Here is a 72,089-nt window from a genome sequence, read left to right as displayed (position 1 = left end):
TTTTGTCCTAACAAATAGCTGGCGATTGTGTTTTAGGTATGTATATTGAGCAATGCGGTGAAGATTTGAGATATAATGCTGGTATATTAACAAAGTATTATCTGAAAATGAATTAAGTACATGTAAAATGTTACTCCCAAACCTATCATGTATTCTCATTTTTGTTAAACTATGTAATGTCTCTTGTTTTGATTGGTTTAAATAAATTTGAACTTGAACTTGAACTCAGTATATATGCGTAAACTTCTAATGTATTGAAAAATTGTTTTTCATTATGTTACCGACCAGCCACACCAAAACCAACAAAAAGCTGCCACGGAAGGTTCTCTGTAAATTGCCAAAATAGGAATTTGGCCTTTATAAAGTATATGAAAATGAGATAATCTGAAAGAGTAATTCCATGTACTGTAAAATATGAAATCGTCAAGTTATAAAAAAGATGAGATACAAGAGTTTCCCTGACATAATTTTTTTTCTGACTGCTTGGAAGCTTCACTAAATTTGTCAAGTGTGCACATCACATGCTTTTAATAGTAAACCCGAAACTTCAAACCTTGTTTTTTCCTTAATACTCTTTGAAGCTCTCACTGATATATCTATTTTTACATTCATTCAAGTACTTGTATGGGCTATAGTTGTCAATTTTGCAAGTTATATTCAAGGATGTGCTCTTTCTAGCTTAACAAAATAAAAATATTCTGAGTGACCTATTGTTGGTTTTGGGGTGGGAGGTCACATGCATCAACAAACAGTGCATATATAAATATTTCCTGATGCAATGTATCATTGCATGCATTGTTATCATTATTATCATCCTCTTCCTCAAGGGCAAAAATTACACGTGCCTCAGGGCTGAGTGCGAGTTTGCCCCCTGAAATGCTCAAAAGAGACCTGGAAACCCTCATTCATTGCAATGTTAAAAGCTTACCTAATGTTGCAGATTTAGGCAGTAAGATGTGAAAAGTAGCCCCCCCCAAAAAAAAAAAAATAAATAAAATAAAATACTACTAATAATAAAAAGAATAATAATGAATAATAATAATAATAACAAACTATGAAAATATATTTTTTGACTGTCTGCCTCCCCTCCTCTGCCCTCTTCCTTCTCCCCCTCCCCTTCTCCTCCTAATAATATCATTATAATTATGATTATAATTATCAATATCCTTTTTATTATTTCCATTGCTATCACCACCATTAGTTAAAGGGGAAGTTCACCCTGACAGAAAGTTTATTGTAAAAATACCAGAGAAAATAATAACAAATTATTGCAACAGGTTTGAGAAAAATTCATCAAATAATCAAAATGTTATTAGAATTCCAATTATTTGATTTGTGACGTCATATGCGAGCAGCATTCCTACATAGCGAATAGTAAAAAATCAATGGAATGTCATTTTCTCAGAAAATTGAAAATGGTATTCACTGTACCTTTTGTATAACAATAAACAAATCATTTCACACCAGATCATGAATAGAAAACAAAATTAAGTCATCAGGAACCATACAAAGTTTGAAATTCATGCATTTTATATTACATAACACATGGGGCAGCTGCCCGTTTATGTCACAAATCCAAAACTTTGAACTCTAATAACTTTCATACTCTTGAACGGATTTTCCTCAAACCTTCACCAAAAATTTTACTATTTTTTTCTGCTATTTTTACAACAAAGTTTTCTTCAGGGTGAACTTCTCCTTTAAATCATATAAGTTGAAAGTACCTTCACTGGGGCAGAAAAGAAGAGGAATTATGATATTGTTTTCATTGATAATGCTAAGTTTCTAATAGAAATCTATACAATATCTAACATACATACCTCAAGCTGAAAATCAAATTTCAGTAGTGATTCACAAAGAAACATGTACTGGCACATATCTGCATAAAGAAATAACAAGAGAGAGAGAGATACCCGGAAGGAAAAAAAAGAGAAATGAACAGAGAGAGGGAAGGAGGGAGAAAGAGAAAGAGACATACACACACAAAGACACACAGAGAATGGAGAGAAAATAGATAGGAAAACAGAAAAAAGAGGCAGAGGGACACAAACATACAAAGAGAGTCAGACAGCTAGACAGAAAGACAAAGGGGTAGATAGATAAAGAGGCAAAAAGTCAAACAAAGAAAAGAAGAGACAGAGGGACAGAAGGGGATACATGTAGATATGTGTAAGTTAAACTTAGATTAGAATCTAAATTGGGAAGACATTGATAAGTACACTAGATATATTGTGCATTTTGCATGAATTTGTAAATTATCACAAAAATTGAAAAAAACTTTACAAGGAAACTTGAACAGGATGTAGTAAGTGACAGGAAACCATAATCTTGATCAAAACATCAGATGACCAAGAAAATGTGATTTATTAGGCAAAATACTTTCATTTTGAGGTGAAGGTATATTTTTCAGCGGCTGTATGTAATGTACATGTAGAATTAAGTCAAATAAAATGATAAATCAATTGAAGTAGGTAAGCTAACAGAGTCACGCTTTGCAAACATAGAAACATACTCTACAGATGTATATTATGTCAATTACTATTTATTATTAATGCAAAGCTTATGCTCCACGAGAAACCTATCCAAAGAGTCACAATCTTTAAGATTGTTTGTTTGCTTTTCACAGGGCACATGATATAACATGCAAGTTTCACCTAAAGGGGCTAAAAATATGTCTAAATTTAGAAACATGTTACATTGAAATGAAACAGAGTGAGTATTTTTGTAAAAGGTTAAAAGGGCAAATTCATCCTGACATTGTCAATAATTTTTTTAGTGCATCAAATTGACAACAAAATTTTGGTTAAATGAAACTGACAGCTGGGATTTGACCCCACAACCCTCAATTTGAAAGGCAAGAGTCCAAACCACTAGACCAGTATGCCTCCACAATTAAGAAAAAAAGGTCGTTAATTTTTAAAACCTTATCATCAAACTGTCTATTGAACAAGCACCTCATCTGCATGAATGTTAATTTCCATGTACCTAATAAATACTACCTTTATTTATGAGCCTAATAATTATCTAACCTTGTAATTCGATGTTGGCCCCGACCGTTCTAAATATGAGATTTCTTGAGTCGTAATATCTGTATGCGATATATAAGGCCATTATGCCAAGTACTGGGCCAGCTGCACTGATGAGTATTAAACGAGCCTGTGAACAATAATGAAAATGATACATTTTGTGTGATTATATCCTGTAGTATAGCCCATGCAATGTCTGTCAAGGGTACAAGTATTTCAAAAAGCTGTTCCTAAAATAAAACCTTTCGGATGACTAGAAAATGAGTGGCAAAACAAGATTAATAAACTTTTGCCGGTGTTAAATAACAAATTGTTTATTTCCATGAATCCCACTAAGTCATATGACTGAACATCTAAGATTAAAAGTCTCGCGCATCTTTTGAGATCAAATTTATGACACCCAGGTACGCGGTTCCAAAATTACACAACATTTCTAAGTGCATGTCTGACGAAAAATTGTTCCTAATCGTGATTTTGTGTACAAAGTCATTGCAAATTGAGTTTTCTCATTTTATTCATAAAGATATGATTATTTTTATTTCAAACAGCTGAAATCAATTAATTTTAGCATAATTATGCCTCAAAAAAAATGTGCAATAAATCTGGTGAAAAAAGACAAAGAAAAACAAAAGGTTAAAAAACCAGGAAATGCATAAGAAATTGATTGACCCCCCTCAATTTTTGGCCTCTGCCACCAATGACCTCCCCCCTCAAATCAGGGAAATTGTATACCTACCAATTTAACTTGTTGAGATGTTGTTCCTGGTTGGAAATAGTTGATGATGCAATATACAAGGACGATGCAAATCCCAGCAACAAATATGAGCAGTTCGTTTGCTCGTTCTCCAAACACGCCATTCAGAACATAAAATAAGATGTAAACTGGGAACAAAAATCAAACAAAGACAAATCAAAGAAATGGACAAGGATCAATGCCATTGGAAAAATTTTGCAAAGGACAGAGCTTCCCTGCATGAAACTTGCAATTAAGGTAAATTTGCCATTAATTGTAACTTCCAATGGAAAATTTGATTCTGAGTCCCTGATTAATTAATTTATGCGTGTTCTTGAGTGAATTTGAGATAATTTACTGTTATTTCTGTTCACTGCAGACCTGTTATGCCCTCAAAACATCATTAAGAACTGGACCACGGAGTCATGAATGGTAGCTATTATTAATTGCTAGCAATGATGACTACTAGTACATGTAGGCCTGGCGGAAGCTTCCACCAAAACACCTGTCGCATACTAGGTATCCCCATCTTTCATTCATTGGATCTACAATGTATGTACTGTATAACATGTAAATGAAGATAATACCAAAATCCCTTTCAACCAGCAATGCACATGAAAGTTCAAAATCCATTAACACACTCAAATTTTGAAATTTTCAACTTGCAAAGACATTATCTATCAATCGCTTATTTCTACCATGTTGAATTTAATTTTAAAAATACATGTGGCCATGAGAGAAAATAATACTGCTATTGTCATTTGCCAATTTTGAGAATACATGCACCATAAATACTGATTAAATACGGCTAAATATAAGTTGCCCTTAAGAAAGAGAGTAAAAAAATAAAAGCCTAAATCTGTGCCTGCAATCTTGTTTAGATAGGGGTCCTTTACTAAAAAAGATATATAATTATGCAATCATGTGCTAACTTACTCAAATGTACAATTCATTTTTGTTATGTTACATGGCCTAAGGATTACATTTACATTGTACATGTACACATTCATGAAACCTAATAATAATAATAATGAAACGTTTTTGTATAGCGCAAAATACATAAGCAAAGTTGCATACCAGGTATCTCTAAGCGCTTTTTACAAAAGGAGTGGAGATGAAGGGGAGAGCACCAGGTTCTTACATTACTTGTTTACAACATGGTGAACAAATGTGTTTTCAAGCTATTTCTAAACTTTTCGTATTGTTGTATATTTCTAAGATATTCTAAATATTATGTTAAGGTTATACATTATAGCACTTTTTATTTAAACCAATCTTTAAAACACTTGACAAATAGATATAATAACACAATATAAATGAATCTGTTATCGTCACAATCCACAATCTACATAATGACTTTATTAAGCTTTTATATTTCATATTATAGAGGCCCAAGGTGAACAAAAATTAATGGGGGAATGAAGATATAAAATTGTGTCTTTAATTACTTGCATTGAAGAGCAGTAAGATAGCAAACACTGTATCAGTCGAGTCTGATGCCGATGATGTTGGGGTTGGTGTGGGCTGGGCTACTTCCGAGTCTTTGAGCAGTTCTACGAGCCGGATGATGGTGAGGGCAATGACCACCACGATACTCACGGATGAGAGAACAAGAAAGATCCATTCCAAGGTTGTAACATCCTTCAAGGATCTCCGCTATCGAGGTGATAATAAATAATTTATAAAGTTAGAATATAAAATAAGTTTAGCATTAAAGGTCAAGTCCACCTCAGAAAAATGTTGATTTGAATCAATAGAAAAAATTCAGACAAGCACAATGCTAAAAATTTCATCATTAAATCGGATGTAAAATGAGAAAGCTACATGTATGACATTTCAAAGTTTCACTTATTTTTAACAAAATAGTTATATGAACAAGCCAGTTACATCCGAATGAGAGAGTCGATGATGTCACTCACTCACTATTTCTTTTGTTTTTTTATTGTTTGAATTATACAATATTTCAATTTTTTTAAATTTGATTAATTATTAGGACCTCCTTGCCTGAAGCACAAAATGTTAAAATAATGGAATTCTATGTGTACAGGGAGGAATGAAACTTCATTCCACATGACAATGAAGAGAAAATCAAAATATTTCATATTTCATGTAATAAAATACAAAAGAAACAGTGAGTGATGTCATCAGTTCCCTCATTTGCATACCGACCGAGATGTGCATATAACTGTTTGTAAAATGAAGCGAAAGTTTAAAATGTCATAACTTTCTTATTTTACATCCGATTTTGATGAAAATTTCAGTGTTATGCTTGTTGAATTTGTCTTTTTTCAAATCAAGTTTTTGTTGGGGTGGACTTGTCCTTTAGTAAGTAATTTAGTTAAGTAGGCTTATAAAATGCAACAAATTTATTGTGCTTTTGTGAATGTAACTTAGACCTCATAAGTTTCTCATAAAAATTAGCAGAAAAAAAATATTGGTTTGAGAAAAATCCATGATCAAAGATTAAAAAATTTATTGTAAACTTGTTTAATATTCTTTATTTGTGACCTCGTATGCAAGCAGGTTTCCATGTGTCATGAATAGACCTATTATTTAAAAAATCAATGAAATGTCATTTTCTTTAAAATAATGAAAATAGTCATTAATTGTAGACCTACCTTCGATTATCATCACATCAACAGACAAATAATTTCATACCTGTTTCTGAAAGATAAAAATATTTTAGTCATCATGAACCACTAAAAAATTGAAATTCACATCATACACAGCCCAACTGCTCATTTATAGTTATTTTGAATTTGAAGTTTTTTGACATGTGACATCATATTCATGAATCATATTCACAATATTGAATATGAAAGATGTCACATGTCAAAATACTTCAAATTCAAATAGTCTACACGAGCAGTTGGGCCGTGTATGATGTGAATTTCAATTTTTTAATGATTCATGATGACCAACATATTTTTGTCTTTCATCAGAAATCAAATAGGTATGGGTGTGAAACATTGGCGGCGGAAGCCCAAAAATTTAGGGGGTGTCCACCTGAAATTTTGGGATGGACACAGGTAAAAAATTTGACAAGCGCCCCCAAAAAAGGTTATCAACCTAAATTTTAGTAGTTGCCAACCAAAAATTTTTGACAAGCAAAAAAAAAAAAAAAAAAAAGGTCATCAACCTAAATTTTAAGGGGGAAAACACACATTTAAGGGGGGGACATGTCCCCCCGCTTAAAGTTGAGGCTCAAGTTGTATGATTCAAAAGAAGTCAAAAAAGTTCATTCAAGTTCAACAACATGTTCAAAGTCAAACAACATCATAAACATGATAAACAAAATGGATGACGGTTTTTCCTCAAACCTTCACCAATATCTTTATATTTTCAAAACAAATTTTTCGTCAAGGGTGAATTTTCCCTTTTTATCAATATCACTGATCTGCCACAATGCACCGCGGCCGCGAAGCCGCTTGGAAATTGGGGTTCAGTTCAGCCAGACCCCAAGCCGGCGATTCCCCGTCATTCTTACCTGTCCTACCGGTGTACGGACAACTCCACGATCCCCTGTCGGAATCCCCAAATCCTCGAAGGTAATTGCTCCTTCTGCTGCTGCAGGTTCGGGATTTTTGGCCTCCCCTTTAGCCGCCATCTTGTCGACAGCAACACCTAAAGCGTAAAGAGCCGTTTTTATGATTTAACTTTGCCTCCTATATGAGAAATGTTTAATATTTACATACGTTTATAAAATCCACAGCCCGAGGATCTGTCACGAGATTACACAGCCTGATCGGATATAATCCACCTAGCTAGCTAGCTGCGTACACACCGGATATCCGCGAACAATTATTTTTTTCAAGGTTTTTTTTTTTAATTTAGGTTGTTGTTTTTAACCCAGAACAATTCATTTTTTTGACATGACTCCAATATCTTGGTATTTTGAAATTTATGTAGTGTTATTTTCTTAATACATCAATTATGTACTCCCTACTGCCAAGTCTGATATCTTTCAAAACGTGTAGGCCTAAATATATAGTTTAATAAGGGGCATCTTTTCTTTCGAAAAGGGAACCATCTTAAAAAGAAGGGGGATATGGGGGGCCAAACTTTTGAGGGGGCTAGATATCGTAATAAGTTGTGAGCGAGCGGGCAAAAATTTTGACAGTTTTATAAAAAAATCAAAATTTGTGATAGATTTTGACAACTATTAAATATCAGTTCAGAAAATAATATCATATTTTCAGCCTTCTCTCTTTCCTTTTTTTTCTCTTGGTCGTGAAAATTTGGGAAGGCCCAGCCAAGCCCACCATCTGTATGCCTCATTGCCTCTGCTTATCTACCTCCACTCACATTTTAAGGCACGTAGAATTATTCTTACAATAAGTTTTGTATAGTAACATATACAAATGACCGAGAATGGTTTCTTGTTTTAAATTAGGGGCACCCATTAAAATGGGTCCTTCTCAGGTATAAGGGGCACAGAACACGTTCGTATGGGGCACTTTTCTTGGGTAAAAAGGGAGACTGATGCGAGATAGGGCAAAGCAAGGGGCCAGGGCACTTGCTCACAAACGAGTCCTTGATCAAGGGGCACATAACACGTTCATGAGGGGCACTTTTCTTGGGTAAAAGGGGACACTGATTCGAGAAAGAGAACTTACAAGAAGGCAATGGGGAATGCATTTTCTAACACATGAAGCTGGTCCTTCTCAGGTGAAAGGGGCATAGAACATGCACGTTCGTCATTGGGCATTTTCGGTAAAAATTAGCAATGCTACAAGAAATGGCACTAATTGCTAACACATAAATCGGGACCTTCTTAAAGGGATGGTCCGGGCTGAAAATATTTATATCTTAATACATAGAGTAGAATTCGATCACTGGGCAAAATGCCGACAATTTCATCAAAATCTGATAACAAATAATAAAGTTATTGAAGTTTAAAGTTTAGCAATATTTTGCGAATACATTCGTCATGAATATTCATTAGGTGGGCTGATGATGTCACATCTCCATTTTCCGTTTTCTTATGTTTTTACATAAAATCATTTTTTTTTTCATTAATTCATACTTGTGTGAATAATATGTCTCCCTTATAATGAAATAATTTGCAGCAATAAGTATTTAATGCACTAAATCAGTTGTCAATTCAATAATTTTAGTTCTTGGAAGGAAAAAATTGAATAGACCTAATTTCATATAATAAAATACAAAAGAAAAGGTGGGGATGTGACATCATCAAAAACTTTGTTATTTGTTATCTGATTTCGATGAAATTTTCAGCATTTTGCTTAGTGAATTCTACTTTATCCATTAAGCTATAAATACTTTCAGTCCGGACCAGAAGGGGCACAGAACACGTTCAAGAGGGGGCATTTTTGCTTTTAAAATGGGCACTTACACAAGCGACACTTGATACCTGAAACGGGTCCTCCTCAGGTGAAAGGGACACATGCAGTACACATTCGTGAGGGGGGGGGGGCATTTTTCTTGCTTAAAAATTACACTTTTTCAGTGCTCAGTGGGTGGAACGGTGCCCCAGGCTTCCACGATATTGCTTGAATAAGTGCACTGAAGTTTGTAGATTCTTAAGTGCTGTTTTATGTTTGATATACTTCTTGAAAATTACCTGAATTTTGTTACCGATGTTATATGGCCGAAACTCTCTTGAAGGGACATGTCCGTTTTTTTTTTAACTATCTTACAATCTATGGAATATACAAACTTTTGATTTCTTGATTTCACCAATGGAAGAATTATTCGATTTAATTTTTTGTATTTTTTTTTGTGAACGTGGAGAAGTACGCGTAACAATTTAAACCAACTTTTTGAGGGGGTCAAAACCGTCAAATCCATATGCTTTGGCCCATTTTGATTTAAAATACTGATTTTTCTTACAGATTTTGCATACATTACCCCAATTTTCTTTTTTTTTATTCCCCTTCTTTTTCTGGGTTGTGGAACTTGTTATTTTTTACTGTTTGGTGGGCATGGCCCCCAAGCCGATGGCCCAGTATTCAGAAGTAACGGGGGCGTGGCAATCCAAATATTTGAATTCCCATGATAGGTACATCAAATGCACCATTAAAAAAAGAAATCCTTTAAAAATGGAAAAGAAGATAAAAAGGTGGAAACGGAGAAGGGAACGCGAATTTTTCTGAATATCAAAGAGAACACTTTGAAGGAGCAGCCCCCAGTCTAGCTGTCACACTTATATTTAGGTTATTAATTGGTTGGTTGGTAGGTGTTTATTTAAACGGCGTTTGCATTCTAAAATAATATTTACGCCTTAGGACACAAGTTGCAAAAACAAAAATAAGGAAAAACCAACGCAAAATAAGACATGCTTAAATCAGAAATGAATGCAACAATGCTATATGTGTTTTCGGCCTATACATTGCCTCATTAGGCGTCAGAGTATACATAGCCTATTAAATGGCATCTATATGTACGCACATCTGAATTTTTACTTAATGTCAGTTTAAGTCGAGTAAATAAGAAAATAAGCGAAAGTAATATAAATTCAAATAATAGATAAATTCAAATGATCTATATATTCAAACTTGTATTATCTTCCATCCTCCTCTCTGGGCCTCGATCCTTTCTATAGGCCTAGCTGCCCGGAGCAGGATTTAAGGTATATGTTTTGGGGCTTGTATTACTTTGATGTGATTATTTTGTTCCTCTTCATTTATTTTCCTAAAAGTTAATGTTTATATAGTAATTTTTCTATATTTATATAATCAAACTTTTTACGAAGAATTTTCTTTGGGATGCGTATGGGATGGGGAAAAGATCGAGTGAGCCGTGTCGATCGAGCTTGCCGCAGGATGACTCCCATGTCCTAAAAGTTTCCTTTCTCAGCTCATTTCAGGGGCAATTTACACCATTATCATTGTTTTGTCATTTTTTGTGCAAACAGATTACAAGGCTGGATTTAAAACAAAATTGGGGGGGGGGGGGAGTAGATGAATTGTCGTTCTTTTTAATTTGATCTTGTGAATTCGAGCGCAACGAGCATGCGCAAAAGAGGCGGCGCTGAAATTGAAAACCACAAACAAAACCGGAATGGACTCGAGACGAGAGCGGTACTAATTTTTGATAACTGACCCGATTGTAGATGCAATTTTTCATTTTTTGTGAGTATATTAATACTTTTAGTAATATCTTTCTCGTGTCGATTGATCTTTTTTGTTGATGGATTTCGAGAAATAACGATGAAATGTTTGATATGGATAAAATGAGACGTTGAAACGTTGTTCCACTGACCACTCCCATCTACTGAAAATCATGTTAGTATTACTATTAGTAGGACGAAGACAAGAAGAGGACAGGAAAAAAAAGAAGAGAGAGGAAGAAGGAGGAAGAATTTTTTTTGCCCCTTTCTTACCCTTTGCTAATCATCCTACTCCTAGTTCTTTATTTTGGTGATTTGTCAGGGGGGACAGAAATAGTCTTGAGGACGCAATGATCGTGATGATGACACTCCTTGCACTCCTAGTACCAACAACAATGAGGTCCAAACATTACAGATATCTGATATGTCATATACTTCTTCATAATTGTAGAAGTATATGACATATCTAAAAAAATCATCATTGCGTCCTCAAGACTAGGACAGAAAGGAGATAAGGATGAAGTGGAGAGAAATTTTGTTGTCATCATGGTCATTGCATTGGTTGTTTATTATATATTTTTGGTTTTGTTTTCAAGTATTTTTTTTTTGCACTTTCATCCCATGAATGATACCGGTAGGTACTTAGTTTTCGGTGTCCGGAAACCTGAAGTTTTATCAGGCCACAAATCCAGTTTACTTTTGTTTTCTCTGTTGCAGCTTACTGTAGGAGTGTAGCAGAAGGAAATCAATCGTGCTACAAGTACAAGAAACAGAAAAAAAAATAAATAAAAAGAAAAAATAAATAAAAGGAAAAATAAGAGAAATGAAAAGAAGAAATGGAATTGAAAAAAAGAAAAAATAAGAGGGAAAAAGAAAAAAATAACAAAGAAAACAAAAATAACAAGAAAACAAAAGGAAAAAGGAGAAAAAAGAAAAAGATAATCAAAGAACAGAAAAGGAAGGAAAAAGAAAAAAGAGAGAAGAAAAAAAAAACAATAGAATAAGCTATTGAAAATGAACAAAAGCTATGGCAAAAATAGTCAATCCTGACTAGTTGCCAAGGAAAGGAAAGAAGAAGAAGTCCCATAGTATCCATACATGAATCAACGGCAACACTATTGGAAGGTTGAGAAAATATTATAAATTTGGAATAGTTGAAAATAAGTGAAGTTCTAAGTCAGCTAACTCAATTATCAAACTGAAGGGGAAATAGTGAAACGAAGACACAAATAAAAAGAACTGTAACCGAAGAAGTCTGGTAGTGCACTGTTTAATATCGGGGCTGCTTTGCCTCAGCTAAAATAAAATCATTCTATAATTTTACAAAAATATTTAATTAGAAATAACAACCAATCAAACTAAAAGAAAATGGAAGGATCGAACTAAAATGTAAGAACCCAATTCATTAGATAAACCAATAAGAAATGAGATGAGTCTTCAGATGACAAAAATGTCTGGTGATTATGTAATAATGGAAGTAGAAACTAAGGAGTCAGGTGAGGATGGAATGAGTGGAACACCTGAAAAGAGAATAGAGAAGGAATGAAGATGACAAAAGAGAAACAGAGGAAAGGCATTCAGAGTAGAATGAATGAATGACAACTGAATATCATTAAACTCATATAAGTTCAGACTGCAAGGGCAGTACTAAAAAGAAATGCAAATGAACTCAAGTCTAGACGGAACAGAAATGTAAAACACCTGAAGAAAACACAAGTCAAAGGAAATAAACAAAAAAAACCATCTTACACTATAACCTCGCAATACGTGCTCACACTCATGGCATGCGTAGAGCTTACTTTACAGCCAGTACCGGTAGTACAGTTACTAAATTTTCCATCGGCATTGGACACAGACTAACTCCTTGCCCTTTCTTGATTCATTATATGTTCTCTGCAGAATTAAAAATGGCGAATTGTGCATGCGCAGAGGTCTGCAGCAATTTTACTTTTACTTAGGTACAAATTGCTGCACACCTCTTTCACCTCTTTTGTAATGACATATGGCATCAGGGGGGCCACGGTAAACTTTGACATGCAATTGCGAATTGCGCGACTATGTAATCAATCATAATCATATACTGGTAATCATGGTAATTATAAGATGAAATTACATAAAGTGTGATAGATCATTCAATAATTGAAATGCACAGAAACTATAAGAACTGTTTTGTTGGTACACTACAACCATTCATTTTGAAATAGTGAAATAAATTTAATCTAATTCTACCGCATCTGGCCATCCATAATTGGGCTCGTACGCTGTGTTTTCAGACCCTTATCAACCTTTGATAAATTCTATCTCTACTTTAATGTATAGAATTTGTCAAATCATATACTTTGGTATCCAAACTTTCAAAAAAAAATTTACACTATACATTTTGATGATATGAGTGATGTGACTAGGTCTATAATCCTTTTACAAAGGAAACATTTATGGTTTACTTTTGTTGTAAGCTATCAAAATTTGATATCCAGGGGGTACCCATCTCAACGTTCACAGATGCTTTTTGAGTCATGAAAGGAATTCATAATTTCATTTTCTAAGTCTTTATGTTCAAGTTACCTTGAGCGAAGTTCGTGAAGGCGCCACTCCACTTCACTACTGCTACACTACGCTCCACCTACCCGAACTTCGAGACGGTGAACTCGATCGGATATTCCGAGTGAAAAAGGGGGGATTTTATGGGGGGAAAATATAAAATCCATGCAACATCAAGATCTTTAAAAACAATTAAATCTAATATTCTTACTTTACACAAAGTTTCACTTCTTTTCCATGCTTTTATCAGTCTCAAAATTGGTGATTTAGAGCCAACATGAAGTTCCTCACACATATAAATGATTCGCTGCCGATTTCAAAACATCTCGTGCGGATGCGATATGCGCGAGCTACAGGCTCCGGTCCGAGCTCGGACCCTCACACATGTGATGTTTTGAAATCGGCCATTGTATGCGCAATTCATATGGTTATTTGATAAAATATGGGCACCAATAAATGCAGTACCTTTGAAAATTTGGGGTAATGATAACACTTTTTAAAAAATAATTTAAAGCAATGACAAATAAAAAAAATTCTACATGCCTCGAATGAAACCAGCAGTACAAGTTTGTTTGTCAACAAACAGTACACCAAAGTCTATACAATGAAAAGACTGTACTGTACACTTTGCCAACATGACTTTGCCAACTTTGTGTGACGCTTCGGATCGATTTGCATGTAAAATAGTTTCAGTGTCTAGAATTTCCCTTGTAGTGTCTTTGATATGAAATCTTGTGCCCTCTGTAGACAAAAATGTTTTCATGAATACTGCATCTTGTTTTTTTTTTAAATCTTTAATTTGTTTCACACATGTACATTATATTTAATTTTTTGCATGAAATGAGGGGTTACAAATGTATCGTTGGCAGTCATCCAAACTGTCGTATCACACTTACGACAGTGATAACTCATTTCAGAGAAAATTGACTTCAAAGTTTACTATAATTTCCACACCAATGTTCCCCAACCTTACAACATAATATTGATCGAAAAATACATGGTTGGAAAGATCAAGATATTTGTTTGACATTGGTTTTTTTCATTTTTACACAAAACCAAGAAGCAGAGAAAATATGGCAAAAGAGCTACATACATGTATACATGTTTTTAATTTCGATTTGAGTGGTTTCCATTTTTCCAGTACAAAAACGCCATAGGTGAAACAACAATCCTGACAACAATTTCAATGCGCACAATCAAGCAAAACGTTACGTACATATCGCTCTTTCACGAGCAAAGTCAATGCAATGCAGATACAATGGTTTGGCTGACCGCACATTTGCATATTATTGTGTGCGCAGCTGTTGTTTGCTTTGCTACAGTATATGTTTCCAATGGAATTTGCACATTTTAGCAAAAAATTTATATGGCATTGCCATGAAAATCCCCACATATCTCATAAATTAAAATGAATCGCTGCCTAGAAATTTAATTAGAATAGGACTTGTATTTTAATTTTCTGCAAGTATCTTAAATTCAATTTTTTGACCAAACTTGACTGATACTACGACTCAACAGCAACGATGTTTGAATATATACTTTTCTTATGGTGATGAAGTATTTTTCTTTTTTCATTTGTTTGCAGGGTAGGCAGAAACACCATATGATGAACTCTGAATACCTGTTGTCCAATTAATCAGGTGATACAACAACATCACAATGGACTCTGATAGTGAAGACATCGATCCTCATCCGCTTCCTGGGGGTGTTGCTCCAACACCCATACAGAGGACCAGTTCACCTGATATTGGTAATTTACTCGATCCTCTCTTAGCCCTAACTCCGGATAAACCACAGAGAACAACAAGCTTTCAATCGGGAGCCAGTCAAAAACAGAGGAGAGGAGAAAGTAGGAAAGAAAGTGGACCAAATAAAGAGAATCGCCGTTCGCTTCCTGAACAACCAAGCAAAAAGAGTGATAGTGATCATAAGCAAGGAAAGACAAGTCCTCTCCTTGTATCACACCCTGGTGTTCTGTTTCAGCAAGAGAGAACTAATCGAGACCAAGCATTGCAGAAAAACTTAAAGATCATCAAGCATGGCATTCCTGGGAAGGATGTGACAAAGGAAGCGAAGAGTAAGGATGAAATCGCTGCATCAAGAATAAACAAACTCACCAAAGCAAGTTCAGTTGGTGTTTCAAAGAACATGGCTCTCCCAAAGAAATCAACTGCTGTTCGATCGTGTGTGCCAAACAGACAAAAGCCATCGGAACGGACTGGTGCCACGAGTAAGAAGCATGTGCGCATTGTTGACCCGAAGGCTCCGCTGGCTACTCCTGAACTCCATTCCACAGGCGCGTTAGGCCATCAGCTCAAAGAGCTTGAAGCACAGACATTTGATGCCGAAGAGGTCGTGGTCAAGACGTTGCAAGATTCTGAAGCGGCACGATTGGCTTTCAGCGAGAGAGTAGCGGAAGCTGCCAATGTTAACAGGAAAGAGAAGAAATACTCAGGTGAATATTATTATTATTATAAGCAGTACATGTATTTTCAAAATATGCACTAATTCTAAGTTAAAGTACCAAAAAGAAGTATACTCTAAACACATTCTTCAATTCATGATTTCTAATAATTCAAGTTTTATGAAGGTGGTTTGTCTGTCAGGGAGCAATTAACTCTAACTTCACATTTAAATTAAGAGTGAGTTACATGAAATGTACAGATTTACAATTCTAATTAACTTTGCAGGTTATTACTCGTTTATTGTCCAAAGCAATGATGGCAGCATCGGTCTGATGAACTCAATTACATATATTTTGCTATTTTTACAATTACAGGTCTTGTCAGTGTTGGTGTACCAGTTGAAACCACCCTTCAAAGGGCTATAACACAGCGCCTCTCAAGAGTAAAACACAGGACACAAAGACCTTCAAAGGTTTGTAGCACGCATCATTGGAGGCGGAACGTCTTGACCAAACCTCAGTTTTTTACCAGTGCTCATGAAATTCGGCTCAAACTTTGAACTTGGGGTTTTGTTTTGGCAGGGCGAGCTATCGTTCATTAACAGTGCTTTGAAGCCTTTGATCCCTTAAGCTAAAACTTTGTTTGCTCAAAACATTGTGGCATCACTGGTACATCCTTATAGGGCAACTGTCCTGACTTTATAGGCAGTATCCCTATTTTGGAGAACTAGAAAGTAATCTTCAGGCTTTTCCTTTGTGCAGTTTTATATCCCCGCCACAACAGCTCCTGGGCCCCGTCTTACAAAGAGTTATGATTGATCCGATCAATCCTAACTCTGTGGAAATCCATCAGTGTCATAATTTTTTTCTCAGAAAAATTTGCACAATGTCCTTTGTATGCATAGAGAAGCGCAGTAAATTTTTAAGAAGTCTATATATGAATGCATGAATATACATCATAGCTAGAAAATATTTTGAACAAACATGCATACTAGGTGTTGACGTTGATGGCCGTCCATAGTTGCAATTGATCGGATCAATCGTAGATCTTTGTAAGACGAGGGCCCAGGTGGGTGTGTCACAAAGCTGTTTTTAAGTTACAAGCAACTTTACAAACAGCTGGTGACCCTCTCTTGTGATAGATGGTATACACCAAATGTCATTAGTGATGACAGGGTGCTACATAGCACTTGCTGGGGGAAAGTAAAAGTCAGAGTCGGGCAAGTGTTTTGAAGTAAAGACCAAAACTACTTGCCTGAATTGGGCAAGCAAAATTCTCACAGTAGAATTACCAAAATTAGGGTCGATATGATATATTGACCCTAATTTTGGTCATGGCAGGCAAAATAAAATCACTTTGGAAAAAGAAATGCAATAACAAAGTAGATCAATTCATGTCAAAATAAAGAAAAATGTCAATGGTTTATAAAACTGCAGAACTTTCTTTTGAAGAGGTGAAACTTTTTATACAATGATTTTTTTTCGGGCAAGTGAAAAAGATTTTTGGACAAGTATATTCCAACTATTAAAAAAGTTACTTGCCTGACTGGGCAAGTGCTTCTAAAAAGTTATGTAGCAGCGTGGATGATTTAGCACTTAAAAAGGGATCACCAGTCATTCTTAAAGTCACCTGTGAGTTTCGAATGACTGTATGAAACACCCAATAGATCAGGTAATGTTTCGTCAATCAATCACAGGTTTGTTGTTTGCTACACATTGCGATCCGGTGGATGTTTCATAAAGCTGTTCGTAAAGTTATGAACAACTTTACGCACGACTGGAACCTGTTCTTAGGTCATAACTCAATTACATAGGGAGATCACATAGCATAAGAAAGGATCACCAGTCGTGCGTAAAGTCATTCGTATCTTACGAACAGCTTTATGAAACACCCCCCTGGTGCAACAAAAATTTTCAAGAAATCACATTTTACATTGAATATGAAAGTTCCAAAGTCTGGCATATCGTTAGGAAAACTAAAATCATATTTTTACTTAGCGGTAAGCCCTATGGTTGGAGTAAAGTCCAAATTGGCTTCAAGTTGCAGCCGATGATACCGATCTGGAATTTTTATTCATTCATGGAGGCTCTAACTAGACTGAATTTGGATTTCAGTAGTCCTACCACTATTCTGAACTCTGATCCGTAATGTTTTATATGTTGGAATATCCATATCAAATTTCTTCACAATTAATTTGAAATTTGGATCACAACGAATCGCGTAGTGTGAGACAGGCTTAAGATGCGAGGATTTCAATAGCTTATAACAGCTGTCTGTGAAAATCGCTAACAACATGATGAAGTGCCTTTTTTGGGGGGGGGGGTGGATGTGGGAATCAGAGCTGTTTTAACCCTGATCAGATTTACAGCTGAATGTAATAAAAAAAAACTTGTCAGCTGAAAATGTTTGTTTGCCCTGTCTGCACCCCTTTCCAAGTTATCTTAATTTTCTCAGCAACTTTCAGCTCACATGACAAGCTGTTCATACCTGCATTGAAATTTGAACTGAAAAGCAGCATATGGTCAAAGCATGATTTTTAAAATAATATTTTGGATATGTAGATTTTGATAAGTTACATGAAATTTCAAAGCTCATAATTAACTAGTTGCCTGTTCAGAAGAATAATAACCCATAAATTACCAGTCTGTGTGCAGTTATGGTAGTTTCAATTAACATTTTATAAAAGTGGTTTTTGTTCACTATCTTATTTCTATTTTTTTTTGTTTTACAGGCATCGGAAGTCCCTCCTCCGGATATTCTAGAGATGTTTTCCCCTTCAATGATAGTGGAATCTGCCAACGTAGACACCAGTGGACTTGTACCCCCAAAGGTCAAAGCAGCTCCAGTTGACCCTGATATGACCTTTGACCTTTACAGACATATGCAATGTTGGGATCTTGGATATTGAATTGCATGTGATTTTTAATTGGAGTCTTTTTCCAACAATGTGACTGGTTTGCTGGTGGGAGAAATGTTTATGTACATTCCATGCCAATGTTCTTGATCTTTATATTAACAACGATGACCAAATCGAAACCTGACGTTGGCGGTAAAATATTTTCACTTGTTGATAGAGTTGCTGTGGTGTATGTGAAGAATTAAGCTCGGTTGACACTTGCATGCATTGTGATTGTGGTTCCCGCATAGTTTTCGCATGGGCACGCACTCATGCGGGCCAATGCGCAAACTATGCGTGCCAGCTTGCGGATAGGTGCATGGCAGTGCGTGAAATACGTGCCAAAATTTTCAACAAGTTGAAAATTTTAGCATCACAAATTCGTGAACTATGCACAACCTACTGTACATGTATGTGCAACCTAGTCGTGCCACTGTGTACCACTGCATGGCATTAAAATTGAAATTTTGTGGCGCAAAGAATAGTAGGCACACCCTCGGGGAAGTGGTACGCAGCTCACGACTAGTTCATGACAGGGTCGCGCATAATGTAGGTCAAGCATACTTCATGCATAGTTTGCGAATGATATGCGCAAAATTGTGAGTGCAGATCAGTGTGAGTCATCCTAATCAACGAACGCAGAAGGTGTCAACACCAAAACGTTGAATATTTAAATTTGTGCTAGATATGTCACAGAATAGGATGTCATGAAAATTTGCTGAAAGCATTTCAGGACAGTGCGTGAACTGTGCGCGAACTATGCGCAAACAATGTGCAAACATGTTGTGAACGTGTCGGGACATTGCGTGAACTGATATTGCCAAGTTGTACCATAAAGTGTCCCGCACTGGCACACATCAATGCTGGGCAATGCGGGCACTACAATGTGTGCAAGTGTCAACCGGGCATAAGTCATATGTTTACATGTATGCTAATAGTGGATCTAACTATATTATGGTACTTCTCTTCCAGCTGTCTAAATGATAAGTGCATTTGGTTAGATGATATGACGACATTAATTGTGGTGGTTGGTGGAATATCGCAGATCCATTGGATCCAGGCGAATTCCATCCATGCAGACATGCACACCAATAAGTAATCTCGAGAAATTAGATTTTATGAAATGAATTTTTGAGGAAAAACATAAATCATTAACCTTGGCATAATGTGCTATCTGTTTGTTTAAATTGACCCCTTCAAGACATTGCATTGCAAATGTATCAGAACACAAGAATATCGGAATGGATTTATTAGAAATTTTGAACGAATTATAGTTAAATAATATTGATTGATTTGGCACAGATGTGATATATTCATGCATATATAAAAGAGGTGTAAATCAAGGACGGATTGTAAAAGGTTTTTGTCTCACCTGCGAAGCAAGTGAGACTATAGGCGCCGCTTTTCCGACGGCGGCGGCGTCAACATCAAATCTTAACCTGAGGTTAAGTTTTTGAAATGACATCATAACTTAGAAAGTATATGGACCTAGTTCATGAAACTTGGCCATAAGATTAATCAAGTATTACTGAACATCCTATTAGAGTTTCATGTCACATGACCAAGGTCAAAGGTCATTTAGGGTCAATGAACTTAGACCATGTTGGAGGAATCAACATCGAAATCTTAACCTCAGGTTAAGTTTTTGAAATGTCATCATAACTTAGAAAATATATAGACCTATTTCATGAAACTTGGACATAAGGTTAATCAAGTATCACTGAACATCCTGCATGAGTTTCACGTCACATGACCAAGGTCAAAGGTCATTTAGGGTCAATGAACTTTGGCCGAATTGGGGATATCTGTTGAATTCCCATCATAACTTTGAAAGTTTATGGATCTGATTCATAAAACTTGGACATAATAGTAATCAAGCATCACTGAATATTTTGTGCAAGTTTCAGGTCTCATGATTAAGGTCAAAGGTCATTTAGGGTCAATGAACTTTGGCCGAATCGGGGGTATCTGTTGAATTACCATCATAACTTTGAATGTTTATTAGTCTAGTTCATTAAACTTGGACATATGAGTAATCAAATATCACTGAACATCCTGTGCGTGTTTCAGGTCACATGACCAAGGTCAAAGGTCAATGAACTTTGGCCGAATTGGGTGTATCTGTTGAATTACCATCATAACTTTGAAAGTTTATGGATCTGATTCATGAAACTTGTACATAAGAGTAATCAAGTATCACTGAACATCCTGTGCGAGTTTCAGGTCACATGATCAAGGTCAAAGGTCATGTAAGGTCAATGAACTTTGGCTATGTTGGGGTTTTTTGTTGAATAACCATCATATCTCTGTAAGTTTATTGGTCTCGTTCATAAAAAGTTGACATAAGAGTAACCATGTATCACTGAACATCTTGTGTGAGTTAGACTAACTTAGAGTAGTATTCAAAGTCAGCACTGCTGCTATATTGAACCGCGTGATGCAGGTGAGACGGCCAGAGGCATTCCACTTGTTACAGGAATGTATCGATCAGAATAATTATTTACTTCTGGTCCCTGTCTTACAAAAGAGTTACAGATGATCCAATCTATCTCAGCTATGGAAAGCCAGCAACGTCAACATCTAAAATGCATTTGATTGTTTGAAATATTCTCAAGATATGATGTATATTCATACATTCATAGTTTTCTTGAAAATTCAGCTTGCTTCTCTTTGTTTTCTAAGAACATCGTGCAAATTTCCTACAGAAAAAACTATGACATTGATGGATTTCCATCTACATTCCTTGAAATTGATTGGAATAATCGTAACTCCTTGTTCAATGGCCCTGGACCAACTGTTAACCTTACAAAAGTAAGGTGTTTGTTGTTTTAGTGCTGCAACTTGAGGGCATGAGTCTGGCTGCCTTACCCTGTCCAATTCTTGGATTAGAAATAATGGCACCAATTTTAATTGAAAGCTTAATATGATGCAAATCACAGCATTTAGTATTGTGGCTGGTGTTATTAATGCTCTAACACAACACCAGCTCTCAATTTTAACACCAAACTTAAAATCACCCATGATATTGGTGAAACATTAACTTTTCAATTACACCATCAACATCATTTCAAGTGGTGTCGAGAATGATGATAACACCAACACTGGATTTCAACACCAAAACGTGATATCACTGTATATTGATAAAAGTGTGATTGTCAGTCATAACACCAACTTGAGATAAAATTTGGTGCTGTTGATAACACCAACACTGGTTTTTAACACGAAAAGTGAAAATATTGTGTAGGCCTACTGATGAAAAGTGTGATTTTTCAGTCCCAACACCAACTTCATTTCAAGTTTGGTGCTGTGACTGGTGCTTTTGATAATGCCAGCACCAACACTAATAAAGTGTTTCAATACCAACTTTGAAATCACCCTTTGTGAAAAGTTCAATTCTTACGTCGTAAAATTCTGATAAATACCTCATAGACAACACTTTTGTTACAGTCTGAACTTCAGTGGAATACATTTAGATGTTCTCATCAACGTGGATGGGGAGCAGAATTCATATTGTTTTCCAGGTCAAATAATGTATCAGTTTCATGTATAATTCATTTTCATGTGCCTTACAAATTCAAAAATGTGTACATATCATTGTAATATAATATAGTAATGAAATTACTTATTTTTATTAAAACTTTTGTGAACATCAAGAGCCATCAATTTTTTGTACATTATATTTGTGTTCTTTTACAGTTTAGTCTAAAACATTCAGTTTGCAAATAAATAACATACAAATAATGACTGTTTGAGTACAATGGACATAATACTTCATGAGGTGAAAGAAGAAATGATCATATATTTCATCTTTCACCGAATGAAGTATCCTGTCCATGGCACAAATGAAACGAACATTCATTATTTGGTTTATATGACACCTAAATATAGATTCTTTTTCATATGAAATTTGTGAATTTCGATGCAAAATATGCTCATGCAGTGCGAGCTCGGTCTGTTGATTATCGTGGACATACAACATGCGTGCTGCAAACACAAGTGGTGCTTGCATTGTAGTCTGGGTGTGCGCGTGCAATGGATTAAATCGTATGGATCCAAAATTGCAAGATGAATAGATCTGTAATTGCTAGGTTGATGACATCATTGTAAAATGGGCTGAATGATCGATATCGACCAACCAATCAAATGACAAGGATCTGTCTAGGTGTCATATGAAGATTTGTTGGCCATGTCATGGAACAGTGTGTCAAGGTCTGATTTGTTGATAAAACTGAAGTGAATTAATGAGCCAAAGAAATTTTAATCATATATGATCTCATGATCACTCAGTCAATTTATCATTTTGTTTGATTTCCAATAAATGATGTCTTCCCCATATACCCACAATGGTAAGGACAGGTAGATCAAATTGAAATTAGATCAAACATTTGGAATTGTAGCACAATGTTACCATTTTTTTTTTAAATAGTCAAATTAGTTGATAAAACTGTGACAAAGATAGGGGTAAATGATGGATGGATCAATGGTGGAAAGAGAAAGGGAGAGAGAGAGATAGAAGCACAGAGGTTTTCCGGGATCAATAGAGATTTTCCTGACATGGCAAGATATAAAAGCTTCTATTGTCTTGATTTATTAGTATGGTTCTGCTTAAGAGTAGACTTCTCGAAAAATCTACTGCACATGGATATCAAAGGCTGCCTGACATATCAATGATAATCATCAACTCATCTGTTTACTTGAATTAAAGAGAATATAATTGTAAACACAAAATTCACATTGAGAAAAATGTTTGCCTGACATTGTACCAGCAAGATATTGTTTTATTATTCACATAAAATATGCAAATTAGTGTAAGGTAGAAGACTATTCTTTTTACTCCCTGCTACATGAGTAATCCATGCAGACTCCAAACCTTGACTGGGTTTGGTTTATATGGAATTACTTATGGAATGCTGGGGGAGGAGGATGGAGCTTCCCCTCCCCCGCCCCGATAGGGGTGCATCAATAAAAAAAATATGTTAAGGCAAAAAGATGGAAGAGTAAGCCACCCGGTGGACCCCACCCCATGAGAGAGGTTGCTCAGGCACCAGCATGATCCTTTATATAAAGGAATTCTTTTCATATCTTGCCATGTTTCAGTGTTGGGATTTTGATTCATTTAGACCCTTCTATCAAGACCTAAAGTAAAGTAGACTCAGAAGGATTTACAATTTTTTATTCTGATCAGTGTAATTGAAAATCAAGGACACTAAAATTGATCTATTAAGGATATGGCGAAAAGGAATGTAAACAAATAAAAATAATAAAATTTGTGACCCTGCCAGGACTCGAACCTGGAATCCCCTGATTCGTAGTCAGATGCCTTATCCATTGGGCCACAGGGCCGATTTACGATAAAGTAAAACTTCGGGGAAATAACGCTGTTCAAATGATTATCCTTTCCCCTCATGCAATCTCAGTGACAGTAAAGAGATTGAAAGACAAAAATTAAATACACTTCACAAAAAAAAAATCGAAATTTATTCACTCGTCTTTTTTGTATGGAAGAGGGGAAGATGTTCCTTGGAATCCTTGGATTAAAAGTTCATGCGATTTATTTTTACTAAATTTATTCAAGGGAGACAGGAAAATGGGCATTTAAATGTTTAAGTAAAAAACGCTTGGCCAGTTTGCCCTTCAACGCGACAAACTCTTACAGGACTTATTTGTCTTTTAACATAAACTATATAGAACATTATTAGGAACGAAAAAATGTATGTCTACTTGGACCAAACCATGGAACACTCATTCAGAAGTGATAAGATGAATCTTAAATCCTAAAACTTCATGATATTCAGAAAGACATTTCAATATTAGGATAGTCATCTCGCATACGCCCCCTCTCCGTTGTTATGAAATGTGGTTGTTGTTGTTGTTTTTTCGGAGGGGAATTCATCCTTTTTTCATAATCATTCGAGCCGAGGTGAGTTAGTGACAATCTTAATAAAATGAAGGTAGCTTATTAGATGCAGGGTGCTGCATATGCACTTGCCCCATTACCCGGGACAAGTACAAGTTAGAGTCAGGCAAGTGTTTTGAAGTAAAGACCAAAACTACTTTCCCGCATTGAGCAAGCAAAATTTTAAAATGACTAAAATTAGGGTCGATATAATATGATGTTGACCCTAATATTGGTCATGGCAGGCACTGAGGCAAGATGAAATCACTTTGGAAAAAAAGAAATGCAATAACAAGGTAAATCAGTTCATGTCAAAAGAGAGAAAATTTGGGTCAATGGTTTAAATAACCGTAAAACTTTCGTTTTTGAAGAGGTAAAACCTTTTTTCAAGGATTTTTTCGGGCAAGTGGAATAGGTATTTTGGGCAAGTATATTCCAACTACAGGGGGTATTTAAGATTTACTTGCCCGACCAGGCAAGTGCTTCTAAAAAATTATGTAGCACCCAGAGATGTATTAGCGCAAATGACCCCTGGTCAATTTTAGGATACAGAAGGAAAGAGGAATATAACTCATAGAAAACAAGGTGAAAATGGGGGCAAAATTTCGACCCTGCCAGGACTCGAACCTGGAATCCCCTGATTCGTAGTCAGATGCCTTATCCATTGGGCCACAGGGCCGCTGTATATATGGCATGAACATAATCAGATATAGCGCCATCAATATAGATATATCTTTATTCCGAAGATATGTTTTTAAAAAATCCGTTTTCGAAACTCTATATGTCACAATTTAAAAGAGAGAAAGGATACACTTGGTATCAAATAACGTTTGAAGTACATTTTTACATAACTATTCATTTGCTCATAATTGTAATCTGCTTTTGATTTTTTTTTGTATCTATTGATTCTTATTTCTCAATAACATCAATTAATTTTCATACACAACCGACAAAATTCAAACATCTACAATTGAACAGATCTTCGATAAAAGTAATCTACTTTCTTTACAAATCATATTTATGACAGCTTATTAAGCTCACATTATCTAACCCCCCCCCCCAAAAAAAAAGTGCTTTTAATTTTCCATGTACCATTCGTAAGTATCAGTTTCACAATTAGGCCTATAATACAGAATACCCCCATTATTTATTTCGGAATTGAAGCCACGAGAAACCATATAATACCTCTATTCCTTCATCTTAAATTCCCTGAAAAGTCAAGCCGCGCCCCCTGCCCCCTCCTCACTTTCCCCAGTCATTCTGTTTATCATTCCACATGATTATGATTGTGTGGGCTGTAAACCATGCCAGTGGATTTCAATGATTAAATATCATTTCAAAAATTCATACCTTTAAGTGGTTTATTTTAAGCAGACCAGCTGGGGCCATTTCATAGAGCTGATCAGAAGTTAAGAGCGACTTTAAGAACGACTGGTGATCCTTTTGTGTGATAAATGATACTGACCATTAAATGTTTATTGGTGATTATTTAGAGCGTAAGAAAGGTTCACCAGTCGTTAACTTGTGAACAGCTTTATGAAACACGCACCTGGTCTAAGTTCAAAACACAGAATGAAAATTAATACTTTATACAAAATAAGTTGAAATGGGAGCAAAATAAAAATGACGACCCTGCCAGGACTCGAACCTGGAATCCCCTGATTCGTAGTCAGATGCCTTATCCATTGGGCCACAGGGCCGCTGTGTTATATATCAACACGTCAGAGAAATGTTCCTGAATATAAAGATCGTCCGATTCCCGAATCTCAATGTCACTATGATATCATTATAAATTCTATTGAAATAAAAAGAACACAATTGATTCTTATTTCTCAATATCTTCAATTCTTTTTTTTTTTTGCATACAATAAAATGAAACGCTTAACATATTCAACAGATGGTTTATTTGACAAAACTGAAATACTTTCGTAACAAATCATATTCATGTCACCTTATTAATTAAGTTGATATTAATTCATCTACCCCACCCCAGAAAAAGGGTTCGTCGGTAATAATAATTATTCCATGTATCGTATTACAAAATATTTAATATGGAGAAGACATTTGAGGACAGAGCCAAAATATGTACAGTAAAAAAGGTGTTTTTTTTATACAACTCTATTAAAAAAGTTTAAGCCTTGTGTTTAAAACCATTAATACAAAAACTAACTTTTAATATTAAATTTTCAACGATTATTGCATGGGTTTTTACACTGTTAAGTAAATATATAAATAGCCATGCAATATTCATTGAAAATTGAATACGTATATATAGATAAAAAGGGTTTTTACTGTGTCAGCCTATACCCTATAGAATATACCGCCATATAATTGATTTCGGAATTGAAACCATTCATTACTCACGAGAAACCTTTTTTTTAACCATGTCCTTTTAAAGTCCTCATCTTTATACTTCCCTTACAAAACAAATCCACTGCCCCCTTTCTGCCCTCCTCTCCTCTCAACTTCTTCATAATTCAACATGGCTGTGTGAATTAGAGACCATTTTGTTTTCCAAATGGATTTCAATAAAGAAAAATTATTTCAAAAACACATCTGAGCATCATAATGAAAATCATATACCTTGTCTACACCTAGAACACAGAAAGAAAAGAAGAAAACAATGCATACATTGTATGTGAAAGGGAAGCACAAAATAAAAATATCGACCCTGCCAGGACTCGAACCTGGAATCCCCTGATTCGTAGTCAGATGCCTTATCCATTGGGCCCAGGGCCGCCTTATGTCATTATTTTACATTAGATAAATTATCGGAACATGATATTAATAATGAAAGCATTCATACAGCGCCATCTATATTGAAATATTATGTTCCGAGCTGCACAAGAAAGTATGATAGTAATGATAACTTAATAAAATCCGTTTCTCAAACTCTCAATGTCACAAATATAATCAATCATTTAAAAGAGAGAAAAGTTACACTTGCTTACTAATAACATTCGAAGTGCATTCACATCAACTTTTTATTGGCTAATTAAACAGATCTTCGACAAAATTGATATACTTTCATAAAGTTCCATCTGTTCATAAGAAGTCATGACAGCTTATTAAGTTTAAGTTTAATTTTTTAAGATTTCACATTATCTACCCCTATATACAAAAGTAGTTTTTATTTTCTAATTATTTTATTCGTAAATATCAGTTTGACAAAATTTATAAGACCTAAATATGGAAAGGGACATTTTAATAAAACTCAAATATTCTAAAATAAATGATTGAAAATAATTTCAAAATACGTACAATTTAATAGTATATTATAAAGGGACCTGGTCTAAGTTCAAAACACAGAATGAAAGTTAATAATTCATACAAAATAACGTGAAATATGAGCAAAATCAAAATGTCGACCCTGCCAGGACTCGAACCTGGAATCCCCTGATTCGTAGTCAGATGCCTTATCCATTGGGCCACAGGGCCGCTGTATAAAAATATTTTACATCAGATTAATGTTCTCAACATAATGATAGAAATAGATATTCATATAGCGCCTCTAAAAAGTTTTGTTTATAATCCCACGTGATTATGTTTGGGTTGTAGCAGACCATGCTAGTAGATTTAAATGATTAAAAAACGATTTTAAAAATACATACACTTTAGTAGTATATTAGACCTGGGTCCCATAACACAAAGGTTATCGATTAATCGTACGCTTGATTTTCACGATTGAATGTATATTGTAGTCAGTTGAATCAATCGTAGAAAAGTGTTTCTACAATAATTGCTCAGCTTTGTCTATAGTCTATAACGTTGTTCAAACTCATAATTCATACAAAATATGGTGAAATGAGAGCAAAATCAAAATGTCGACCCTGCCAGGACTCGAACCTGGAATCCCCTGATTCGTAGTCAGATGCCTTATCCATTGGGCCACAGGACCGCTATATTGGAGACATTATAAATCAGGGAAGATATCCTTTAATATGAAGACCGTCTGCTTCCTGAATCTCGATGTCACTATGACTATCAATAATTAATGCAAAATGCCCCAAAACAGTGTTCAAATGCTATTAGGCCTATACCCGATAACTATTTTTAAAACAATTTTATTCCTCTTTTTTGTACACTATGTTTCCTTGTTTCAATCTCAATAACTTCAATTCAAACACTACTGCAATAAGAAACACGGCTACAACATAACTTTGACAAGTTTTTTTCTTCGAAAAAGGTGAAATACTTTCATAACAAGTAAAATTTATGGCAGCCTATTAAAGGGGAAGTTCACCCTGACAAAAAGTTTATTGTAGAAATAGCAGAAAAAATAATAAAAAATATTGCCGAAGGTTTGAGAAAAATTCATCAAATAATTAAAAAGTTATTAGAATTTCAATTATTTGATTTGTGACGTCATATGCGAGCAGCATTCCTACATAGCGAATGGTAAAAAATCAATGAAATGTCATTTTCTCAGAAAATTGAAAATGGTTTTCACTGTAACTTTTGTATATCAATAGACAAATCGTTTTACACCCGATCATGAAAAGAAAACAAAATTAAGTCATCAGAACCCTACAAAATTTGAAATTCATACATTTTATATTACATAACACATGGGGCAGCTGCTCGTTTATGACGTCACAAATCCAAAATTTTGAACTCTAATAACTTTCTTACTCTTTGACGGATTTTTCTCAAACCTTCACCAATATTTTTTACTATTTTTTCTGCTTTTTTTACAACAAAGTTTTCTTCAGGGTGAACTTCCCCTTTAAGTTGTATCTACACCCCCTTCAAATGTATTTTTAATTGTCCATTATACCATTAATGAGTATCACTTTATAAAATTATGAAGGAAGTCGTTTGAGAGCAAGAATGTCAGGCTATATATAGAGTGTGCCACATAATTGACTTCGGGATTGTAGTCAGCATGAGCATGCAACCTTTTATTAAAACCATACCCTTTCCCTTCACCCCTAAGGCATCCTCGGTTCCCTCGTCTTTACCCCTCAACGGGGTACACTCCGGGCTTGAAATATGTATATCTAAATAAATAGTGCAAAATTCACAAAGCAAACTGCTGGAAATTGCTTTAAAATCTGATAACAAATAAGGAAGTTATTAAATTTCAAAGTCTAGCAATATTTTGTGAAAACAATTATATATGCACATCCCATTCATTACTTTCCATTTTCTTTTGTTATTTATACCTGAAATCATAATTATTTCATTCACGTGTGAATGATACGTCTCCCTTATAATGAAATATGTCGTAGCAATGATTATCGAATGCACTTAATCAGTTGTCAATCCTTTTTTATGGGGGGGGGGTTCTTGGAGGAAAAAATGAATATACCTAATTTCATATATTAAAATACAAAAGAACATGTGTAGATATGACATCATCACTTTGCTCATTGAATATACATGAAGACATGCCTAAAACTGGATGTTTCACCGGAATAATGAAAAAAATTAATATGTCATAATTTTGTCCGATTCTGATCATATTTTCAGTGTTTTGTTTGTTTGATTTTTCTTTATCTGTTAAAGTCATGTTATCTTCAGCCTGTAATACCCTTTAACAACAAAACTTACCCCTGATACCCCTTCCCAGTCCCCTATACAGTCCTTGTTATACCCATGGGGTTGGAAATCATTTGGGTTTGTCTATTAGATTTCAATCATTAACAAATCATCGAAGATGCATGTGAGCATTATATAGCCGGGGTAATAATAGCAGCGCTTGGTATCCTAAGACAAAAAGCGCTTTCTAAATCCAGCTATTATTATCATTATAATCATTATTATTATTGTTGTTATAAAAAAAGGTGAAATGGGAACAAAATAAAAAATATCGACCCTGCCAGGACTCGAACCTGGAATCCCCTGATTCGTAGTCAGATGCCTTATCCATTGGGCCACAGGGCCGCTGTGTACAAACGTTTTACTTTATTCATATAGCGCCACTTATATTACATTCCGAGTTGCGCAAGAAAGTTTTGTTTATAATTCCACGTGATTATGTTTGGGTTGTAGCAGACCATGCTAGTAGATTTAAATGATTAAAAAATTATTTTAAAAATACATACACTTTAGTAGTATATTAGACCTGGGTCCCATAACACAAAGGTTATCGATTAATCGTACGCTTGATTTTAACGATTGATTGTACATTGTAATTTGTAGTCAATGGAATCAATTGTAGAAAAGTGTTTCTACAATTATTGCTAAGCTTTGTCTATGGTCTATGTTTATAACTTTGTTCATAACACAGAATGAAAGTTAATAATTCATACAAAATAAGGTGAAATTGGAGCAAAATAAAAATGACGACCCTGCCAGGACTCGAACCTGGAATCCCCTGATTCGTAGTCAGATGCCTTATCCATTGGGCCACAGGGCCGTTGCTTGTACAGGTAACACATCAGATGCATCTCTATGAACATATGGATCTTTATCCCAAAATCTCGAATCTCTATGTCACTATTTCATCGATCATTTTAACAGATAAAAGTTACACTTGCCTCACCCTAATGGCCCCCCAAAATCGAAGTTTATCAACTCTGTCTTTATGATCTTATATATGGAGGGAGACTCTGGGCTAATAATTCCTTCTTATTTTCATTGTATTGTGATACCGCTTTTAATATTTCTTAAAACATTAAATCCTCCTCTAATCTTATCCCAAATAAAATTGAAATTTCACACAATGCTCGTGGTGAAATATTTCATTTTAAACTGATATTTCAATTTTTACTCAAGATTAATTAACATCAATGTAGATAAAATACAATAGATACAATAGAAATAACAGAAAGAGAGAGAGAGGGGTGAGAGTCGGAAACTGTATGGAAATAGACATAAGAAAACAGAATAAAGCAAGTTATGAGAGTCATGTAACTCCCTCGAGCAGCATAACCCCTTATTGAATCCTCTTTTAACAAAAGATCTACACCGTCGTCGTCTTCATCATCATCGACATCATCGTCGTCGTCGTCATCATCATTATTACCGCCATCAAAATCATCATTACCACCACCACCAGCATCATCATCATCATCATAAGTACCAGTGCCATCACCACCAGCACCACTATCGTACTCATCATCATCATCATCATCACCATCGTCATCATTATCATCACCACCACCATTATCATCATCGTCTTCGTCGTCATCATTACCATCACCATCATCACCATTATCGTCATCATCACCACAGCCACCACCACCACCACCTTCATCATCATCATCATCGTCGTCATCATCAGGCCTACCATCACCATCCGCACAGCATCATTCCTGGTTGTTACCCCCACTGTCAAACGTCTAAGTTGATGATTTCTTCGCTCTGCAAAGCATGATATAAAAAACAACTAAAATACACAAATCACTCATGGAAAAAACATTACAAATACACACCTTTAGTTCAAGTTTACTACATTTTATTCATATCAATGTACAAGAAACACACGAACATCAGATCTGGAATGTATAAATAAATTTTAACCATTCATTTGAAATAAATATTCGATGTACAGTATGTACGGTACCACAATACGTTGAAAAATAAAAGTTTCGGCGCGTGTCGTATAATCTTTAGTTAGTTATTTATTTCCAAATATTACAATAATAACATTATGTGCAGTATGTTTCACCTTATTGATGTTGTATGATATTTGATGTGCCAGATAATGAAATCTAAACAAAACAATGATCTCATATCCTTCCAATAGGGCCTAACAAACAAATTAGCTTAAGATTAGTACCAAAAGGTATACATCTCACGACGATAGTTTGTTGAACAATAAAAATTGAAATAAGCATTCATCATCATCATCATAATTATCATAATCATCACCACCAACACCATCATCATCGTCATCATCATCATCACCATTACCACCACCATTATCATCGTAACCATTACCAGTATCGTCACCATCATCATCATCATCACCATCATCGTCATTATTACCGCCATTATCATCGTAATCTTAATCAACATCATCATCATCCCTCATCATCACCACCACCATCATCATCATCATCAATCACCATCATCACTTTCATCATCATCATCCTCATCATCATCTTCACTGTTTCCTTCTTCCATCATATACCTAATCCATTCGGCATACGAATAAGCTATGTAATCCCTGTACCCCTAATTTCCAGCTGCATCATAGATCTGTATTTTCATTATCCATGATTTCCTTATAATAATAATGATGAAGACAATGGTGTCTAGCTATACACTGTAAAAACTGTGGTGTTAAAACTGACACCAATTGGTGTTAATAGAGGACCACACCCTGAGGTGTTAAAATAACACCCTAGAGATTGAACATAACACCAAAGAGTGTAAATGTAACAACCATAGGTGTTGTAATAACACCTATAGGTGTAAAACTAACACCACCAATTTAACACCGGTGTAAAATAACCGGTGTGGTCCTCTATGTACACCGGTTAACACCACAGTTTTTGCTGTGTACATGGTAACCAATGGTAGCCACTTCAGCTCTTTTGAACTGCTTTCTCGCCACGAGCCCTGCATAAAATTAATGTTATCATTATTATCCTTCTTTATTATAAGATACCTAGTACCTGACAGGTAGGCAGAAGTTTTGAAAGTCTTTGGTATATGACTTGGCCAGGGGCGGATCGAACCCAGGACCTCCCACTCAAGGTCTAGCCAGAGCGCTCATCCGATTTGAACCAACATGCAGGATGACACGCATCATTAGGAGTTTCGTCAAGAAGGTTTCCTCACAAATCGAAGGACCAGATACGCCAGGAGATAGAAGACTGCCATGATTGCCAGAAGGATGAGATAGTACGCCCAGATGGGAAAGACAACGGATGCTTCCTTTAGGACGATAGAGTAACCCCGGACATTGCTCGCCGCCGGATCATGCGGTGGTAAACACTCACGGAATAACGAGACTGCGGTAGTACTACACCTGGAGGTGATAGAGAAATGAAAGTGGCAGCTAATATTAACCGATTTAAATTACTCATCAAAAAAATTCTTCTGAATTCTTATTGATTCAATCAAATATTTTTGAACTTCATCCACGGTAGTATTGGTTATTTTAAAGTCAATATTTAATTTTGTATATAGTGTATATACATTTGTGTTACAGGGTTAATATCTATAAGTTTATAGAACTTTGCTGATTATTTTACTCTATTTGTATCATATTATCCTTGTATAAAGTTTTGATAGGGGGTCTACATTTTACAAGCTCTGCTTTTTAGTAGGCCCTTTTACTTTTTTCATTTAATTGCTATGTTTCAATCCTGCATATGTTATGCATTTTTTTTCATTGTAAACATGATTTATTACGAAATGTACTTTCATGATTGTGGAATAGGAATATATCAATAAATAAAAATAAATAAAGAAATAAGATGAAACAAAAGAAGAAAAAAAAAATCACAATTTTAATCCGTATTTGCATTTTCAGTGATTTCTTGTGATAGCAGGGGTGCAGGGACCAGCAGTGGGAGTCTCTTTCTTTACATTAAAAATATCTGGGCGTGTCAGCCCCTCCAGATCGCCACTCATGCTAAAATGGTAATATTTGATGATTCTCTGACAAAAATACAGGCTGTGGAAAGGTTTGGATTATGAGAAAAATTAATAGATTGATATTTATGCAACTTCTTTCATTCATTTTAAATCGTGTTTTTTTCTTCAAATTATGACAGGTGTATGGCATTTGGTACTATGATACCCACCCCTATATTTAGAGGCGGTTCCAGGAATCCGATGCGGGAGGCACACATTTGCCTCCCCCCAAAAAAAAAGCAAAAAAAAAAAATTGCGGGGGTGCCCCCGAAGCCCACTCCTGGATATTTGCCTGCCCCTAGTCTCCCCTTTGGAAATCCTAATCTTCGTAATTATCAATTTGATATATATCTTTAATAGTATCAAATAAATATGTGCCAGTTGTATAAGAGATCGAGTAAATAATTAACATTCAATCATAAATACATCTCTGTGCATTTAATATTCTATCACCTGACTGGCTGTGGCTGAAGCGCAAAGATCACGTGAAGGGTCGCTCCGTAGGTGTAAGAAATGACCGAGGTAAACCGGAACCACTCGATGTATGATGGGAAGGTCGAGACATAAAACCCTCCCAGGAGAAGTGAAGACAACATGTAAAGACTTCCACCAGCGATGGCAGCTTGGAATGAGTTTGTCGATGCCCCAATAAATAACCCGATGGCCTGAAATTTGAAGCATAAAAAGGGGGTATATCACTGTATTCGAAATCGAGCTGAAATGGTTAGCATGGCCGTGCTGTCCCCCCCCCCCTCCGCAGAAATTTCAAAAGCTTACATTCTTTTACTGAACATTTCCCCCAAATCTACGAAAAGTGTGCACAAATACACGAAATCATGAAATTCAAATTGCAAACTCGGTCACCTCGCTCCGCCGCTTTTGACTTTCTATAAACATTTTTTAGTGACTTGCCTACAATCAAAATAAAATCTGCTTACGGCCATGGTAGTTCAGGAATTAAATAACCGACTTACATTGATGAATAAAGATTATGAAATATGTCGAAATGTTAAGTTCGCCTCAGTGAGTTCTTGGGTTATTTTCTTATAGAAAAAGAATGTTATAGCAATAAAGGGTGTGCTCGGCTAAGTAACAATTTTGACAGACCAACTGTGTCATGAAACATAACATATATAACGCTCCTTTTCCTCCAGCCATGCCACCGTAAAATATCAATTTGATAAGTTTAGTGGGATTGTTTATGCTCCTGCGGAAAAAACGTATTTTGTTCAGAAAGTACAAAAATTTGAGCGCCGCCCCACTTTTTATCATGATAGCTGCCTGAAAATAACTTCTTGCGATGCCTTAGAAAAATTAAATATGAAAATGCTGAAAATATCCATTTATTATATTAGATTCCTCAGAGACACCCCCCCCCCTCTGCTATCCAAAAAACTCTCTCTCTCCATTGGTGAGTAAGAGATCGGCGTCCAATTAATTTCTCAGAGGGGGAATTATTATCAGTATTAAACCAACCAGGGTCTCAGTCAAAATCATCACTTTTATTATCATACAGACATATTATATAACAGGGATTGTTATTTTTTAAGAGGTTCTTTATTTACAAAGAACGAGGGTGAAATGTAATTGGGCTCGATAGGGTTATGAAATCGAGTTTGAGAGACTAGACTTGGAGTTGTGCCAGAAATCACTCCCTGGATATGATACAGTGGATCTCTCATGGTCTTGTGATGGTCCCGAAGGACACATTAATTGTTCGAAAAAGTCAAAGACGATCGATTTTCATAGCCATGACACAGAATTTAAACTGAAGAAGAAAGTCCCCGAACAGGTCCCGAGATTATATCGGTATCTAATGTTATGATTATTGATTATACGTTTTTATAGAACATCCAATCCAGACGGGAGACATTTTTTTTTCTAAATGGGGGTGAGAAAGGCGACAAAAAGATGAGAATATAAGGAAATCAGACAATAAAAATAGAAAAATGAGGGGACGGATATGGGACATTGTAGAAATGTAAGGGGTGAAGGAGAAACAAGGAGTTAAAGGGGAAGTTCACCTTGACAAAAAGTTTATTGTAAAAATAGCAGAAAAAATGATAAAAAATATTGCCGAAGGTTTGAGAAAAAATCATCAAATAATTAAAAAGTTATTAGAATTTCAATTATTTGATTTGTGACGTCATTCCTACATAGCGAATGGTAAAAAATCAATGAAATGTCATTTTCTCAGAAAATTGAAAACGGTTTTCACTGTACCTTTAGTATATCAATAGACAAATCATTTCACACCCGATCATGAAAAGAAAACAAAATTAAGTCATCAGGAACCATACAAAATTTGAAATTCATGCATTTTATATTACATAACACATGGGGCAGCTGCTCGTTTATGACGTCACAAATCCAAAACTTTGAACTATAATAACTTTCTTACTCTTTAACGGATTTTCTTCAAACCTTCACCGATATTTTTTACTATTTTTTCTGCTATTTTTACAACAAACTTTTCTTCAGGGTGAACTTCCCCTTTAAAGTAAAAAGGAGCAGGAAGGTATGACGGAGTATACATCAAGATCTTGGAAAGATATTTTTTTCAAGAGGAGGTGATGGTTTTGAAAAAAAAAAATGAAAGTGATTTGATCAGAGTTTTCTTGACAAGCGAAGAAAAAAATGACAAGCGAACAAATAAAGAAAAAAGGCATTCACTAAAAAATGAAGGTGATTTTTGGCAAATTTCTACATATTAGCATACCAATCCGATTTCCAGGGGTGATGCCTATTATATACGATGCACCCGAAGGAAACCCCCCAGGGGTGCTTCATCACCCCCCCCCCCCTGCATCCCATGCATGGCCATGGTGGATATTGAACATGTTGGAATGGGATGAGGGAATGAGCATGGAGGAAGAAGGTAAGGGAAGGCAACATTTTTAGCTATATAGGAAACATGTCATGTCACAAAAAGTACATGAAAATTCAGACAGTCATGTGCCATTTATATGAGAAGGAAATTAGATTTTAAGATACTTATGTTCCCGGCGTTTGTCATTCTGATAATGTAATCACTTTCATCTTTGTATGTTAGTTGCTATTTTTGTCTCGAACTTTGAAAAAAAAGACCATTGCACTATTTGAAATAAATTCTCATCGTGTCTTATTTCATAACCCTGATCTTAATCGTGTTATTTATCAGCATCATCCGATCTTAACGGGTATCTTGTGCAAGTATATCACTCTTAAAAAAACAGTCAAATTGACTAAACCAGTAGTCAGCTGCAACCGCGTAGCCAGGATTTCATTTTGGAGGGGGCGGTAAATGCACGCGAAGCGTGCCAACACTTACAGAGCGCGCGAAGCGCGCTCCCTAGGGGGTGGGTGCAGGGAGGGGTTTCCCCCTCCCGCGCGAAGCGGAAAGCTTTTAGTGTTTCATAAATTAAAATAAAAAGGAGCCGTTCCTCTTGTCTCTAGTACCTCCAATTCGGTTGACTATATTGTGATTTTGAATCTTGTTTCCAAATAGTGATTGTGAACTCACAAAAGAGGTATACAATTGAAAATTCAATGGAGGAAATTAAAATGAAAATAACTCCGTGCGAAGCGCGGAAGCTAAAGCGTTTTATCAATTTTTCTTGCCATAAAAAGGGTCCCGAGAAAAGGGTATTCTCAAAGATATATTGAATACTTTCTTTGGACAGATCAGATTTGATCACAAACAATTTAGCAACAGTGCATATTTTTAACTCGCAAAACAGAGAAGATTGGTAAAGGAAGATATTCCTCCCCGCGCAGAGCAATGAAACTCTGAAATTTCAAAGGGCGGACGTTTCATCAAATATAGATATCTTTAATACCCAATCGGCTCTAATTCAATTGATTTTCTAAGATTATTGAACTTCATTACAAGGAAAATAGTGCGCAAAAAGTTGAAACTTCTGTGATTTATTGAAATTATCTATCTATATATAAAAAAAGGATGCCTAATTTTTTTGACTTATCCTGAAGCGCTTCATTTTAAATATAAAGAAACTTAAGTGTCATTCAAAATTTCAAACTGAGGGCGCAAAAAAGGACAGGAGATAAATGTATACAGGGAAATGACATGAAGTTTAATACAATTTGATAAAAAAATATTGTACTTTTTTATTTAATACGACACGAATTTCATACCTTCCTCTTTTTAAATTAGGAACCTGTTTGCCCCAAAATTATGGTTGTTTAGTAATGAGCTGAAAAGCGGGAGAAGTTGACTTTATGGAGGTGACGGCAGAAACTGATATAAAGATTTACCCGCTCGGAGCCGACCAGACCAGAAGTTGCGCGATCAATTGAAAAAAAAGATGACTTCATATATTTACTTCGGCCTAACCTTACTCTAATCCATGCCCTAATGTATACAATTTCAACTTTAACTGGCAAGAAGCATATAGCTGAGGTGGAAAAACAGCTGGGGTTAGAGAAAAGGTGGGGGAAACAATGGAGAACTTCAATATTGTCATTTAACCGCGCGCAGCGCGGAAGCAAAATTCACATATAAATTTAGAGCAAGAAGAGTGAAGGCGTTTCTCTTTTGAGAAAAAAATAAAGAATAAAAAGAAAAAAAAACACAAAGCTACCTTTCTTCCCTTTCCTTTTCCTTTTCTCCTCTCTTTTTCCCCTTCTTTTTTTTTTTTTGGGGACGTTTTGGGGGGGGGGGGCGACCGCCCCACCGCCCCCCCTGGCTATACGCGCCTGGTCAGCTGGGAGCAACTAATATGGCAATCACTGATATTCACATTCTAGTTAGAAATAACTCTGTTCTAGTAAAATATGACTAGAAAATAGTCAAATATGACTAGAATAACAGTTGCACCCAGCTGAACCTATTAACTAGTCATTTTGACTGATTTGTTTTTAGAGCAATTACATTTCTTATAAAGACCTGCGAAGAATCTCCATGCACTGTAAAAGAAAGAAAAAAAAACGCAAATTTTTAGCTATATAGCTCGAAGTTTAAGCACGTCATTCTTACAAGTTTTTTTTTAGACTTATAAATATTAACTGCTTAAACTTTGTTGGAATTGTTTACACTTTTTCAAACAGCTTGCTTAAAACTTTTAACATCTTGTATATAAATTTTAAACAATAGTTGCCCGTGTAACGGGGTTAAACAACGTGTTTAAAAGCTTCAACGGCGATTTTACAACATATATGCATCATTCAATCGTTGGATCAGTCACTATATCCATTTTTCGCGTTTAAACTGAAGGAATATCTGAAAATTGGATTTTTATGAGTTTACCATTATACTTCCCTTGGACACATCTTAGAATGTAAATGTCGCATATTTGATAATTTAAAAAAAAAAGAAAACGCAATCCGAAAATAAATGGAAAATTATCCAAATTTGTAACGTTTCTGTATAACTGCTTTGTTTTATTTCTGTTCATGGTGTAAATTTGCTTGCTTCGGCGTCAAAAACAAACTGACTCAATGAAAGAAAAAAACAACAACAAATATATAAGAAATTAATTTCTAAAGCGCAAAAAATAAATTTGTCAAAAATCCACAAAGAGTAATTAGATCTTCGTTTAATCATTATTCTTGTTTATTTGAGAAAGAGAAAGAGAGACAAAACACATTTCATTCATAATTCAGCATATTAATAGTAAAATGATTAAGCATATTTCAGTTACATAACGACATTGTCTTGCAAAAAAATATATTTAGTGTAGAAGATGACATCAAAGGCAACGAGTGTGTACGTTTTCAGCACGATCGTGTTGTAAAAATAGTTCAGATACCGCCACCGATTTTTTTTTTTTTTTTTTTTTTTTGGGGGGGAAATAGCCCAGTCTTGGGGGGGATACTTCACATGCTTGATAAACAGGCTAATAAAACATCATGTTTTAAGAAAAAAGCCGACACATAAATTAATGACTCGACGGATGCATAATTCAATTGGAAAGGGGATCATCATCACCAAATCAATTTAATTGATTGTGGAGCGTTGTGGCCCAGTGGATTAGTCTTCGGACTTTGAAACAGAGGGTCGTGGGTTCGAATCCCAGCCATGGCGTAATTTCCTTCGGCAAGAAACTGATTCACAATGTGCTGCACTCAACCCAGGTGAGGTAAATGGGTACCGGTAGGAAGTAATTCCTTAAAAAAAGCTGTGTGCGCTATGAACGCCTAGCTTAGCCGGGTAATATAGGAGCGCCTTGAGCACCCAACAAGGTGGATATGTGCGCAATATAAATATCCTATATTATTATTATTATTATTAATTCATCTTAAAAATTAATAGCCCTTTTTTCATCGATTTTCCAGAAAATCCTTGAAAGCGGAAGATCTGGAAATTTCTTTTGGGAAGACATTCCTTTTTGAATCACTAATGGGAATTCAGAGGAACTGTTTTTCCTTTTCCGGTATCCGTCACTCATTAAACTAAAATATCATCAATTAATGTAATAAATGTCATCTCATGATTACCGCCTGAACATTGAGTTCCAATAAGTGTCAGTTTTAATTACCTCAAATATTTTGTTTTTCAATTCTGAAAACAGATTCTATACTCATTATAAAAGGTTATGCGGCTAAATATGATATCATTTACGAAATAACACAATATATGAGATTGTTTTATTTGTATATAAATATTTATCATTTATCAATATAGGGCAACACAAATATAGTAGAAATTAAATAATTTGGCTTCCCGTGTAATTTTTTCCCGTGAAAATCCAAAATATCATATTTTGTTCGTTATCGGCCAAGAAGTGTGGGGGGGGGGATTTGTCAGTTTGCCAGAAAATTCAACAAAATTGACCCTCTTCTCCTGCCCCCTCCCTTATGAAATCCCGGATGCGCCCCTGGTTTTAGTCGAAAACAAAACTCACATGCGCCACTTGGTTGTTCAGGAGAATGGTGATGACGAACCCCACGAAGACACCGGGAGACGCGTTGAGCCCCGCCAGCCAGTACGCGATGGTGGAGGAGCAGAAAGGGAGGGCCAATTTCAGAGGGAGCTCGCTCAGGATCTTGGAGAAGAAGTAGCTGGAAAGACGGTAGGCTCCCGCTGATCGCTCCTTGTTGATGATGGCGCGCTCCTGCGGAACTGCGGTCAAAACGACGAAAACAGTTCGGTCCATCTTATGTATCAGTTGAGTTCATTCATTCATTCATTCATTACATTACAGGAATATAAAATTCTTACATAATTCATTTAATTAGAACGATACGATTCTTGTTTTCAATACTCTTGAGCGAAAATTTGAGGTTTGAAAATTTTAAATAATAAGGTACAAAACGAAAGAAATTCATTCTATCATAGATTTGAAATGAAGATAATGTATTAACAGATTCCAGAATATAAATGAAAGTCTCCATTTGTTTGAGATTGATTTCATTTCATTTTTTGGTGGCTTTCCCCTAATTCCTGTTATAACTGCAATATGTTAACACTATTTGTATATACCATGTATACAAAATTATTGTTTAATATTTGCTTTCCTGTTGTGTATAGATATATGTATTTTTCTTAATGTTATTTTTATATGGAATTTGAAATAAATGAACTGAACTACTAATAAAATACACAAATAATTAAACGTATTGTTACATTCTCTTGAAGACGACAAGTACACATTTTCTTTTCGAAACGTCGAGTTTGGGTGGTCATTTTGACGACCAAATATTGCCACGAAAGATGCATGGTGCACCGTGAAACCCACTTTGTACACAAGTTATTATTCTTACAAATATAATACAATGATTTTATATATAACGTTGAATTTGCCAACCCCTCAAAAAAAGCCCCCTCAACCCCACTATATGAAATTGACAACTTATGTTACTTATTTTACTCCCGACTATTATTGACAGAACTTTGATAAACTTTCTTACTTCCTAGCTTGCTCGAAACACAGAATACATTATTTTGATATCTCTACAAAAAATCCGCATACATTCGTAATTCCGAAGCTTCGTTTTTCCGAAGGTTCGGATAATCAGAAGGTTCGTTATTCCAAAGGTTCGTATTTAAGCTGGTTCGTAATTCCGAGGGTTCGTTGGTCCAAAAACTTAGTAAGGTTCGTAATTCCGAAGGTTCGTTGATCCGAAAACGAAATGAGGTTCGTAATTCCGAAGGTTCGTTAGTCCGAAAACGTAATGATTAACGAACCTTATTTCGTTTGCGGATTAACGAACCTTTGGAACAACGAACCTTATTTTGTTTTCGGACTAACGAACATTATTTCGTTTTCGGATTAACGAACCTTATTTCGTTTTCGGACTTACGACCCTTCGGAACATCGAACCTCATTTCGTTTTCGGATTATCAAACCTTCGGAATAACGCCACAAATGTTCGGATTAACGAACCCTTTTACGTTTTCGGATTACCGAACATCGAGGTATAGGCAAATTACGTGTTTCGGAGTTACGAACCTTCGGAATTACGAAGTGTAACCAAAAGATCAATAAAAAAATCAATAAAAAACAACCAATCAATAAACAAATCAATAAATATTTGTGTTTTAAATCATGGCAATATATTTCTCAACATGACCAATTTGTTGGGATTTTCTTTGATAGCTTTGATTTTGTGCAAAATCGTGACAACAAAATAGATAATTCTTTTTCTTTACTCGATCAAACATCTCGGCCCCACTGACTCGGGTTTTATTCTATGTCGAGTCTTTTTTATTCATCGCTGGTTTATTACAAATCAAAAGGAAATTAATTTCATGAATGAGCTTCTTCAAAATAAGAGGCACTGAATAGTTAAATTGAAGATGAAAGTAAAACAGCATTCACTCAAATGACATCCTTCCCAAAACCTCTGATTAGTAATGTTCACAATAATCCCATGCATTAAATATGATGTTTATTGGATTTTTTCCCCTAAACGTAACCGAATGACTTATGGAAAAAAATAAGGCATATTCCTTCTCCAAAAATAAAAACCATAACAGTTACAAGGACAAATAGGTCTACATTTATTGTGTATTTTTCTTATATAAACTAATCAATAAAAATGACCGAAATTGAAATGAAAAATTCATGAAAATGATTAGGAATCACTATTAGATTTTTAGATAAAAGAGACACTAAATGTAACACAAAATAGTGGCTCTGAAGCTTAATGTTTTCTTACCATCAATTTTGTGTACATGTCAGAATATTCAAAGTCGTTTTGCTTTTGCTACATTGTGTGATTGTATGGACTTAACCCCGGGATTTAACCCCAATATTACAACCAATGAATTAATTTGAATTACCCGAGTTTAGTTTATTAGTGGGGAACTGTGAATCAATGTTGATTTCATTTCTTAAAATCCACAAGGTAGTTGATTATATGCGTCCCCAAACGAATTGTAAAAACTGATCGTTCTCAATTTTTTTGTGTCATGTACATAATTTTTGTCAAAAACTCGAATAGTGGCCTAATGAAGCAACATTTTGAGGGGGCCAGATAAGTTCGGTATAAAATAGCAGAGGTAATAATAGCAGAGGTAATAATAGCAGAGGTAAAAATGGCATAGGTAAAAATGGCAGAGGTAAATATTTTTAGAGGTAAACCAGAAATTGACATGTCCAAATGACACAGATGCCCCTGCTTAACGCGATCAGATATTCATTCAGTATGATTGAACTTAATATCGTGCAGAAACCAAGATAATATACATAATGAACACATTTAAACCTTTGAACCAACTCGCATATAATTATGATGAGCTGTGACCTTTTATATGCGGTCTCCGAATTCTAACTTGCCTGTATTTTGGTGTCATCTACCTACACACCAAAATAATTTTAAATACTTTAAATATTTTTCGAGTTATTGCGCGGAAACGAAGTGGAAGGACAGACGGACAGACTGAAGGAAGGACAGACGGAAGGACGGACTGACGGACAGGGGCAACGCTTAATGCCCCCTCTGGACTTCGTCTGCGGAGGCATAAAAAATGGCAGAGGCACAAATGACTTCTCTATCAATAGTAGTTATCATTCCACTGACATTTTTTTGCGACTAGTAATGTTTACAAATCGTTTCGGTTTCGTGATCGTTAATAAACATAAAAAAAGAAAATCACACATACAACGATATGAGGTGCATTTTTTAAAATTCATTATTTGCCTAAAGTGCACGTCACGGCTAGGCATTCCTTCATATCATTATTTCTTTATCGGCCTAACAATGCTTTTTACGAATTCGGTGGAGGTGTACCGTGAGGAATTTTAAAAAGAAATCAAAGGACACAATTTTTTCATTCAATTTATCAGAAGTAAAATTAAATCGCACTGTTCTCATTCATCCATTTATGACATTCCTATCTGTCTGGCTGGTTCTTTTGATCTAAAGCTTTGCCATGCTCACCGAATGAAGAAGAGTAGACATGAGAGAGGTGGAGAGACAGCGAGGGTTTTGGGGGCGGGGGAAAATGGGGAAAAACATAGAGAATGTAAAGGGCCGGGTAGAGGGGAAAGCATAGAGACGTGAAATTGTCACGAACGATTGCGGTTCAAAAGTTTGTCCTTATTTGTATGTCTGCGTTACTCGAATTAGATAATATTTGAATGACAAATTCATGCATTCCCAGGTTCGGCACCGATTTTGTAACTCATTAAAATCTTGTTTTGCCTGGTAAAACCAGTTCGGGGTCGATCAAGGGTCTGGTTCAGATTCGTTAAAGGTATCTTGCATACAAAAATCACGTTATCTTCAATTAATGTGTTCGAGTCTCTACTTCAATAAATCATTGCCTGAGTTTTTCTCCTCTCATTCTTTACCCCGTCTCCTCAATTGCTAATTAAATAATTATTTTCAAGGAACCTGCAGACCTTACAAGCTTTTTATTGACTTTCATATACTATAGTCATTGCTACTACGACACACGTTGTGAACTGACCTTAGCTATCTATTTACACTTTCATTATGTATGGTATCTTTGAATGGACACTACAGTCCCATCTTCTTAATTGCTAATTTCATAATTATTTTCAAGGAACCTGCAGACCTTACAAGCTATATTTTTTTTCTAATGCAAGTTCCTTCATATTTCACTTTCATTTATTGCCACTGTCATATTTTCATGCATCATAATCAAATATATTTCTTGTATGTTGTGTTAATAATTTGTTATGTATAATGTGAAAATTCAACTCAACTCAAATCAAATCATTTATTCACATTGCCCAGATTAGCCATGTCGAAGCCAAGCCCACCTTTCAGTTATAAAGCTGCTCTAGTCCGAAATTGATATGGATTGGATAAAAGTACTTAAATTAAAGTATTCCAAACGGTTACGTAGTAACACATTTATTCAAGAATACTTTCTTTTTTTATTTGATGTTTTTATGTTTAATTATGACCATGAATCTGTCATGAGGGAACTGATGACGTCGCGTTCCCATTTCCCATGATTTGATTTAATATTTCATAAGGAATATATTATCTTCGCTGTAACAAGATAAGTTTCAGAAACGACGGTCTTCCACTTTAAAGGAAGAGTCAATTTAGTTTTCAGATTTTTGAAGAAAAAAAATGGAAAGATATGTAATGTTTCACGCAACAAAACAAAAAAAGAAAATGTCGGGATATGACCTCATCTTCATGATTAAATTTCACGATGGCACGACTTCACTGTCACGACTATGACGCATATGACTTATGTAAATCCTTGAAAATTCCAGAAGTTAATCATTTTCTTTGTCCAATTTCAAGGAACTGCTTAGCGAATCACTTATCTCATCTATTAAATATTCAATTCTTTTCACTTTCGCACGTGGTTACTCTTTCAATTACACCTTTCCATTTTAATAAATAATAATCATTAAAACATTAAAAGGCATTTAATACAGAAGTTTCTAAGTGCTCAATTTTCTGACTATCAATTTATTACAGTAATTGTAAGAACGATGAATGAGCTACCAAATATCAAATTTTGATGTGCCAATGCAAGATTCAAGCAAGTAAGATTTATGCATTTTTAAAGAGATTTAGTCAAGTCGAGAAATATAGATAAATATAGTCATGGTTGTTGCCTTGTTTATTATACTTACATGCACTAATAGCACCAAATATGGACTCGAACGACCAATATACAATAATGAAGAACATCTGAAGAAAAACATATGTTGAAAAGGAAAGAAGAAAAGGTGGAGATTCGTTTAATAGCTGGAGGCGCGAAAAAAAAAATCATAAATCACATCGAATTATACATGTAGGACAATCTAACTAAGATATCATACTTACATACTTTTCATCAGTTGTCCTTACGATATAAGGACCTTACATCAGTTTCCATGATAAATGATTTACACGTGTTCTTCTTATTTTCTCCTTTAATTTGATAAATAATTCTCAATTTTTAGGATTTGCAATATATTTCTACTTTAAGCAAAGAAATTAATTCAGATTAACACGCGCGGGGTTGTGAAGAGGGGGTGCTTGGGGAGCTGAAGCACCCCCGCGATTTGCCAGTGGGTGCTGCGTGCTTTATTCACCATAGGCACCCCTCCCCCGGAAATTAGGTAGTTATAAAATGGCAGAAATTCCCCGACCAGAATCATCTTCACCTTCCAAAGAATCGTTCCAGGGACCTGCAGGTTATTCAAGATCTCGGGCGACGATTTCTTCATCTTCTTTATTAACTTCCGACCTTCACTCCAGCAAGTTTTTCCATTGCGTGTCTAGCTTTACGTGACTCAGATCGTATCTTCTCATTCTCTAATATTCATCTTTCATAATTTGAACTTAATGTTGTTCTGTTAACATGGTTAAGATGCTTTGTCCCACTTTTTACTGATAGCTTTCGATAAACATTGACTGATTTATGACAAAGATATAATTTCCCCATTTTCTTCTTTCTCGTCCTCACCCTTCTATACTCTTTCTTTTATACATATAATTTTTCTTCTCCCTTCTTTTGTCTTTTATATTTATACACCCTAACCCTAGACCCTATATCACAAAATAAAAGGTAAAAATTCCTTCCACCTGATAGATTTTCGTTAAAACTTTCATCGATTTTCTATCTCTCACTATTCACTTATGTTTATGGAATAAGTGATGATCCAGACATTTAGAGGGGCAGACACAGCGCTTGAAGTAAAATTTCCACGAAGTTGCTCGCAATTTTTTTTAGGGGAAGGGCATGCCCCCAAGCCCCCCCCCCCATCTACACACCATTGATGGAGTAGATCCAGGGACGTCACAAGGGTGTTTTGCCCACTGGAGCGCAAACATGATAAAAATCAGTCTGTTTTCAATTGAATTACAGGGGGTGTATTGAGTAAACCATGCCCTTCTTCCTTCTGTATCTTCATGATTTTCTCCTTGTTCTCCTTTTTCCTTTTTCTTTATTAAATTTAAAAAAATCACAATCACAAATATCAAAAATAAAAATAAAAATGATTATATTTATGCGTGGGATTACTGGGATATGTTTATCAGACACATTTTCCCATTCTCCCTTCCATAAGAAAAAATGTTTTTATCCTCCATGGAATCTATATTACTTGGGCTACCAGAGAGCTGCTCGCTGATGACATCGATATTAATTTTTTTTAAATTATATCTCCTATTTTAGGATGGATTTTAATCAAACCTTCACCAATGCTTTTGTCCCATTTGTCTTCTTTTGGTAATTCAGTTTATTTTCAGGGTAGATGCCCCATTCAAGTATGATAGATACTCCTGGGCCACGTCTTACAAAGAGTTGAGATTGATCCAATCAACCACAACTTTAGAAAGCCAGCAACATGAACATCTGAAATGCATGTTTGTTCAAAATAGTTTCTAGATATGTTGTTTATTCAAAAATTCATTGTTTTCTTGTGAAATTCAGGGTGCTTCTCTTTGTTTACACAGGACATTGTTTAAAATTTCTGTAGTAAATATCATGACAATTATCATTGGCGGATCCAGGATTTTCCAAAAGGGGGGGGGGAATTTCGGGAGTAAAATTTTGACAACCCCCCCCCAAAAAAAGGGTTTTGAACCACAAATTAAGGATATTTCGTTCCCGGAAAAACATTGACAAGCAAAAAAAGGTCTTTACCTACACTTTTATGGTATTTTTACATGACGCATTTTTAATTTTTAATTACTGGGCCCCCTTTGCCCCCGCGCCTGACAATGATGGCTTTCCATAGAATTAAGGTTGATGGGATCGATCGTACAACTGTTTGTTAGACGGGATCATAGAGATATATACTTAATAACGCATCTCTTTGGACGGGATCTTGAACATGAATCTGAAGAGCAATAGGGCACACGAGAGTAATTCATCTGCGCGCAAAGCATGCCAGACAGGCGTAAGTAAAGATCACATGACTTTATTGATTAAAATAATTCATTAAAAATAGATCAAATGCTTGTATATCAAAAGAAAAACGAAAGGGATAATGCTATGTTCATACTCTTTCATAATTAAGGCGTTTGGGGAGGCTAGACTGCATTTTTGTATTTCATTTTAATTATTATTACCCACAATGCAGTTCTGGTTTTTCTGGCAATGAACTGGCCGAAATTATGGATAGTTTTATTTCAGGCCATTTAACTTTTGATTGAGCTGGGCACGTACCTGATTAACATATCAAGTCTTAATGTACTGTTAATTTTGACTAATGTCAGAGAATTAAAGCAAAATCTATTGAGGGATTGATTTTTAATGATTTTTTGATGAGCTATGATATAACACGTGAGTGAATGGGGGTCTGTAATACTCATGTGTGCCCTATAAGCATAGGCGGCGGAAGCGGGGGGGACGGGAGGACGTGTCCCCCCCTAAATTTTAGGTGGGGGGACCGTCCCCCCTAAATTTTTTTTTGCTAACTTTTTTTTTTTTTTTTTTTTTTTTTTTGCTTGTCAATTTTTTTCTCTGCGTCCCCCCTAAATTCACGTGGACTCCCATTGAAACGTGTGTTGTCCCCCCTAAAATTTAGGTTGATTACCTTTTTTTTTTTTGCTTGTCAAAAATTTTTGGAGCACTTGTCCAATTTTTTACATGTGTCCATCCCAAAATTTCAGGTAGACACCCCAAAAATTTTTTTCCTTCCGCCGCCAATGCCCTATAAGCACGTACCATGCCGGTAATATCCCGTATCCTCTCTTCGATGTGATCCACCCTGAAATAGAAGGCCCCTATGAAGCATCCAAGAAGAAGATGACGGGCTAACTCCAGGCGGGATAGGATGATGGTTCGGTATTGCTTGAAGTTACGGTTAGATAGCGTGCAAACCTAATCATGATGTGAAGGATAAAAAAGTTTTTTTTAAATGTAAACCAGAGTATAAACTTGGTTACGCCCTCAAACATATCGAAATGTGAAAAATAGAAACATATTAAAGCTGAAATGCAAGTTTGGTTAGGTTCTTCAAATTGTTTGTTCTTTAGAAGTTTATTGCTATTATCAGCAACCAGATTAAAAAGATAATGATAATTGGATGTCACTTTTCATCATTAATAGCGATCTGGAAATAATCAAGAAGAAAAAGATTAAGATGATCATGATGGGAAGGGACTACCTCTAAAATCATCTGAATATTACTTCACCTATTATCTGTAATATCGATGTTTTCCCTTTTTAAACACTATTTGATATTTGAATAATTATAAAATTGAAACGGAAATCTATTTACGAGATCAAATATTTGAGCCATTGTAATGGCACATGCAGTGAACGCATTAAGGCTAGGCACACACATTTTCTTTCTGGAATTCAATAAAAAATGATCATCTCACATGAGAGGAAACTGGCCAAAATGGAGTGGTCTTGTTTTTATTTTGTTTTTACTTTAAGCTTTAATTTGTGCAATCCTTACTTGATGCCAGAAGCTCGTCGGCCATTTATTGTTGTTGTCCTCCTTGAAATGTTCCCTGATCTGTTCAAGGTCATGCAGTCCAGCAATGGACATTCTACTGACCATTGGTTGCTGCATGGCGTATCCGCTCTGGGCAAAAGAGGCCCGGACGCCCCTAGGTTGGCGCACCGCCCCCGTCCCACTGGATTGCTTGTACCGGGAGCCGAGGCCGGGGAGGGCCATTAAGATGGAACGACGTGGGCTTGGGCCTGGCTGGATCTCATCAACAGAGAGGGCTGGAGAGAGGGAGAGAAGAATAGGGGAGGGGGGAGAGGGAGATAAGATGGGGAGAGGGGGGGGGGGGAGGAGGAGCGTAATGAATCGAAGATTCGATATTTTCTTGTCTTGTAATAATCATAAAGTTTGATTTTCCTCTCTGAATTTAAAACATTATCAATTACAAAATATTACATCACGAAGTAGACGATATATACAGGAAAGAAATATATCTTTTAAATATCGAATGGGGAAAGATTGAAAATGTACCGGTTAGAGGCCACCAGTTCGAAATATGATTTTTCTCAAAGAAAAAAGTATGTGACGCTCTCAATTCAATCGGAAAAGTGGTTTCAAACACATGTGGGGCTTTGGAAGAAGACGGGCACATGTTTTTCATATTTGCAAATAATCCCAATGTAAATCAAATTTCCTGAATCACCGCAAGACGCCCCCGTATATCAATAAAAAAAGTTCCTACAACCACCGATTGACCCCGTCCTCTTTCTTTATCAGGGGATGGCGATATAGTCATCACTTTGAAATTCTTGAAACATTTTTGCATAAGCCCCTCTCCCCCCCCAAACTACCAAACCAACAGCACCAATCACCCTCACGCCTTTATATTTCCTCTAGAATAAGCGCCCCTCGAACATTCGTATTTCCTTTCTGCTCATTGATGTCAAACTTCTCAACAAAATGTTCTCCATAAATAAGTAACGTCAACCACCAGAGATGCGTATATACCTGCCACATGATTTGGATTCTATGCTATACGATTAAAAAGATTTATAAAGAGTCTTCTTCAGACTGTCTAAAGTTACACAGTCAAAACACTGTTTATGATTATCATAACAACGCCGTTTACTATATAAGAACATTACAGTAGTTTTTTAAAACTAAAAAATTTCCTTGATTTATAAAAGAATTAAAACATCTACTGGAATCCGGGGGGGGGGGGCACTTACATTGACGAGTGGATACCATGCGTGACCAAAAAAAAAACACGTAAAAAGGATGTCCTTTTCACGATAGGGCACGTTACGTACGTAACGTGATAAAGGTGTCAAAAACACAAAAATAATGAAAAAAGGGTATCTATTTCGCTCGGAAAATTATGTGTTTAGGGTCGCATTTGCAGGGATGATAAAACAAAATAAAAATGTTTTATAAAGGATGTCCTTTTTGCCCCAACACTTCGTGTTTAGAGTCTGATTTGCGCGAGGTGTAGAAGATGGGGTCGTACTAAACCAAATAAGGTAAAGCCGACGACCTAAGGACCCGTAACAATAAAACGTTCCTGTACTTGTTTGGGGGTTCATTTCAGGGAATATTTGCCATGAGTATCGTTTTGTTTCCAATACATGTTAAGGGTAGGGTTTCACACGCCAATACTTGTTCAGAGGTGCATTTTCAGAATATGGAAATTACGTGTTTTAGGGTGCTTTTCGAGAACCCATGGTCGCGCATGGTATCCACTCGTGAATGGAATTGCCCCCCCCCCCCGGGACTGGAATGTTCAGCGTCCTATAAAAAATCAAACAATGCCACTTTTTACAGTGTACTGGCGCACAACTACAATATGCTCGTAATCGTAATACAGGGGGTGCCATTGGGGAGGGGTCGCCCCATGTGATATTTTTTTTCTTTCAAACAATGATTTTGATCAAAAGGGGGAAGGAGAAAAAAAACAGGAAGAAAGGAGAAAGGAAAAAAATACCAAAAGAGGGGCTTGGTCATGAAAATATTACTCCTGTCGTTTCGGTGAAAAAGTAGTGACGTCATCTTCATGTCATCTTCATCTTGCTGTCCTATCGAAATAGCCTGATGCCCCCCCCCCTTGGTAATGTGCTATCAGATAATTGCCCCCATCCCAGTATTTCTTTTGGAAATTCACAGGGTAATGACATTGGCATTCATCAAAGATTAAAACGACGCAAAGCTAAAAAAATAGGAAAGCAAATTTACAAGGCAACAATATTCAAAACTGACTAGTTTGCCTATTCAAAATAACAACAACAATAATCCAACTTAAATTGAAACTTGATAATATATTTAAGTTAACGCACACTACTTCAGAGAATATCAACCATCATGGTAATAAAGAAAGTTTACTATAGTAAAGAAAAAAATAAAGAAAGACAGAATATTGAAAGTGTGAAAGAAATTGGATAAGGAATGAGAAAATTGTGCTGTTTGGAAAATGAGATCACTGTACTTCTCAAATTGGTTACCAAGTAGATTGTAACAAGCGATAAGGACTACCCTCCCACGTGTCATGTTCTCATTTCTATAAGGAATTTGTGATTCTCTCCTCTAAGAAATTTTTACTCTCATGGCGATGATAAAAATCTGAGTTAATTAGTAAAAAATGTGACATTTAATCATATTATGTATAAGGAGCAAATGGGGGAGTACTTCTTACTATATATAATAATAATATAGGTTTTCCCGTCCAATTTCATCAGAGTTGCAATTAAATTAATGAAAGGACGTTCAAATTCGAAATATTTCGTCCACCCTCTGCACACATAGTTCATTTTCATTCATTTAGCATTCAATTCCGTTCTATATCATTCCTTTGAATTTTGTAGAAATTCAATTTAGAGAGAAGTTTATTCAAATTAATGGCCCTAAGGTGTCATTTAATTTCGCGACGACGAACTGTTCGTTTAATTTCGCCGAAAACACCATTTTCAATTTCATTTATCGGCACACATATTTGCACTTTAAACTTCCAAATTCAGATATCATGTTTCTGTATTCATTTTTTTTTCAAACTTTACCCTATATTTCTATTTTTTGCGGATCTTTTCAGTTAGAATCATTTTATTCCATTATGTTTGATAAAGACGTAATTCATGCAACACTTATAGGATATGGTTGTAAACGCTTATTCTTTTAATGATTGATGAGTGGGTGCAGGGGCGGATCCAGGATTTCCCAAAAGGGGGCACATTTTCCGGAGGAATTTGACGATTAAAAAAAAAGATTTTTAACCAAAGAATAAGGGTATTCCGTCCACGAAAAAAAAAAATAATTGTGCCTCTAAAAGGGGGGGGGGGCACGAGTCGGCTGTGCCCTCCCCTGGATCCGCCATTGAGTGGGTCGATGACCTAGTATGCCAATGGTAGGTATTTTTTCTTCATCATCTTGTTCTTTTTTATTTTACATAATGGTATATAATTTAAATCGTTTTGGGGAAGGGATGGGTATCATGGTATTGACCACATTCTATAGTTGAATGAAAGTGGAAAAACGATTTGTTGTTCCGATGATGTTTTTTCAGATGGATGATACATTTCAGTATAATGGTAAACATCCAATTAAGAAGTAAAACCCATTTCCATAATCATTCAAATGAAGTAAAAAAATAAAAACGAAAAACACTGTGCATATCCTATAAGTGATCGCATATTAATGATTTTGAATTCCTAAACCTTCGCAAGGAGGGTACCGTTGCGAATTTGAAAACATCTCTTCGGCTATTTGAATTTGCTCGATCTTTATACTTGTTTAAATGAAATAACCATGAAATCGCATGCCAATATGATTAAATCAAATAAAGTATTTGGGTATTTAAATGTTTATCTCATAGGTCATTCGAATTAGTTGCAAATTGAACTATTACATCATTAAATCGGTTGAAATTTTGACGAAATTGGACGGGAAAACCTATAATAATAATAATAGCGGTATTTATAAAGCGCCTTTTGCCTGAGGATACAAAGCGCTGCTATTATTACCCCGGCTTTAGCTCGAGCTGCCATCACCGGCGCTCAGTGCATGCAAGGAATATCACGATATCGATATATTGGTGGTCAATTTTGAACATAAGTATGATAAGCATTTATCACGTTTATTGTCTATTATTAAAGAAAATTGATTTTCCACTAAGAAGTTAACAAATCAAAATATAAAAATAATTTTTATACAACATACAGTATATACAAAAACGTACATATCAGTGAATGAAAAAATAATGACCATAGTAATGAATTCCAATACATTCAAATTAAATTGCGAGCCATCTATTCATCCTTCCAATATCAATCTTTGATCAAACACTATTTTTTTTTATCAATAAAAATTATTTTTGCCTCTTTGTTTCTAGTGTTGCTGTTGAATGAATGTGGTCTATATTATGGTTGTTCTCACTTATATGTTTGTATTTTGCCTCCGACGAAGATTCTGCTAGGATCAAAAGCTTAGGCCCCCTTTGACTCTCTAATTTACTCCATTGGCTCTCTTTTCTTAGATAAGCAGTTTTCAGCAGCTTTTTTTTTGCCAATATTATATTTGTTATCATTTGTTATTGTGATCATAATCATAATCTCCATAAGGATTATAAGTATACATGGTATAAGGGTTTTCCACACAATTCAACAAAAATAATTACTTTCTTGTTGTTTGTTCAATATTGTTCAAGGGCGTAGGCTGGTTTGAGCATGGGGAGGTGCACATCCTGGGGAGGTGAAACTTGATTGTATGGGGATGTTTATCTTGGGGAGGTAGAACTAAAGTTTGGAAAAATCTGCTAATGAAAGCGGAAGGGGTGCAAATTTCGTTTTCGCTAGCCAGTGTCGGAACTCCCCTGCCTCAGCGGGAGGGTGCACGTGCACCCAGCGCATCCCACCCCCCCCCGTCCAGGCTACGCACTTGTTGTTTTAACTTTCACCGATCTATGTTTCTCCTCTATGTTTCTTTTTCCGTCCCCATATAATGTTCATTATGAATTATTCAAGAATGATAATGAGAATAATAATTGGCTCTGATACTGGGGAAAATAAGATGGGTGTCGCACTCACCTAAATTGAAGTGAATCGAATTTTGCCCTTCTTCCAGTCTACTGACTTCCTCACTGACGGTTCGAACCTCGGACCCTAGAGGCGTCAGCTCCCAGGTCTGCAGGCGAGCGGCCCGGACTAGAGTTTCTTTTTCCGCCCGCGACCCTTTCATTTTATCAACTGACGAGAAAATGATTTTTATAACCAAACTTTACGCTCTATACACCAATTAGGTATAAACTATGCACGTTTGTCTTCAGAAAGTCATTCGAGTAAACTGCATGAAATCTGTCTCATAACACTAATAGCATTTTGAATCACTTTGAGACAGTGGACAATAATGTGTAGCCTATTATGAGATTTCATGAACAATGTTTTAACAAATTAGCGCCCCCCAACCCCACCAATTTCAATACCCAATTTGGCAATTACTCAATTGGAAATTCGCAATGGATTGTTGGTTCATTCTTGTGAAGGACAAAATCGTTTCATCATGTGCAATTGTTATAAATTTTCTTTCCTGATTGTACGAAGAATCTTTAACATTCTGAGATTAATCATATTGTGAAATTTTTTGAAATATATCATTTTAGTGATGTAAAAACATATTTTCCTCTAAAAATATTGTCTTTTTGTTGAGATTTTTATGACATACAAAGGGATTTGGAAACTTATACTCTTGCTCCAGGAGCATGAGTTCTCTTTTTTAAAAATCAATGTTAGGTGTCTAAATCAATCATGCACATTATAGTCATGAGTCAAGCATGATGCATCGAGGGCGGTAAGTCTCATTAATTAACTTGATTGTCACGTTGATTGTTACGGATACTTACTAACGAAGTCGGCCGGGTTATAATGCTGAGAGCAATGCAACCCCAGATGGGCAAAATAATCAGTCACTCGACCAGCCTGTCCGAAATACATAACCTGAATGGATACATACATTAAACAAAATTTACTTTACCACGTAAACATGCTCGAATATTAGAGACAATTAGGCCTCATGATAAATTGGGTTTGTTAAATGTGCTTTTGTAATCAGTTGTTGGCTAATTCAATAATAGGAAAAATATGATAGTATTAACATATTATTACAAAAGGTGATAAAGTTATGTTATTTTTTTATCTTTGCAGTTTTTATTCGTCATAAAAATAATCAAAGTATACAAAACATATCGTTGCACTTCAATTAAAAAGAACATTCTATAAGTACATACAACATAATCTTAATTTACAAGAAATTTGTACCCCAGCGCTGCCGACAGGACGATCCATTAACCTTTTATACCTTTTAAAGTTATGTTATTCCAAATGATGATGATCATCATCACCAATGACAACAACTCCACTAGCATCACCATACTCCATAATAATGATAATAACAATAATAATGACAATTATCATCATTATCGTCACCATCACCATAGTCATCATCATCATCATTGTCACCATCATTATCATTATGCTCATCATCATCATCATAATCATCATTATCATCATCACCATCATCAACATCACCACCACCACCATCGTCATCATTATCATCATCATCATCATCATTATTATCGTCATCGTCACCGTTACCATTATCGTCATCATCATCATCGTCGTCGTCGTCATCTTCGTCATTATTGCCATCATCATCACCACCACATCACCACCACCACCATCATCTTCATCATCTTCATAGTCACCATCAACAACATTATCATCGTTGTACATGCAGACGTCGTCGTCATCATCATCATTATCATCATCATCATCATCACCTCTCCATCCGATAAAAGAAGAAGATTATCGAATGTTCTGAATGTATGACTCGAAGGCTGATGAATGCATGCTACTACAGTCTTCCCATAACGCCTTGCGTACTTCTTCAACATCATAATCAGCTCACTCGCTCCGTGAGAATCCAATCCCGATGTTGGTTCCTGGTTGTCAAGTTTAAAATATAAAAAAAAATGATAACGGAAGATTTCTCATAATTTTTCCCATTTCATTAAGACTTTGCAAACATAGAGTTAAACAAAAACAAAGTAACAAAAACTCTTCAACTGTCATCATATTCCTTTTTTGTTTAATCTATTAAATAAAAGATACGAGAATAGATGGCGGAGGACAGAGAGAAAACTACCCTGGGAGCTCTAACTATCTGAACTACATAGGTGAGAAAAAGACGAACGGCAAAGTGAACTCAGTAGCCGTTTAGTCATGACTTTGTAAGCCCTACAGAAATGTACAAGTTAAAATATGAAAGCACAAAAATAATAACGGGACTTACACAGCAAAAACTGTGGTGTTAATCGGTGTACATAGAGGACCACACCAGTTATTTTACACCGGTGTTAAATTGGTGGTGTTAGTTTTACACCTATAGGTGTTATTACAACACATATGGTTGTTACATTTATACTCTTTGGTGTTATGTTCAATCTCTAGGATGTTATTTTAACACCTCGGGGTATGGTCCTCTATTAACACCAATTGATTTCAGTTTTAACACCACAGTTTTTACAGTGTACGATGATTATAGCTGCTATATTTAAATAAATTTATGACGACTTAAACTGAAATTCAACGCTGATTTTTTTTTACATGAGACGAGACCAGAGCGTGTGATTACATGATTTATAATTTCATATAGGTTTTATTTTCATAAATCTGTAACGTTACAAAATTTTGATATAATAGCATGCTTATGCTGAACAAACAAGCATTCAAAATTGATACGCTACATAAATGAACGATAAATTGCTAATTTGTCTACTACCAACTCCTCTTATTACATTTAAGGCCATGCCGTTCATCAACACTTCGTTTAACAACCATTTGGTCTAATCATCACTTCGTCTAATCACCAGTTCGTCTATGACAATGTCGTAACACAAAGCCTAGCAAGTAATCGTACGCTTGATTTTCGAGATTGATTGTACATTGTGGTCGATGCAATCAATTGTAGAAAAAAAAATGTTCTACGATCATTGCTAAGCTTTGAGTTACGGGACCCTGTTCAGTAGTTCTTGGGTGATAGAAAGAAACAAGAACAAATCCAGAACTGCAGTGACTGGAAGGTGGTATAGGATGAAGACAAAATACCAATGGCCTTCCCTCCAGAAATAATCACCACGTCAAGTAGACCAGATATTATAATTTATTCACCTTCAACGAAGGTAGGAATAGTTGTAGAACTGACAGTCCAAGCAGAGGAGAACATGGCTCAAGCAAACCTCAGAAAGAAGTGCAAATATGAGGATCTCATCAGAGAAGGAAAAGAAGCAGGATGGGAACTTGTTTACTTCCCAGTTGAAGTGGGATCTAGAGGTTTTACCGGCCAATCACTGAAGACCTGCCTCAAGTTCCTTGGTCTGACAAAAAAGGAAATCAAGGTTGCACTGGATGCTGTGTCAAGAGTGGCACTACGTATACTTCGTGGCTGTCAAGAAACAACAAGACCTTCGGAAGTTGGGAGCTAATCACAAGACCATATACCCCTCCGATAGGAGAAAACCAGGAGGATGCCCAACCCAACCAAAATTGTCATGAAGGATAGGTATATACTCCATGCCATGTGACCAGCCATTCCTTGAATGGAGGCTGCATTCGTTTCGCCATATTCCATAATGCAGATCCTACATTGCGGTTACCAGTCTTGGTGACTGCCTGGTAAAGTAGAGGCATTCACTGGTGATACCTAGCCTTACCAGACATGACCAATCATACTGAAACAATAAGATATCCTGACAGTTCCAGCAGCTGGAGAGGGAGGGTTCCCGGGACAAAAGCGCTCAACCCACCGCAGCCCGTCCCAAGTCGGGGGCAGCTGCTAGGGAACATGTTAGAAAGGCACAGGATAGAGCATTAACCTGCAGCTTGATGATCTCAACAACATCGAGGCTGTGCGTGTTCCTAACCAACACTGATGCACAGATCAAGCCAGGAAGCGGCCAGACCAGGCCATTGTTTTTCAACGATACCTTCATAACATGCTCGAGTATTGAACAGTTGTCTAACCTCACCAACCAGAACCTATACTATCATGATCAGTCACCAGGGATTGACTTCTCCTAACGAGGAGTTAAAGGACAAGTCCAACCCAACGGTTGATTTGAGTAAAAAGGGAAGATTCCAAAAAGCATAACACTGAACATTTCATCAAAATCGGTTTTAAAATAAGAAAGTTATGATATTTTAAAGTTTTGTTTAATTTCACAAGACGGATATACATGAATGCTCACCCTAGTCGGTATGCAAATGAGGAGACTGATGACATCATCCACTCACTGTTTTTTTGTATTTTTTTATTATATAAAACATGAAATATTCTTATCATCTCTTATCAACAATCAAAGAGATTGTCAGATGGTACTTCTGTTTACAGAACCGAACTGGCAGGTATCATGCTTGCCCTTAATTGGCTACACCAGCTAGATAACCTTTATGTAGGTACAGTTATTTTCACAGACTCCTTAAGTGCTTTACTGGCATTAAAGAATAACAAAGAGGAAAATTTCATTTCGGAAATACTATTAAGTTTGTCCCATCTAAAATTGAAAAATATTGATGTTAGGTTTGAATGGATCCCCTCCCACTGTGGAATACTGGGTAACGAACGTGCTGATTTTCATGCCAAAGCAGCTCTCAATAAACCCATAGAAATAACAAATTACTTATGTACGTCCGAAGTGAATAACATTTTAAAGATAATTTCTTTTAATCAATGGCAGTCTAGATGGCAAAACTCCCCTAACACCCACTATAAAGTAATCCAAAAATCGGTCTTACAATCACCGACTTGCTCATTAGACCGAGCAAGAGAAAAGATATTCCGTCGACTCCGGTATGCTATTGTATTCAGGAAATTAATGTATCAATGATAAGTTCAACACCTAGAATTCTAACAGATTCAGCAGGTTCAGAATTACCAATTAACAAATGAACATGGGCAGGAATATGTCTAGGACTTTTTGTTCATTCAAGAGCAGGCTTAACTTTATTTCTTATCATTGATACATTAATTTCCTGAATACAATAGCATTGTGAAAACTAGTTGGAGATTTGGGAACTAAAGAAATCAAATTCAACATTATTGTGCCTCAAAGTGTCCCCAAGTGGTAATAAATACCGAGAAAAAAAGTATAGGTCCCAGCACAAAACCCTGAGGAACGTCAAATTCAAACCCATCACCCATTTTTAATTACTACCGACCGCCATTCGTTTTAAAGGCAAGGTCAGTGTGTCAAATGTAAATGGGCCCTGTTGTACAAAGAGTTACGATTGATCTGATCAATCGTAACTCTATGGAAATTCATCAGTGTCATAATTTTTTCTATGAAAAATTTGCACAATGTCCTTTGTAAACAAAGGAAATCACACAAAATTGTTAAGAAATTAATGACTTTACAGATATACATTCATATCTAGAAATCTTTTTGAACAAACATACATTTGATATGCTGATTTTGCTGGCTTTGCATAGTTGCGATTGATCAGATCAATCGCAACTCTTTGTACAACAGGGCCCCAATTTTGATTTCTTGACTCTAAAACCCCCAAATAAATATTTTGAACAACTCTCTATCAAAATGGAATTTGTGACCCTTAAATTGGCAGCCACCTTGGAGTTAGAAGTTGGGGGTAATTCAATTTAGCAAATAGATGTTGCATGTCAAGTTTTAAAAAAAACTTTACCCCTAAATCATTATTTTTGTCAGATTTCTAGGTCAAATTGCCAAAAATATTCTCAAAATTGTCTCTAGCTGAATTCTCCCAAATTTCACAAACCCTTAGAAAAATTGGCATACTGGCTATTTTTTCGTTATAAAATTTATTGGAGCACAAATGGTAAAAAAAAATCTATACACTACACATTCCTCACTTGAACCTGGGAAGCGATTCGCTAGGTCCATTGGAGAGATTGAGCGTTGACCACAGACTGTAGGTGGTTGGACAATAGGGTGACCCTTTGATTATGAGCAGAGCCATCAAGGGATTTAGTCAAGTGAAGGAAGCTACATCTTGATTTGAGTCTGTTTTTTGGCAGGTTCATACTTAAAAGAGTGGATGAAGATGGTTATCTTCTTGCTTGTTTTTTCCACCTATGCTGATACCTCTCTTCTGATGTGTGGATGGGCAATACCACACTGTAGCTAGAGATCATCTGCTCTTGTTTTTGTCGCAGCCAGTAATTGCTCTGCAAGCAGCATTCAGGGCTGTATCAATCGTGGCAGCATGTGATGACCTAAAACGGATGAGGACTGCATACTCAGCAGTCAAGTAGCAAAGAGCAGGAGCTGTCGCACGGATGGTTTTGCACCTGTTCCCATTTTGTGTTGGAAAGCTTCTTCAGGATGCTGTTCCTTGCTCCAACTTTAGCCTTTGTCTTGGCAACATGTTCTTTGTAGGAAAGGGAAATGTCTAGGGTGACGTCAAGGTAGATTGGCTTACTGGTGTGTTCCAACCATTTTCTATACCATCTGACCCTTAGTTACTGATCTGCATCTCTGTTTTTTTAGGTAGAAAGCACTGAGTTGAGTTTTCTCTGGATTTGCCCAGAGATGATTTGCAACGTAGTAAGGAGTCAGGCCTACCAGAGCATCGCTGATTGCTTTTTCATCTCTTCAAAGGACTGTTTGTGTGAAGCAATGCAAATGTCATCAGCGGACAGGTAGCTCTCATTATTTGGTGGATTGGTTGGTCATTTGTGTAGATGATAAAGAATATGTTTCCTTGTGGGAAACCTTTTGTGTGTCAGCCATGCTACTGGAACCACTGAGATTCAGAAAACCGTTGATTTGAGAGCATGTTCTGAATCGTCTGTGTCAGGCTAAGGTCCTTTGTCATCTCAAAGACTTTCCTTGTGAGTATTCAATGATTGTGTCATAAGCTTCAATGTTGTCAACAAAGGCTGCTCTTTTTATCAGCCCTTCCTCGAAGCAATCTTCAATGTACTTTGTCAGATTCAGCAGTTAACTAGTACCAGACTTTCCAGGCCTAAATTCTGCTTGTTCTGGAATGAGGAGCTCATCCACCAAGGGAGCAATGTGGTGGAGTAGGAGCCTTTCAAAGATCTTGTATGACAAAGCAGAGATATTGGCCTGTAGCTCTTTGGACTGGCTGGTGTTTTGCCTGGCTTGAGTCAGGCAACTACCCTTGATTTCCTCCATAAGTTTGGCATTATGCTTTCACTCAAAACAGTAGTTTAGCATGTCAAGCCGCCGATGGAGTGCAACAGGTCCAAGATGTTTCATCTGTTCACAGATCGAGGACATCGTCAAATCCAGCTGCCTTGCTGATCTTCATTGCTTTTATAGCATTGCGCAAGTCGTTCATGCTGAAAGTTCTTGTGAATCCAGATGACTCTTGGAAGGCTATTCCCAACCTTTTAGGTTGGAACTTCGTGGGTTACCTTGGCTGTTCACTAGGAGCTGGCTGGCCACTTGGCCGGCGGTAACTTGGGACCTACATGTAGATTGGGACTTTGTACAGTCGATCATTCCCAAGGATCCGAATCTGGTGTTTCTGCTGGCCCTGAGTATAGCTTGTATGGCATCCTTGTGGAATATTCTTCCTTGATGATTTCTTCAGCAGCTCTAAAAATGTGTCGTAATGAGTAGGGAGTGCAGGGAGGTTCTGAAGATATGTATCCAGATCTATGGAAAACTGCTCACAGTTTACTTTCTTCAGGTTGAAAAGTCTGCAGGAGGGAACTTTGCGAGTGATGTTTACCATGACATCAGGCAATTTGCAACATTGATATTTATCATATAAAATTAAATTGATTAACCACTATCAAAGCAACAGCAACAAGCACATCAATAACTAGCAATGTCTAGCAACCTACATGTATACTTTGGCGGAAATGAAAGAATAATCGGACATATTTTTATTAAAATTTGTTATTTTCTGGTGTAAATGGAGCCGTTACCATGACAATAGGCAATTTGCATCATTGATATTTATTTATAAAATCAAGCGTTGCCAAGGAAATATCAATTTTATCATTCTAATTAATTAATGCAGAATACTTACCGTAATTTTGCTTTAAAAATTGAATTAATGGGTCAAGCCTTTCGCATGTAGATTAGTTCGTTTTTACTGTACATCCCACCATTACCTTTTTCAACAGGTTATTTTTTACCAAATAAGTTGGTATTTGGTTGCCATGGCAATGGTCTGAGATGGTGCTTACACAATTACCAACAACCATATTAATTTTTAGAAACCTAAACTTAGTGGAAATGAAAGGATAAAAACGTGACTCTACATGATTTTATCAAAATTTGTACTTTTCTGAGAAAAATAAGATGTTACCATGGCAACGGGCCATTTGCAACATTGATATATATTTTTAAATTCAAGCATTGTCAAGGCAACATCAATTCCTATCATTCCAATAATCTCATGCAAAATACTTATGTAGTTTTTGTTCTAAATGAGTGGGAAAAACCCAACGCATGTAGATTAAGTAGCTTTTATTGTCTTTCCTGCCATTATCTTTTTTTTCCATGTTATCTTTTTTTACCAAATTAGGTATTATTTGGTTGCCATGGCAACGGAATGAGAGTGCATTTATACATTTAGCAAAATCACTCCCTATGTTTAACACCCTAATCGCAGGGAAAATGAAACAAAAAACAGATTATACAACTTTAAATAATTTTTTTTTACTTTTCTGGAGGAAAAATGAGCCGTTACCATGGCAACGGGCTAATTGGAACTATTTTGATGATCTTAAATATTTCTACATTTAATTTGTATTTAATCGGAACCTTGAATTCAATCTCTTGGCTAATTTATATCATGTTTATCTACCATTTACATGGGAATACATGTTATTTTTGAGAAATTAATCGGTTGCCATGGCAACGGTCGAAGACGGCATTTATAAATTTGGCAACAAGCAGATTCGTATTCAGCACCCTAAAAATAGGAGAAATAGCACAAAAAATCAGATTCTACAGAAAATTTTTGGAATTCTTACTACTTGCCGCCTACTATAAATGAAGATCTCTGGCGAATGAAAATACACCCAACGGGACAGTGCAATTCATGTCCGGAGAAAGAAACAATTGAACACTATATTGTGAAATGTCATAAGTATTTAATTGAAAGGTCGATGCTTCTTGTCGAGGCAGACATCGCCGATCCCGAGGGAATTCCCAGGCTCCTGAATTCTTGGGACCCTGGTGTCCAAAATGCACTGGTCCGTTTCGTTCAAAGAACGAAACGTTTCCAAAAAGAATAATTCGATAGGATTTTTTTTTTTCTTTTCCGTGGCGGAAAGAGAGAAATATATATATTTGATTAGTATATTTATTCATGTAGATACACATGTGTGTATATATATCATTTATATGAGTATAATGACCATATAAGATGATGGTCCTTGTTCACTTTAGTTTTAGAATAATATATATCTCTTTTCTCTCTAGGTTATATGCCTTGTATTCAGTAGAGCTTATTATCCATTTTGAGAAAAAAAAAAAAAGACAAAGGAAAGAAAGAGTTAACAAAAAAGGAAAAGAAAGGGAAAGGAGAGGAAGGAGGAAAAGGGAAAAGAAAAAAGAAGAATGGAAGGAAGAGGAGAATAAATGAAAGGAAAATAATAAAAATGAAGAAATGGAAGGAAAGGAAAAAGAATATGTATATGCATGTGTGTATATATATGTAGGTTATTTACTAATTCCATGTTCATCTAACTTACAACTTTGATTTAACAATGCACCATTCCATTTATTAAAGCCCTTATTTTGGATGCCCCATAAATTTCGAATCATCCTAACCTCCCCATATCAAATTTTATCATTTTTATACAAAGCAAAACAGACATACATGTATTTGATTGGTATATGCGAGATCATTTCACGGGAAAAGACTCTATCATTTTTATTTCTATTTCTTTTTCGAGTTTCAAGACTATAGAGTATCCCAAAGGGAGCCCCCTGTCTACACCGGAGAGACAGGACGATGTCTGGACGGTGTCGTTAGAAAGGACGGGATCATGCGGTAACCTGTAAGATACGATAGTCTTTATGATAATAATAATATAAAAAAGAAAAGAAAAAAAAAGAAGGAGAGGAACGATTTTTTTAAAGACACGTCGAAAAAAAGAAAAGAAATAATAGTTGGCCTAACGAGTTGGCGATAATAGTCAAATATGACTGGTCGCCATTAATTTTCAACAAACAACAAATATTCAGATTTTCTCCTCATTGTCAAGTGAAACAACATCCTCCCTGAACCTGTGGAATAAGCATTTTTTTTATATGGTTCAGTCAAGTTGGTCCTTATTGTCAATTAATGTAAAAAAGAAACATTGTATAATTCAAACAATAAAAAACAACAAAATCAAAAGGTGAGTGAAGGACATCATTGTCCGTCTCATTTCCATGTCACTGAGTTGTGCATATCACTATTTGGAAAAAAATAAGCGAAATTTAAAATGACACTGATAACTTTTTTATTTTACATCCGATTTTGATGAAATTTTCAGTGTTATGCCAGTTTGATTCTTCTCTATTAATTCAATTCGACATTTTTCTGGGGTGGACTTGACCTTTATTAATACCGGAGCTTGTCTTCAGGTATCCATTCCCCTTTTTTACTAAGAATATCCAGTAGATGTAAGATTCTCCCCCCTCCCCAATCAGATCCCTTCGTAACATAATAGGTCCATCCGATAAAGGTCTGCGCTTAAAAAGGACTTTGGATATTATTACAGTGGACTTAGCCCGGCAGCTTTTTACAGCCACGCACAAGCATTTTAAGAACGGATTCCTGACATACCAATTTACACCCCTGGGTCGAGTGCGGCAAAATGTAGTGAATGCAGAATGCGTCGTGGTCTAGTGGTTCTGACTCTCGCCTTTGAAACAGAGGGTCGTGTGTTCGAATCGTAGCCATGGCGTATTTTCCTTCAGCAAGAAATTTATCCACACTGTGCTGCACTCGACCTAGGTGAGGTGAATGGGCAGGAGTAATTCCTTGCATGCACTGAGCGCCCGTGATGGTGGCTCGAGCTAAAGCCGGGATAATAGTAGCAGCGCTTTATAAATCCAGCTGTTATTATTATTATTATTTCTATGCGCCAAAATTTTTCAGAAAGAGTAATGTTTACGACCAGCCCCCCCCCCAAAAAAAAAAAAATAATAATCAATAAAAACACACAAATAACTCACATCTAACAGAAGTACAGCAGGATCGGTGAGTAATTCACAGCCGATGTTTGCCCGCTTTTTCTCACCTCCAGACAGACCTCTGCTCAATGAATTACCCATTTCTGTAAAGAAGAAAAAAAAACAGAGGGGTGGGGGTGAACTTGGCGCGAATTCATCACATATGCCATGACCATCCATTGAACAGTTGCCTATCAAAAACAGGCTTTTCTTCTTCAAAGCCTCAGGGTAGATTACAGCGCATACATTCGTAATTCCGAAGCTTCGTTATTCCGAAGGTTCGGATATTAAGAAGGTTCATTATTCCGAAGGTTTCGTATTTCCGAAGGTTCGTAATTCTGAAGGTTCGTTAGTCCAAAAACGAAATGAGGTTCGTAATTCCGAAGGTTCGTTTGTCCGAAAACAAAGTGAGGTTCGTAATTCCGAAGGTTCGTTAATCAGAAAACGAAATGAGGTTCGTAATTCCGAAGGTTCATTAGTCCGAAAACGTAATGATTAAGGAACCTTATTTCGTTTTCGGACTAACGAACCTTCGGAACAACGAACCTTATTTCGTTTTCGGACTAACGAACCTTCGGAACATCGAACCTTATTTCGTTTTTGGACTAATGAACCTTCGGAATAGCGCCACAAATGTTCGGATTAACGAACCCTTTTACGTTTTCGGATCAACGAACATCGAGGTATAGGCTTTTTACGTGTTTAGGAATTACACGCCTTCGGAATAAAGAACCTTCGGAATTACGAACCTTCAGAATTGCGAAGTGTAACCAGATTACAGAAAGCCCCCCACCCCCTTTGCACTGGCACCGGCGTACAGGTGGGAGGGAAGGCTTGGGGCCATTGACCCAAAATAAAATTTTACGACTAAAAAAAAAGGAAAGGGAAATAGAAAGAAAAGGAAAGGAAAAGGTGTAAAATAAAATACAATTTCTGAATATTTAAATGTCAAAATCTAGTTAAAGGTGTTTTTCTTTATCAATTTTTTTTTCTCACACGCCATGTCTGGCTCCTCTAATTTTTGGCTTATTACGTTACTGCTCAAATGAGTCCAATCGTGTACAGTAATTCTTAACTAACTTATATTCATTTTCCGTATTAGTTTCATTCAATTTTGGACCGGACAGAATCAATCAATAAAAGGTAAAATCTAGTCAGAATCTTCTGAAAATTAGTAATTTCCGGTTGATTATAAAAGAGTGAGGTCGATGTATAATTAAATTTCTTACTTGTATTAAGACATTTTCTCAGTCCCAGAGATTTGACGATATTCTTCACTCTGTTGCGTTTTTCCTCAATTGGCATTTTCTCTGGTAACCTCAGCTGGGCTGTGTACTGAATAGAGATTTGAGAAACGACATAATATTTTGTACCATTAGTATTGCTGTCCGTATATTCATTTTATCTTATTGAATTCATTTTATAGCTTTGTTTAGATCAAGGCAGTACGCAGATTTTGTTTCCGCTCCAGGGCCCGGGCAAGACGCACAAAAAACGAATAAACATTCGATCGAGGCAGCGAAGCGACCGATCTTGTCATTGAGGCGCTTATACATATTCTAAATTAAAATTTAAGGATTTCGTGCACACTTTTGATGAATTTTAATGAAAAAAAAATCAGTTTAAAAAAATGTAAATTCAATATACTTGGCCTCCTGCCCCCCCCACCCCCCGGTTTGGCCATTGACTATCTCATGGTGATGCCAAAATTTGAATTCATGAAACTCAATATCACTGAACTGACATGATTCTATTTCATGTTCACTTTCAAAAAAATATCATTTTTGATAAATGTCAACGAAATTGTGATATAGGCCTAAACTGATTAATTATTTTGCATCTACATAAAAAAGATGATAAAACAAACAACAACAACAAAATAAAACATGTTCGGCGATTTCGTACGATTTTGGGTTCGGGGGGGGGGCGACCCACTCCTATAAGTAGCTGTACAAAATTCGAAATGGGGGGGTGTCCATGATCACCACCCATGTAAACATTTCCTCATAATTGGATAATCCAGGATTATTTAAAGCCCCTTTCACAATTGGTGGTGCGACTGCTTACAACTCGTAATTTTCTGTGCAACATAATTGTGACCAATATTGATAGCAAACATCGTACAAGCAATTGTGAAAGCCCCTTTAGGAGCACAATTAACAGGTCGTTCCCATGCGCTATTCAGAAAATACAGCTTTAATAGAAAAGCTGGTAAAGGTTTTGGGTGCTTTGATTACAGGAATGATGCTAAAACCTGAAAACACATATCCTATTTAGAAGGTATTGATATTTGCGCTGTTTACCTTGATATCTTGCCTGTTATTATGGTTTACAATATGGCATGCATCAGGGACCGCGGAATGGTTTTCAAAGTAGGGAGGGGGGGGGGGGGCTGACGATGTAAAAAATCACAATCATATGGTCATTTTTAGATTTTAGTACACAGTTTTGAAAAAAAAAGTTGGGGAGGGGCTGAACCCCCCCCCCTCGCTTCCGCGGCCCCTGTGCATAATAATTCAACATGCAACATAAGTACACAGACTCCCCTGAACGGACCAAAGGAAGGACATGACGTCACAATTACTTCATATTAAGTTACCCCCTATGTGCCTTTCAAAGTACCTTAGCAATGCCACTGCTGTCTTTACCAAAATAAATCTGAATCACAAGTTTCTATTAAAAAAAAGTGCATACTTTCCTTCCATAGAAAAAAGGTTACACAAAATGAAAAAAAAATACAGACAAATTATGTAAATGATGGAATAATTATACCATTAAAGTATCCCTTAGAGTCAGTTGGTCAAAGAAGACATCTTCCTGGAGAACGAAGCTGATTTTCCTTCTCAATGTCTTGTCTAAGGGTTTCTGACCTAGCAGTATCTGACCCTTCTGTGTCCCTTGGTAGCGACCAGCCAACGCGGTGAGTAGCATCGTTTTTCCAGCTCCTTCATGAAAATAATTGATTTATATTATTAGAGGTGGGCCATAGAGGAATGAAATGTGGGCGATATTTCATAGTCAAGTTTTAAATATCTTATTTTAAGCAGATTGTTCTCCAGACCTAATCGACGTTACTTCCACCCCCCCCCCCTTAGAAGGAGGGGGTGGGGGCTGCGTTTTATTAACTTGACTGACCATGCTGACTCGAGGCCTCGCGCACTTGACACCCACACCCAAATCCGAGAATAACATGAAAGGAAATCAAATATGCCACTCATGGATCGGAAATAACATTAAAAATAATGATGCAGCAAAGAGCAAAAATAATTGTGTTCGTCTAAAAAGGGATGGTGCTTTGCTTCGTTTTCAATCCATGTTTTTCCTTTCTGTCAATCTGAAATAAAATCATTTTATACTTTTATTCCTCCTCCCTCTTTCCCTCCTCTTCCTTATCATCTCCATTATCCGTCTCCTCCTCACCTTTCTTCTTCTTCTTCTTTTTCTTCTTCTTCTTCTTCCTCTTCTACTTCTTCCTCCTCCTCCTCTTAAACTTATTTCTTGCATAAGTTTAAAAAATCATAAATTTTCTAAAAGTTCTTACCACTAGGGCCCATCAAAGCTAGAAGCTTTCCCGGTTCGGCTGATCCCGATACGTTCTTCAAGACATCTTTATCCTTTAAAGTCAGGCAGACATTCCTGAATTCCAAAGTCGAATCGTCTTTCTCATCATAGTCCATATTAATACGCGTCTTCTTTCCTATATAGATGTAGAATGTGTCACTTCGAACCCGTGACCCTGTAAGATTTTATATCGAACAAACCACTTGTCCACGCGTTAGCATTAAAGAAATATAACATCTAGACCGGACATCTAGAGATGTAGGCAAATATTCAAATGTATCAGCAAAATAATTACATCTGAAATGGTTATATTTGGAAACGATATTTGCAACGTGACTCAACTCAGCAACGACCGTACATTAAACGAATACAGATGCATCAGTCACACCAACCAAACCGATCGATGATTTGTCATTGGAAAATAACGTACTAGCTGTGATCGGTCGGGATCTGTCCCACAAATGTGACTGCGCCATTATAAAAACTCTCCGTTCTCCATTTCGAAAAATTGCCCTTTCGAAGCCGACGTGACGCTTGAACAACTTCGAAAGGAAAAGAAAAATATAACGAAAAAATGGGTCGGAAGTCTCCTTTCAAATGGAGAGACAAGAAATTCTGCGTCTTGGTTCTTTTGTTTGTGAGTGACCTTTATGAAAAGGAGATGTTTTGGTTCTGCTTTGGTTTGTTGACTTTCCCAACACTGATGGGCCCTCCCACTTCGATTCATCAGCAATATCAGATGTCTGTCACTATTTTTTTTTTAAATCTCTCTTATAAAATTATTTTGATATTCATAATTGTAAATATTTTTTATCCCAAATTTGATTCGTTTTGTCGTGTTTAAAAACCTTTATCTGCCAGAAAAATGGGAAAAAATATTTAACATTTAAGATCGACAAACCGACAAAGCAGCTTAACCACATAGAGTACCTCTTCCCATCACCGATATGGTGACATTAGAGTCTCTGGGCGGGTTTCGGGCTCAAATTTGGAAAATACGTATTTTGCTCAATTTGGTACAAAAGGAAAATACGTTTTGTAAAATGTTTAGAAACTTTAATCTGTCAGAAAATGAAAGAAAAATCAATATTTGAGAGTGATTTTTAATACAGCAAGTAAGAATGATTTCCGAGTGAGTAAGAAGTTGTTTTTCACTCATCTTAGATTGAACTAGAGGATCTCTTTATAGGGTTCCTCAAGTCTTTCGGAAAAAATACAAATAATCTAGTCTCTTATTTAAACAAAAATAATTTTATCTAAATATGGTGTTTTGGGGAGTATTCTTTTAAGTCTATGATAAAATTATAGACTTAAAAGAAGAATATATGGATCGCCTTACACGCAGACCAACTCGCAACAGAGCTCTTATTTGTTTGTGTTTTTTGTGTGGCTTGTGAGGGAAACGAACATTTCAACTATTATTAATTGTGGGTATGTTTCACATTACCCTTTTATTGTAAATAATATGTAGGCCTATGATTAAATACGCAGTAGTATGTTATTTATTGCATTTAGTATGTGAAATATGTGTACATTTTAATTATGTAAATATCTTGATCTTGCTCGTGTTCAGCTACCAATGCCAATGAAGATCATGCTTAAGCTGTTTTTGTTGGCCCTCCTTTTCGTCGGGACAACAGACTGCATTGTTAGTGCCTGTAACATGATGCACTTGAAAGGAATTTGTTTGACTCCAAATAAACTTCGACCAGCTGGTATTAAGCCTATGCCATATTATTCAAACAGTTATTCAACATTTCGCTGCTTGTTATACACTGCTGGTGACATCGAATGCAATCCTGGACCTGATCCGATGCTTACTGGAGTGTGTGATGACAACATAAACATTAATAGAGGAAGAAACAAACTGTTGTCTTGTACATTATTTAATGCAAGGAGTATAAGTAGCAAACTGGCTGAGCTGATAGTTTTTCTTCAGACCTCGAAACCAGATTTCCTATGCATAACCGAAACTTGGTTGGGGGCTGACACTGATGACTGTGCACTTGGTTTCCCAGATGATTATTTGATACTGCGTCGTGATCGAGGTGGTAGACGTCGGGGTGGCGGTGTTCTCCTTGCTGCAAAACTTTCCCTCAAGCCGCAAGTCATTACTTCTGTTATTCAAGGTGACAGAGCAGAACTTTTATGGGTATCGTTATCCTTTACCCCAGGATCCTCTTGGCTAGTTGGATTGTTGTACAGGCCTCCGAACAGTTCAAGTTCCTACTGGAATATCTTGAGAGCTGAGATTGAAGCTGTAGGTGTTGACAATTATGATGGTTGCCTACTGTTGGGTGATTTTAATGTCAACATGTCCGCCGGTAACTTCTCTTCTAATCGGAACCAACTGTCAGAGCTTATGGAGGAGTTCAACTTTGATCAGATGGTGAAGCAGTCTACTAGAATCATGGTCAATGGAGATGTCGCTTCAGG

At 36.1% G+C, this 72,089-nt stretch overlaps 3 protein-coding genes and 7 non-coding genes across 11 annotated transcripts in view; 1 reads left to right on the top strand and 9 right to left on the bottom strand.

The window, feature by feature from the left end:
• Positions 1 to 7,496, bottom strand: part of LOC121427393 — a 15,711-nt gene extending 8,215 nt beyond the window's left edge. Inside the window, exons 1-5 of the mRNA XM_041623760.1 lie at positions 7,247 to 7,496; positions 5,208 to 5,415; positions 3,763 to 3,908; positions 3,030 to 3,156; positions 1,821 to 1,879 (exon numbers count right to left, since the gene is read on the bottom strand). Coding sequence (XP_041479694.1) covers positions 1,821 to 1,879; positions 3,030 to 3,156; positions 3,763 to 3,908; positions 5,208 to 5,415; positions 7,247 to 7,366 — 660 coding nt within the window. The 5' untranslated portion in view covers positions 7,367 to 7,496. The remainder of the gene's footprint in view (positions 1 to 1,820; positions 1,880 to 3,029; positions 3,157 to 3,762; positions 3,909 to 5,207; positions 5,416 to 7,246) is intronic.
• Positions 7,497 to 10,766: 3,270 nt separating this feature from the next.
• LOC121427488 lies at positions 10,767 to 20,032 on the top strand. Of its 2 annotated transcripts, none has more exons than XM_041623910.1 (4): positions 10,767 to 10,853; positions 14,958 to 15,827; positions 16,152 to 16,249; positions 18,509 to 20,032. In XM_041623910.1, the coding sequence occupies exons 2-4, from the start codon at positions 15,032 to 15,034 to the stop codon at positions 18,683 to 18,685; spliced, it is 1,071 nt and encodes a 356-aa protein (XP_041479844.1). In that variant the 5' UTR covers positions 10,767 to 10,853; positions 14,958 to 15,031; the 3' UTR covers positions 18,686 to 20,032. The 2 variants fall into 2 exon arrangements, with proteins under 2 accessions (XP_041479844.1, XP_041479845.1); XM_041623911.1 differs by having other exon boundaries at positions 10,830 to 10,853; positions 14,963 to 15,827.
• A 3,911-nt stretch (positions 20,033 to 23,943) lies between these two features.
• On the bottom strand, positions 23,944 to 24,016 carry TRNAR-ACG. The gene has a single exon. It is a non-coding gene; the product is annotated as a tRNA-Arg (tRNA).
• A 1,159-nt stretch (positions 24,017 to 25,175) lies between these two features.
• TRNAR-ACG lies at positions 25,176 to 25,248 on the bottom strand. The gene has a single exon. It is a non-coding gene; the product is annotated as a tRNA-Arg (tRNA).
• A 948-nt stretch (positions 25,249 to 26,196) lies between these two features.
• On the bottom strand, positions 26,197 to 26,269 carry TRNAR-ACG. Its single transcript has one exon. It is a non-coding gene; the product is annotated as a tRNA-Arg (tRNA).
• Positions 26,270 to 27,934: 1,665 nt separating this feature from the next.
• TRNAR-ACG lies at positions 27,935 to 28,007 on the bottom strand. Its single transcript has one exon. It is a non-coding gene; the product is annotated as a tRNA-Arg (tRNA).
• A 387-nt stretch (positions 28,008 to 28,394) lies between these two features.
• TRNAR-ACG lies at positions 28,395 to 28,467 on the bottom strand. The gene has a single exon. It is a non-coding gene; the product is annotated as a tRNA-Arg (tRNA).
• A 1,915-nt stretch (positions 28,468 to 30,382) lies between these two features.
• Positions 30,383 to 30,455, bottom strand: TRNAR-ACG. The gene has a single exon. It is a non-coding gene; the product is annotated as a tRNA-Arg (tRNA).
• A 402-nt stretch (positions 30,456 to 30,857) lies between these two features.
• On the bottom strand, positions 30,858 to 30,930 carry TRNAR-ACG. Its single transcript has one exon. It is a non-coding gene; the product is annotated as a tRNA-Arg (tRNA).
• Positions 30,931 to 32,986: 2,056 nt separating this feature from the next.
• Positions 32,987 to 69,771, bottom strand: LOC121427919 (ABC transporter G family member 9-like). The gene is made up of 12 exons (XM_041624496.1): positions 69,634 to 69,771; positions 68,865 to 69,037; positions 67,322 to 67,427; positions 66,096 to 66,196; positions 56,688 to 56,849; positions 55,752 to 55,845; positions 49,877 to 50,151; positions 49,138 to 49,293; positions 46,112 to 46,169; positions 40,946 to 41,163; positions 34,557 to 34,768; positions 32,987 to 33,492 (listed from the first exon to the last, which is right to left on the bottom strand). The coding sequence occupies exons 1-12, from the start codon at positions 69,767 to 69,769 to the stop codon at positions 33,285 to 33,287; spliced, it is 1,899 nt and encodes a 632-aa protein (XP_041480430.1). The 5' UTR covers positions 69,770 to 69,771; the 3' UTR covers positions 32,987 to 33,284.
• Positions 69,772 to 72,089: the final 2,318 nt, after the last annotated feature.

This window comes from Lytechinus variegatus, chromosome 14 (genome assembly GCF_018143015.1).
Source record: "Lytechinus variegatus isolate NC3 chromosome 14, Lvar_3.0, whole genome shotgun sequence".
NCBI classification, from domain to species: domain Eukaryota; kingdom Metazoa; phylum Echinodermata; class Echinoidea; order Temnopleuroida; family Toxopneustidae; genus Lytechinus; species Lytechinus variegatus.
The sequence above is the reverse complement of the archived record's forward strand: the minus strand, read 5'-3'. Positions and strand labels throughout refer to the sequence as shown.

Coding starts and splice junctions, on each gene's coding strand:
- LOC121427488 (XM_041623910.1), top strand. CDS start 15,032: ATGGACTCTGATAGTGAAGACATCGATCCTCATCCGCTTCCTGGGGGT. Junction 15,828..16,151: donor GAAAGAGAAGAAATACTCAG/GTGAATATTATT, acceptor TTACAATTACAG/GTCTTGTCAGTGTTGGTGTA. Junction 16,250..18,508: donor GGACACAAAGACCTTCAAAG/GTTTGTAGCACG, acceptor TTTGTTTTACAG/GCATCGGAAGTCCCTCCTCC.
- LOC121427919 (XM_041624496.1), bottom strand. CDS start 69,769: ATGGACTATGATGAGAAAGACGATTCGACTTTGGAATTCAGGAATGTC. Junction 49,294..49,876: donor CGACGAGCTTCTGGCATCAA/GTAAGGATTGCA, acceptor CATCATGATTAG/GTTTGCACGCTATCTAACCG. Junction 41,164..46,111: donor ATTTGGTGCTATTAGTGCAT/GTAAGTATAATA, acceptor TTTTGACCGCAG/TTCCGCAGGAGCGCGCCATC.